This window comes from Ahaetulla prasina, chromosome 6, assembly GCF_028640845.1.
Source record: "Ahaetulla prasina isolate Xishuangbanna chromosome 6, ASM2864084v1, whole genome shotgun sequence".
NCBI classification, from domain to species: domain Eukaryota; kingdom Metazoa; phylum Chordata; class Lepidosauria; order Squamata; family Colubridae; genus Ahaetulla; species Ahaetulla prasina.
Window position 1 is genome coordinate 27,480,273 of NC_080544.1, and position 72,089 is coordinate 27,552,361.

Consider the following 72,089-nt stretch of genomic DNA (forward strand, 5'->3'; position numbering starts at 1 on the left):
AATAAAAAAAGTGGGGGAGAGAGGAATAGAGGACGGAAATGCTTAAAGGGGAAAGAACCAGGGAGTTCCAGATTGACACATTGGCTTGTCAAATCATATCATGATAGATTTCATAAGCATAAAATAACAATAAATAAAAACAAATGACAGATGGAGTGTGTAAATCAGAAAATCCTTGACACCAGGGAATAAACAAGTGACAAGCAATTACAACTTTGCCCCAAAGTGTGGTTATTAAGTTCTCCTTTACTCCCACACTCCTACTTTCTATCCCATGTTTGTTTATTTAATGAATTAAAAATTAACAGCACAAGTCATCATGGTTCTTATAATGAAGACATCGTTAATAGGTCAAAATATTATTTTCTCTAGCAATGGATCTATATTTTCAGTAGGAAAAAACTGGGATTAGACATAAACAGACACAATCACATCTCTAGATGTCACAGGTAGAATTGAATATATTGTGATTATTGGTTACTCATCTCTTCCTAAGATGATGCATTTGATGTTCTTAAACTTATTCCATTTTTTTAAAAAAAGAACTGAATACTGATATTCTTAGGTTACATATTGCATGCATTTTAAAGGAAATCGGACTGTGTTGCTTTGAGGATTCCATTGATATCAATTTGCATCTTAATAGAAGGGACCTTAAAGGTAAAGGTAAAGGTTCCCCTCGCACATATGTGCTAGTCATTCCCGACTCTAGGGGGCGCTGCTCATCTCCGTTTCAAAGCCAAAGAGCCAGCGCTGTCCGAAGACATCTCTGGGGTCATGTGGATGACATGACTAAACGGCAAAGGTGCACAGAATGCTGTTACCTTCCCACCAAAGGTGGTCCCTATTTTTCTACTGGCATTTTTTACGTGCTTTCGAACTGCTAGGTTGGCAGAAGCTGGGACAAGTAACGGGAGCTCACCCCGTTATGCGGCACTAGGGATTCAGACCGCTGAACTGCCGACCTTTCGATTGACAAGCTCAGCGTCCTAGCCACTGACCCACCGCATCCCATTAGAAGGGATCTTAGAGGTCTTCTAATCTAATCCCTTGCACTAACAGGAGACCCTATATCAATGATGGTGAACTTTTTCAGCACAAAGTGCCCAAACTGGAACATGTGCACATGTGCACATGCCAGAGCGCTGGAAATTCGAAGACCAGCTTTTTTGGCCCTTTTTCAGGCCCTTTTTCCAGCTGTTTTCAGTCTGAAAAATGATTTTTTGGCCTGAAAAACAGCCCAAAAAATGGCCAGAAAACATCATTTTTCGGGCTGTTTTCTGGCGCTTCCGGTGCCTGCAAAGACCAACTGGCTGGCAGATACATGTGTGCGCTGGAAACCAGAAGATCAGCTGGCGATGGCACGCGTGCCTACAGAGAGGGCTTTGCATGCCACCTGTGGCACGTGTACCATAGGTTCGCCATCACAGCCCTATATCATGTCAGACAAGCGGCTGTTCAATCTCTTCTTAAAAGCCTCCAGTGATGGAGCACCCACAATTTCTGAAGACAAGCTGTTCCACTGGTTAATTGTTCTCACTGCTCTGAAGCTTATCCTTAGTTTTAGGGTTGCTTCCCTCCTGGATTAGCTTCCATCCATTGCTTCTTGTCCTGCCTTCAGGTGCTTTGGAGAATAGCTTGACTCCCTCTTCTTTGTGGCAGCCCTTCAAATATTGGAACACTGCTATCACGTTACCACTGGTCCTTCTTTTCACTAGACTGGACATAACCAATTCTTTTTTTAAAATTTTTTTTCTCACAACAGTATACACAAGCATCAACATAAAACAACAACACATCATATAAGCATATATATATAAGCAAAAGTATGCAATAACTATATTAATTTGATGTAATGAAAGGAAACAATAGGACAGGAACGGTAGGCACGCTTGTGCTCTTATGCACGCCCCTTATAGTCCTCTTAAGAATGGGGTGAGGTCAATAGTAGACAGTTTTTGGTTGAAGTTTTTGGGATTTTGAGAAGAGACCACAGAGTCAGGTAGTGTGTTCCAAGCGTTAACAACTCTGTTACAAAAGTCATATTTTCTGCAATCAAGATTGAAGCGGTTAACATTAAGTTTGAATCTATTGTTTGCTCCTGTATTATTGCGATTGAAGCTGAAGTAGTCTTTAACAGGAAGGACATTGCAATAGATGATTCTGTGTGTTAAACACAGGTCTTGTTGGAGTCGGAGGAGTTCTAAGTTTTCGAATCCCAGGATTTCAAGTCTGGTGATATAAGGTATTTTGTTGTTTTCAGAGGAGCGGAGAACTCTTCTTGTAAAATATTTCTGGACGCGTTCAATTGTATTAATGTCTGAGATGTGGTATGGGTTCCAGACAGGTGAGCTATATTCAAGAATAGTCTAGCAAATGTTTTGTATGCTCTGGTTAGTAGTGTAGAGTTTTTGGAAAAGAATTCCTGCAACAATTTTTCATATGCTTTAGCCTCCAGCCCCCTAATTATCTTTAGTGCTCTTTTCTGCACTCGGTAACAGTAGAGTTGGAAGGGACCTTGGAGGTCATCTAGTCCAACCCCCTGCTCCCGCAGGAGACCTATACTAGGGATTTGAACCACTGAACTGCCGACCTTTCTGATCAACTATGTCTATGAGGAAGTTATCATTTCTTTCTGACCAGTGTGGAAAAAGAAGGGAGAATAAAGGAGAAACGACTAGTTTTCCTCTGCTAGCTTTTGACTTCAATGCTGGCTATGAAAAGAGAGCTAACTTCCTGCCCGTTGGAATATCTTAACCCCCTGAGGTGAGATTGGCTCCCACCCTCCTTACCTTTCACAGGAGCTCAAAGATCTGGTGTTACCTGACAGCTTGGGGCCCCAATGGAGGAGCATCACACTGGAGTAGTTAATGAATTACTACTAACAATCCCACCTCCTGCAGGCATATCCTGTGGCCTAGAGGTGAAGCTCTTGCCTCAGAATCAGGAGGTTGTGAGTTTGATTCTAGGTAGAGGCAGATATAGGGTCTCCTGCTTGGGCAGGGGACTAGATGACCTGCAAGGTCCCTTCCTAATCTGTAATCCTTTCCCCTCCCACCTCATCTTTTAATTATAATTTCATCTGGACTGGGACTTCTATTTTTATTGTTTTAGAGGTATTTATTTATCTGTTATGATTTTAATGGTTTATGCTGTAAGCCACCCAGAATAGTTTTCTTAAGAGATGGGTGGCAAATAAATTTAATAAATTATATGAATGAATGAATGAATAAATGAATGAATGAATGAATGAGAATGAATGAATGAATGAATGAATGAATGAATGACCTCCACATCTAGTTGATAAGCTTAGAAGTTTGCCAATGAAGAACAAATACTTTGTTTTAAATAAATCCAAGGGACATCTATCTCTCATTTTTTTTTTACTAGTTTTACTAATTTTACTAGTTTTACTCATCATCTAGTTGGGGGAAAGGTAACCCTTGGCTCACATCAATAAAAAAATGAGAAACTGATTTGATTCGGGTTGGACCAGGGGTGAAATCCAGCAGGTTCTGACAGGTTCTGGAGAACTGGTAGTGGAAATTTTGATAGTTTGGAGAACTGGCAAATACCACCTCTGGCTGGCCCCAGAGTGGGGGGGGAATGGAGATTTTGCAGTATCCTTCCCCTGAAGTGGGGTGGGAATGGAGATTTTGCAGTATCCTTCCCCGCCACGCCCACCAAGCCATGCCCACTAAGACACACCATGCCCACCAAGCCATGCCCACAGAACCGGTAGTAAAAAAAAATTGGATTTCACCACTGGGTTGGACCAGGGAAACTAAGTCCAAGCTTTTTTAATGACCTTCCAGGGAAAAATGCAGCAATAGCAGCAACAGCAGGCAGGCCCAATATTAAGTCTTGGATGGACAGGAAATTTTCAGACAGGTGTGCTATATACAGTATGTGCTAAAACATTGATATTCTTTTTATTTATTCATTTGTGAAATTTACTGTGTATGCGGCCCATCACACTATCCAGAAAGTGATTTTATTTATTTTTTATTATTGTTATTTTAGATATTGGATACTTTGTTTTGCCAGGATAAATGTACTATATAGACAGTAGCACTTGCTTATTACATTTTTATTATAATTTTACATATCTACATATACATAGATCTATAATCAAAGTATTCTGCTTTCTGTGTGTATGTGCACTGTGTATGTGTGTATCATCTATCACAGAGGGGTCAAACTCGATTTTTTGTTTTGTTTTACATTTATATCCCGCCCTTCTCTGAAGACTCAGGGCAGCTTACAATGTATAAGGCAATAGTCTCATTCTATTTGTATATTTTTTACAAAGTCAACTTTGTAAAAAAAATTGCATCGATTTCATCGAGGGCTGCAATTTCATTGTGTTTGACCTCAGGGGCTGGGTGGGCGTGGGCATGGCCAGCTTGATGTCACTCATGTCAGGGGCACCTGTGATGGCCCAAGTGCTCTTGTCAGCAAAAACAGAGCTCAGGAGGGCTGCGCACGGCCCTCCCAAGTTCTGTTTTTTCTGGCAGAGGGTTGCAGGAGGCCGTCGTACCCAAAACAGAGTTCACAATCTCCATTTTTGCTGGCAGATGCACCATGGGCCAGTCCTTCACTGTTTCCAGGGCGGCCCCGCAGGCTAGATCCAGTGGTGGGATTCAAGTAATATAACAACCGGATCTCTGCCCTAATGATTTCTTCCAACAACCACTTTGCCAAACTGCTCAGAAAGTTAACAACCGGTTCTCTCGAAGTGGCGCGAACTGGCTGAATCCCACCACTGGCTAGATCTAAGCACCCCATGGGCTGGATTCGGCCCACGGGCCTTGAATTGGACACCCCAGATCTATCATCTTTCTATCTCTCTGTCATCTTTCAATCTGTCTATCCATCTTCTATCTATCATCTATCTATCCCCATCTACCTTTGAGCTGCCCAAATAATGGCTTAGCAGAACATGTGATCATAGCTGATATCTGATGCAGCTAGGAAGGTCTTATCTGACAAATACAACATTTCTTTTGATATATTGTTTTGTTTTTTCAGTTTTCTGGGATAAAACTCTTCTGTAAACATATGCTTACCTTTGGTGATATAGCTACCAATCAAAAAGTTTTGACATCTTGTACTGTAAATTCACACATCCCCATACAGAAATGAATAAAAATAATATACGTTGATAATAATACTAATACCCTAAAAGCAATTGTCCACAGTGTGTTTAGCGGAGAAAACAGATAATACACAATGCATCAATTAAACATACATAAAACAGCAATTCTTGTATGTGTTACAATACAGAGGCAACACTTATTCATCCAGCTGTGGCATTTTTGTATCTCATTTAATAATCTAAATATGCAAATAAATAGTGTTACTTTTGAGATATAATGGAGGATAGAACTGTAAGGCAACCTAACTAATCAGGTTTATTTTTTTGCAAAAGCTGTTGTGACCATAGAGATCAGGATTTACAGTCTTTTGGTTAAGCCTTCGTTGCTGAATTTTGAAGTATATTTTTCAATATTTAAGATAGTTTTACAACATAGGATTATAATGGGAAATGACTTTCCCACTATTCAAATTAAGTAAAATTGAGACTATAAAGTTAAAAGCAAAGCTACTTAACAGCTTTAGGCTTTGAACCAACATAACCATAATAAAATGTGAAAAATGCGGGATTACTAGTGAGCTTCAAGAAAAAAAAGAAGGAAACAAGTGCCTACAACTTCAGGCAATTTTTCTACCATAGAGTTGGCATCCTACTTTGCCCAGAAGCTTAGTTTTACTTAGCATCCAAGCAACAAACAGGGATTCATTCATGGGTCATTACAGAAGAGCTGAAAATATTTTCATATTTGGTGGACTTGTAAGAATATTAAGGCTTTTTGGATAAGAATTTGGTGGATTCTACAAAATGTTCTGAAAAAGAAGATAAAAGTTCCAGCCGCAATTTTTTCTGCTGGGAATTATCACGAACTGTACAGTAATTGAGACTAAACTGATTTTAAATCTAATAGCAGCAGCAAGATTATTGATAGGACAGTATTGGAAGAAAAAAGAAGTACCTACAATAGGAGAATGGATATTGAAAGTTGCCAATTTGGCTGAGATGGCAAAAATCTCAGCCTTTTTGAAAGACAATACACATGAAAGATATTTAAATGAATGGAAAAATGGATTGACTGTATTCAAAACAAATATCAGACTAAGAGTTATCAGACTGCCTTTGAATGATTTGGATGTATTATTTTTGATTGTTTTGGGGGAGGTTAGGAATTGATGACAATTGTAGGAGCATAACTGAGTTAGGAGGGAAATTTTTTTAGCATATGTTTGTTTTATTTTTGACTATACCTTGTGTTTGTTCTGGAAAGTCCAGGGGGGGAGGAGGGTTTGTGAAGGAGGGGAGGGGCTGGGGAAGGGGAAGCAGGGGAAAAAGGTTTTGTAAAACTTTTTCAATAAAAAAAAGGGCTAAAAGCACTCAAAATTAATGAGACTTCTCTTTACTTGAAACCTTGCATATCAGAGGTGGGTTTCAGCAGGTTCTGACCAGTTCTGGAGAACTGGTAGTGGAAATTTTGAGTAGTTCGGAGAAGTGGTAGTAAAAATTCTGACTGGCCCCACCCCCTCTCTGCTTCCCAAGTCCCAGCTGATCGGGAGTAAATGAGGATTTTGCAGTAACCTTCCCTTGGAGTGGGGTGGGAATGCAGATTTTACAGTATCCTTCCCCTGCCTCGCCCCCCAAGCCACACCCACAGAACCCGTAGTAAAAAAAATTGAAACCCACCACTGTTGCAGATGTATCAAAATACGCTTTGGACAATGTTTTGTTGGAAATCCCTTCTGGACATCTACAAACCGGGTTCTCAATTTTTAATTATTCTTGCTTTTGAAGAATAGGGAGGATTTTCAATTAACTTAGTCACTGTCTGTTCCAAAGCATGCACTAGAGTGGAAGGAAAAGATCTTTCCAAAGCAAAGAACCATTCACAAAGCTCATGTAGAAGATCCTAGGATGTGAGTTTAGGTTTGCATTACTTTTGACAATTGAAAATAAATTGCCAACAGTGAGATAAATGCCAGTGAAGACTCAATTTTAACAAAGTAATTAGGTGGCGATGCTCCAATTAGTATGCTAAAAAAGTGATTCCTCAAAGTCTGATAAAATGAAAGAATATGTGTCATCCTAGTGGTTGAAATAATACAAATAATGTGATTCACATTATTGACAGCATTTCCATGGTGATGTCATTGTGCAAAGGACGTACTGTACATTGATTTAAAAACTATATTTGTTGATATTTGCACCACAAATGATGTGAATCATAACAGAATTGGATCTATTGGATGCAAAGTTCCAAGATCGGGAAAAAGAAATTCCCACTGTATTTTGAATGCAGGTAATCTTAATAAGTAGGGTAGAGTAGAGTAGAATTGAGTAGAGTAGAGTAGAGTAGAGTAGAGTAGAGTGTGGAGCAGAGCAGAGCAGAGCAGAGCAGAGGAGTTGAGTAGAGTAGAGTAGAGTACAGCAGAGCAGAGGAGTTGAGTAGAGTAGAGTAGAGTAGCGTAGAGTAGAGTAGAGTAGAGTAGAGTAGAGTAGAGCGTAGAGCAGAGCAGAGCAGAACAGAACAGAGGAGTTGAGTAGAGTAGAGTACAGCAGAACAGAGGAGTTGAGTTGAGTAGAGTAGAGTAGAATAGAATAGAATAGAACAGAATAGAATAGAATAATAACTTTATTGTCACTTTAAATGTACACTAATCAGCATACATTAAAATGAGATTTGATTGCATACAGCTCTCAAAGGGTAACCACCTCGAAAGAAAAATTATGCATATATACATATATATGACCCAGAGAAGCAGCACAGTCTAGTTCGGATATGTACATATACATGGCGAGAAAATATTTTAAAATAGCCATTGATATTTATGAATAGCAAATTGTTGGTCAGGCCCATATAAGATAAATTTGATATATAGATTTAAAATACATTTTTAAAATCATCTTTCATCATTTGGTTGTTTTGCTTTATTTTTCTTGGTCTATTCATTTCCTTACCACACTTGTAAATAGTACAGTTGACATCTTATATTTTTGGCCTCTCTTTTCCTAACTTCACGTTAAGCCCATCCATTGCCATATCTTCATAGAGACTTCTGCAAGTATTTCTTAAATGAATAATCCATCATGTCTGCATTTAAAAATAAAAATAAAACCTAAAACTTGAAGGAATTTTTTTAAAAAAAAAACAGTTTCAAAAGAGTGAGGATGTCTATAATGGTACCACTGAGTATAATTAACATTGGTAGGGTGATGAGAGGCATCCTTTTAAAAATTAATTAATTCAGCTAAATACAAGGATCCTTTAGCAAAAATAAAATAAAAATAAAAATGCAGACTTTCAGTGCATAAGGACTGCACTGTTTAAATAAGCATGAAAACAAGTTCAGTCACACTACTGCAAAATTGTCTGTTTGGTACTTTTCTTGTTGCCTTTGTTTCTCATGCAGACTGATAGATCTTGTGGAGTGTTAACATCTATAATGAGCTTGTCTAATATGATAATAATAGCTCCAGAGAAGGCAGCGTTGAGATCATTAGCAGCTCATTGTTTGCAGGGAATGTTAATGTGACCGCCGTATGTCTCTTGTTGGGGGTAAATATGACAATCAGCAGTTGTTAAACCCAAACGTTGGTGTCTCATTGTCTGAATGATGTAGTGTAATATCACTGACTGACATAACATTTAGACAGCAAATGCTCCTTTTCATTTTCACTCCAGCAACTACTGATAAATAAGAATCCCTTTGACTTTAGGTCTGATAAGCACCTTTCTACCGCACATGCAGGAATGGGTTAATCTCCATCCTGACTTTAATTCAAAGGAAAGATAGAAGAAAAAAAACATTTGTTGTGGGGCTTCCCAGGCAACTGTGCTTTTTTGTGAGGTTATCTTGTCCTTTTTAAACCTCTACTTTGTTCTTTGTCGTACTTAACAGTGTAAGGCAGGGGTCTGCAACCTTAAACACTCAAAGAGCCATTTGGACTCGTTTCCCACTGAAAAGAAAACACCAGGAGCCACAAAACCCTTCCTGTGCCTGACTATTTCTTGAGCACACAAAAATAGCGTACGTAGTTGAATTAAATGTTCTGCTTTCTTCTGAAACTTTTCTTTTCTTGGATTTATCCATGGTTGGCCTACCGGGGGTTGAAAAGCTCAATAAATTGTGTGCCAGCGGGTGTTGCACATTGGCGGTTGTGACGTATATTTTGAGTGACAGGGAGCCACAGCAGAGGGGTGAAAGAGCCACATGCGGCTCCAGAACCACAGGCTGCTGACCCCTGGTGTAAAGGCTACTTAAATTATTTATATGTTTAATTTATATGGTCATCCATCTGATATGCATGTTTTAGTAAGATGCATGGACCAATCCATTTTGCTTGGCCAATAAACCACAGTTAAAACAAGCCAACCCATTGGCATCCTATGATTGACTCACCCATTCCAGCTATTCTCAAGCCTCTTCTTAGGGCCAGCAGGATCAATGTAAAAAACAAAACTTTTTGTCATAGTTTTGCTAGAGTTAGCTGTCTTCTCATCTCCATATTGATGCTGATGTTAAGGAAAAGTTTGCCAGAATCAATAGCTAAACAAATAGGTTTTCTGAGCAGTTTTAGAACTTTGGTCCACAAAGGCACAAATTCTCCCTCTCTCTTTCTATTTATGCCCCTCTAATCTGAATGGAAGTGAGCATTTACTGGCCAGATGCCCTTCCTGATGCCTACTTGGAGTTTGCCATAGATATTTTCTCTTTGCAACTAGATAGAGAAACATCTGCCAGTGCCTAGGATCGAACTCACAGGCTCCTGATTGTGAGGCAAGCGTTTCCACCTTTAGGCTACTGTGCCGTTCCACAAGGGCACAAAGTAATTTTGCTTAAAAACCAAGAAGCATGATCTCAGTCCCCTTGGGCCTTATTGATGCCTCAATATTTGTCCAAAGTAGTCATTATTGTAATAATAATTATTATTATTAAATGTGACAGAGAAGAAAATTATTAAATACTTGATTTGAAAGGAAATATTAGATATGTTTAATTTGAATTACACTTGATTTTAGCCAAAAAGCCACAGCTTTGAAATATGATGGATTGTAGGTTAACTAATCTTTAAAAACTCTATTCAGGCATGAAACCTGAATGTGACATGTGAATACACTCCTCTCCAAATTCTCCTCTCCTCTACTGTGGTACAGTAGAAGGAATTGCAGCATTACATACACACCCAAACAGAACTATTATTTATGAACAAATTGTTAAGATTATTGACAAAAAGTTCCACAGCTATTCCTCTTTAAAGTTGCAGGAGCTGTAGTGAGTTTAAGGCATTGCTAACACAGTACTTATTAGCTTCCACAATACTTCTTCCTCTTAGTTCATATTGTCTTTCAACTAGGAAAGGGGAACCTTTTCATGGCATGGTCTGTGCCTTGACTGATAGATATAACAAGTCCAGAGAAATTTTCTTTGGCAACTTTGAAGGCCAAGAGCAATAATTGGAGTCATTGTCTCTGATGATTCTTTGGTAAGAGGAGAATCCATGACAGCTCCCCAGAGTTTTGAAAACAATGCTTCTGGATATTCAAGATGATGGTTTGTTGACACCAGACAATATGTGGTAATGGAGTCAATAAAATGTGTGAAGAGTTTGAAGTTTCACCTAAGGAATACTTTGGAGATTTAGCCCAGAAGAGGAAGATCTTGAACAAAATAGAGAAAAAATAAATGGATTGGTGACCAAACATATTGAGGGTGACAATTAGAATGAGCACATTTAAGGAGTAAAGTGCTCCTGCAGCAGACATATCACCCCAGTTGGAACATTTTGTCTCTTTCTCTTTCCTCTTTCTAATAATGCAAGTCAATGTTGTAAAAGAGTCTACAGAGAGAGGGGGGGCATTCTTTTTCCTTACTAGATGTCCATGCAAGAAAGAAATGTCAGTTTTGGAAGGCAATTTTCTGTTTTGCTTCTTAACTGCCACATACTTTAGCTGGGGAACTTGGGAGGGGGTTGTTATTGGAACGGTAGAAAGTTAGTCAAAACAACATTCCGTATTCAAGGACACCTTGTGTCTGATGGAGACTGCCTGAAGATTGTATCCAATTGAGTGTGAAGAGTTGATTGGACAATGTGATGAACTTGTGGGTGTGGGGCAGGACTGTGAACTGTCAACTGGGTGTGGAAAACCTGGAAGCTTTCAGTTTTGGGTTTTCCCAGCTGTGCCAACATGATATCTCTAATAAATTGGAACTTTGAGGAACCTCAAATCTCAAAGCTTTATTTCATTCGCTTGGAACCCTGATATTCTGTTGGTGGAAGGCTGGTATCACAAGAACAAAGATCTATAGAAGCTGAGAAATCTGCTTGTCCAATCTCTAGGGGAATCATTCTCAGGATTGACTCCTGTTTATAGTAGTGGTTACATTTCTCTTGGGGATCTGTTTCCATTTGTCTTCTTTCTACCAAATTTTCTCATCAACAACTCTATTTCAGCTGTGCTTAATGGACTCTCAGATATGTTTCTCCTCTTTCTCACTATATCCCTCTACTCTCTTACCCTCTGGAGGCAGATATGGATCTGACAGATGGTTGTTTTTCTGATAGAAGTTCCTTCAGATGTTAGAGAAATTATGCAGCATGTGTGGCATCCCTACATCAACCAGGAACTGAGGAAATCCCTGTTCTACTGATACTTGCCAGTTCAAACGGTATCCTACGTTCAGTGGGACTATCTTAAGCAGAACACAGGAACTTTCTTACACCACCACAGTACTCTTTGATATACAGTAGATTATTTTACATAGTACATGTGTCTGTGTGTGAACTCTTTAAAACAGCCAGGAGATAGGTAAGCTTTAGAGCAGAGCTGCATTACTTTTGTAGTGCACTTTTGTAGGACCCAAGGATCCTAGAATAACTCAGAATTGTACTACAAAAATTTGCTGGCATGCTATGAAACTATAAAGTGGTTATTCTCTATATTTTAAAAAAGAAAACAAATATTTCTAACAATTAAAAAAAAGTCTATCCTCCCCTTTCCAAAGCCCTAATGTCTTAGTTTGTCATCCAGCATTATGTGACAACTCTATTCCCCCAGCCCCTGCAGCCCAGAGCTACATATATACATACAGTGGTGCAGTGGCTCAGTGGTTAAGATGCAGGTTCGAGGCCCGAGTGCAATGTGGCAGGGTGAGCTCCTGTCCTTGCCTCAACTCCAGCCTACCTAGTAGTTTGAAAGCATGCAGATGGAAGTAGATAAATACCTTCCAACCAAATACTTTGGTTGGAAGGTAACAGCGCTCTGTGATATCATGCTGGCCACACGACCGCGGAAATGTCTTTGGACAACACTGGCTCAATGGTCTTGAAATGGAGTTTCACCCCTTATAGTTGACAATGACCAGCAGAGGAAAATATTCAGGGATTCCTTTTTTAATTTATATTTATATATTTAGAGTCTGTTGTTGTTTTCCTTAACTGATAGTTATTTGGAAGCATTTTCTTACATGTACAGAACACTCTAAAATGAATTTGTGTGAAATATTTTTTTTTTGATGAACTGAGTACAACACAAAACATCATCCAGCAGCAAAAAGTTTTATTCCTATGAAGAGAGCTAAGCAAGAATTTTGCCTCTGAATTCCTGCCCATTTTGAACATGCTTAGAAAGTATCTGTAGTTTCTAGATTATCTTCTTCCAAAGTCATCGGTGTCATCCATGAGCAGCTATAAATCTAAAGGCTATTTCATTAATATTTCTGAGAAACAGCAGTAGCATTATATAAATGAACAGCAGTTCTTGCTTTTACTAGGGTATGAAGGCTCACAGTAACTTTTTTGCATCTTTGATAGGGCATGAAGGAGCATTTGGCAATGATCGTAAATCTACAACCTGTACAATTGCTCAGAAGTAAGGATGTGCTGAAATTACAGTATTTTTCTCCATCAATTACAAAGCAAGGCCATATTTCAGAAACCTTGCATAGATATCCCCTAGTTTGCTGACTGGATCCATTTCCATTTTTTCCACTCAGTCTAGAGTAACAGCTGCCTTATAATATCATTTATACTTATTATGCATGTCAGTCTTCTCCAAACTGGTGCCCTTTAAGAATGTAAGCATCCCAAGCTTTTGACAGACTTTAAGATTTAAGAATTCCCAGCTTTTTGGCCATAAACTGAGAAGAATATTTAGGTGGAAAAGGGTGAGATATTTGATATAATCTAAATTTTCATAACAAGGTTGCAAGTAGATTGTGGTGATATCAAGGAACTGAAATCAGAAGCCAGGGTTGTATGTGGTTAATAAGGTTATGGAATGTTGTAGATTACATTATTATATTTATTATATCCTTTCTCTTATATGGGAATCTTGTTTTGAATATAGGAAGGCCATATATACAACATAAGACTAGTATACCCTAATATCTAATATTACTGTATTTTCGGACTATAAGACACACCGGAGTATAAGGCACACCTTAGTTTTTGGGGAGGAAAATAAGAAAAAAGCTGATTGGTGGGTGGATCGGCTTCTCAGAATATCTCCAGTTAGCTGTTCCCAGAGGTGAATTTTAACAACACGTTCATTGGTTGTGAGCTCTGTGCCTTGTTTTTTTTTTTTTTCCAGCCTCTGAAGTCTCTGTTTCAGAGGCTTTTTTTCTGAAGCTCTATTTCACAGGCTTTTTTCTGAAGCTCCGTTTTGTAGGCTTTTTTTCTGAAGCTCTGTTTTGGAGGCTTTTTTCAGCCTCTGAAATCTCCATTTCAGAGGCTGGGTGGGGCTATATTCAGAGTATAAGACGCACCCAGATTTTCACCATCTTTTTTTGGGGGGGAAAGATGGATCTTATACTCTGAAAAATATGATATGTAAGAGGCATCAGAAATATTTTTAGAGGATTAATGTTGTTGTATAATCTTGTGTAATTATGTATATTAAGGGTGCAATGGTTCAGTGGTTAAAGACACTGGGCTTGAGAGCTGGAAAGTCAACAGCCTGTTCCAAGACCCGAGGGCCACACAACAAGGTGAGTTCCCATTACTTGCCCACTTCCTGTTCATCTAATAGTTTGAAAGCATGCAAATATGAGTAGATAAACAGATACCACTTTGATAGGAAGGTAACAACATTCTGCACGCTTTAGCATATAGTCATGCTGGCCACATGACAAAGGAATTGTCTTTAAACAACACTGGCTACCTTGGGTAAGAAATGTAGATGAGCACTATCTCCTAGAGTCGGAAATGACTGGACAGGGGAAACCTTTATATATGCACCCAAAAATAAAAGTAAAAATTGATTGAAATCTTACAACAGTGGCCCCCAACGTTTTGGGCACCAGGGACTGTTTCCATGGAGAGAGGTTTTCCATGGACTGGAAGGGGTGTGCATCCTGTAGATGGAGCTTCATTTTTGGCATGCCATGGACTTGTACGGGTCCATGGACTGTCTTACGATAACTTTTTCTTTCTTTCTTTCTTTCTTTCTTTCTTTCTTTCTTTCTTTCTTTCTTTCTTCCTTCCTTCCTTCCTTCCTTCCTTCCTTCCTTCCTTCCTTCCTTCCTTCCTTCCTTCCTTCCATCCTACAAGGATGATCAAAAAGTTCAAAATGAAATTCCATCAGGCAAAATCAGCAGACCTGGGATTTTTTTAGCTTCGAAAAGAGAAATCCAAGAAGAGTTAGAATATCACAAATGAAGATCATGATCTGTTTTCTATCTTCCTAAAACTGAGGATGTAGAATAGAATAGAATAGAATTTTTATTGGCCAAGTATGATTGGACACACAAGGAATTTGTCTTGGTGCATATGCTCTCAGTGTACATAAAAGAAAAGATACGTTCATCAAGGTACAACATTTACAACACAATTGATGATCAATATATCAATATAAATCATAAGGATTGCCAGCAACAAGTTATAGTCATACAGTCATAAGTGGAAAGAGATTGGTGATGGGAACTATGAAACGATTAATAGTAGTGCAGATTCAGTAAATAGTCTGACAGTGTTGAGGGAATTATTTGTTTAGCAGAGTGATGGCCTTCGGGAAAAAACTGTTCTTGTGTCTAGTTATTCTGTTGTGCAGTGCTCTATAGCGTCGTTTTGAGGGTAGGAGTTTATTTATTTATTATTTAAATTTCTATACCGCCCTTCTCCCGAAGGACTCAGGGCGGTTCACAGCCAAATAAAATACACAATAATATTACAATATAAACACAATTAAAATACAATTAAAAAACTTATTCAATTGGCCGGAATTAAAAATTTAGAATAAATAATAAAAACCCAATTAAAACCCATAAATTTAAAAAACTAACCCAGTCCTGCGCAGATGAATAAATGCGTTTTAAGCTCGCGACGAAAGGTCCGGAGGTCCGGAAGTTGAAACAGTTTATGTCCAGGATGCGAGGGATCTGCAAATATTTTCACGGCCCTCTTCTTGATTCGTGCAGTATACAGGTCCTCAATGGAAGGCAGGTTGGTAGCAATTATTTTTTCTGCAGTTCTAATTATCCTCTGAAGTCTGTGTTTTTCTTGTTGGGTTGCAGAACCGAACCAGACAGTTATAGAGGTGCAAATGACAGACTCAATAATTCCTCTGTAGAATTGGATCAGCAGCTCCTTGGGCAGTTTGAGCTTACTGAGTTGGCGCAGAAAGAACATTAATGATGTTTTTGCTGTTAGCTGTCCCTTTGAGATCTTGCGATATGATAGAACCCAGAAATTTGAAGGTTTCTACTGTTGATATTGTGTTGTCAAGTATTGTGAGAGGTGGAAGTATGGAAGGATTTTTCCTAAAGTCTACCACCATTTCTATGGTTTTGAGTGTGTTCAGTTCCAGATTGTTTTGATTGCACCACAAGGCTAGTCATTCGACCTCTCGTCTATATGCGGATTGATGATATAAAGTTATAGGATTCTATAATCCTATAATTTGGAAAATAAGAAAAAAAAATCTAACAGTAAAAGCATTCAGATATCAAATCAATTACCCTTTGCCATATCTGTTCATCTTGTACCATAATTATTTCTTTCTGCTGTAGTTTGCAAATTCACTAGAACTGTGTGATTACCCGGGGTGTGACACAAGGGCAACACAGCCAGAGAACTGTGCCCACAATGTCCTTTTCAACTCTCCAATAGCTGGCAATACCTCAGTCCCAAAGGTTGTAAGCAGAAAACTTTGAACAAAAAATCCAAAGGCAAGACAAGGTATTTAATCTGGCAGGGCAAGCAAAATAAGGAATTCCACAAGTAAAATGGCACAGCAATAAATCAAGCCAGTTGGGAGGATGCCAGGATTCAAAGAAACACCAGATAAACTCAGCATTTGTTCCTGACAAACGCCCCTTCCATTTGCCTTTCCTTTTAAACTCCAGCAACACCTGTGTCTTGTAAAGAGGATTGGGTCCCTTTCCTGCCTTGTAAGCCACACAACCCATGTTGCTGTCTTCTCCATTCCTCCCTGCGCTGCCTAGGTTGAGGACGGGGTGGACCTTGGTCTTCATCTGAACCCCTTCTCCCTTGTTCTACCTCTCCCCTGCTCTTCCCAGCCTGACTTTGCTGTTCCACAGTTTTTTCTACGGCCAATGGATCCCTCTCTCACTCTCTGTCAGCCATTCCTCTTCCCCTTCGGATTCAGACTCTGACAGGGGCATGACAAACTGGGCAAATCCTTGAAGATGTTAGCAAAGCATCCCATTGACACAACTTTGCAAAGAAAGGTGACCCTCCCCTTCATTTCTGTGAGCAAAGTGAAGAGAGTGAGTTGTGTCCTTTTCCATGCTTCACAAACACTCATTAGCACAGTTTCGCTGTACTCATCCCAATATTTGGTGCTAGATTGCAGAGGCTGAATCACACTCTTTTTTCCCCCTAGCATGTTCACATTAAAGCCAAAAGAAATTTATGAGCTGGTGCAGTACCTGCACTGAAGGTGCTTTCAAGAGCTATGGTGGAGCAGTGGTTAGAATGCAGTACTGTAGGGGTAACTCACTGTTCACTCCTGATTGGCTCAAGGTTGACTCAGCCTTCCATCCTTCCAGGGTTGATAAAATGAAGAGTCAGATTGTTGGGGGCAATATGCTGACATCCGTGAACCACTTAAAGAGGGCCGTAAAAGCACTGTGAAATGGTATACAAGTCTAAGTGCCATTGCTATCTCTGACTATCTGGCAAGAAAAGTGTACGAGACAGGGAAGAAGCAACTCTGAGCATTGCAAACCACTTTGTGTTTTGCTTCACTTCCACCATACAAATCTCCCCCCCCCTGAGGCCAATTAAAGGCAACTTGCACAGGCCTTGCACCCTTTCAGTGCACTGGAGATCACAATTTCTCAAATCTGTGATATGTAGTGAAAAATGCTTTATTTCTAAGTTTTAAACGTGACCCAGTTCTCTCTTCCCTTTTTCTCTCCTTATGTAATCTCACTGAAAGCCCCCACCACCACCTTTTTTTTAGCTGTTTCAGAGAATTGCATAGGTAATAAACCTATTATGTTACCAAAAGCTATATGGAGTCTGAATGAGAAATTGACATTCCATAGACAACACAGAACTGTGAGGGAAACAAACACAGTTTCCAGAAATGCCCATATGGAATGCAAATATGATGATTAGGTGGGAATTGATTGTTTTTCAGAAAAAAAAAACATTCTTCTCCTTCCATTTTAAGTAGTCTTTTAAATTTACGCCTTCTCCAACTTCCATCACAGTGGGATAGTAGCGGCATTATTTCTCTACAAAATGTGCAGTCAGATGTAATGGAAAGTGTAGCCAGAAGAGCTGCTACTGAACTGGGGAAGTATTTACAAAACAAATTGGAGTGTGAAAACATTAAACTCTCTGGGCAAACAGCACAGCAGCAGTTTAACGAATTAAAAGGGGGAATACAATTTTGTTCAGGTGGGCTGTACTTAGAAAAACAACAACAGCCTCTCACTGCAGCGGAATAAGGATTAATGAAAATTGATCAACAGTATGATCCAGACATTACTGTGCAGTCTACCTTTAGTTAAAATTAGCTGTGTTGAATAGCTTCTCTGGAGAACTACCTAGGTTTTTTGTTTTTTTTTCCTATCCTTGATAAGCCATTCTGAGCTTTGATAGGAGTGAGAATCTTTTCCTTCGCTACCTCCTGCCCTTTTGTTTAGTGCCTTAAATTTGAGATGGTGACAGTGTTTGGCTCTGATCAAGGGTCTTTGAAGGGCAATTGCCTTGACATTACACAGGGAAGCTGCCCCATTACTGGTTTGCTGGCTTGAGAGTTTTCATTCCAGGCAATAAAAAAAAAATAATCCCAAGTGTTATTTGGCTTCCTAGAAATACTGCCACAGCTGAAAACACCAATCAGTGAAGGTGAAGTAATAGAGTTCTGAATAAAATTGGTAGGCAAACTCATTTGGAGAAAGGTAATATTTGAGAATTGCTACCCTTAGGCCAAGTTGAGCTTTGAAGGCAAAGAAACAGCTTGCATTGTGCCCAGAAATAAATTTGTGACCTACAGGAACATAATAGGAGATGGCTGGGGAACAAAAAAAAAAAAAATGGCTCAGTGAATTTATCCCATAGGAAGGGAAGGACAAATAAGCTACTGTCTAGTTAACATTCTCAGATCTCAAATCAGGGGAAGATTTGACTTCCTAAGATTTAACGAAAAACACTGATATTTGGTAAAGGTAAAGGTTCCCCTTGCACACATGTGCCAGTCATTCCCGTCTCTAGGGGGCGGTGCTCATCTCCGTTTCAAAGCCAAAGAGCCAGCCATGTCCGAAGACGTCTCTGTGTTCATGTGGTGGCATGACTAAATGCCAAAGGCTCACAGAATGCTGTTGCCTTCCCACCAAAGGTAGTCCCTATTTTTCTACTTGCATTTTTTTACATGCTTTCGAACTGCTAGGTTGGCAGAAGCTGGGACAAGTAACGGGAGCTCACCCTGTTACGCTGCATTAGGGATTGAAATTGCTGAACTGCTGACCTTTTGATCGACAAGCTCAGCGTCTTAACCACTAAGCCACCATGTCCCTCTACTGGTGTTGATATTAATTGGTATTAACACTGATATTAATACCGAATTAATTGCAGCTGTTGGTCGACACACTCACTCTTTTCTATATTTCTACTCATATTAACAGGCATTATGGAGATCTCTTAAACAATACCGCAGAGACCCTAAATATTCCAGACAGTGAAAATTTACTCATTGAGTCAAAAGTCAAGATGTAGAGGTGCAAACCAAGGATTGGAAAAAGGACAGTTCTCTTGTTCATCTTACCAACTACCTCTAGCAAGTTTCCATTGCTACTTCCAGGCTGGGCTGCCAATATATTATTTGCAAACTGCCTCAATCACTTCAATAGGTGCAGAGAATGGAATCCCACCTTGGGAAAATGCTTCAGGGAAATAAAAAAGGACAAAATCCTCAATCTCTGGACTTCTGGATTTTTAAATGTTTCTTATTCTCTTCCTATCCCATAAATCAGTGGTTCTCAACCTGTGGGTTGCAACCCCATTGGGGGTTGAATGACGATTTGCCAGGGGTCGCCTAAGACCATTAGAAATATGGGAAGTATACTTGCGAGTCGAAGAATCGCGCTCCAATGGTTGACTCCACAAGCCAGCTGCAGGCTCTTCAAATCGCTAGCCGAATTCAGCTTCAGGCGCGATGAATTTAAAAAGAGAGAAATCTTTGCTCTGATGTCTCCCTTTCAAGCCAGCTGCAATCACTCCCAATCGCTAGCCTAATCTGGCTTCAGGTGCGATAAACTTAATAGGGGAGGAGTCTCCGCTTTAATGCCTCCATCCTCAAGCAATTGCAAGCAGTTCAGATTGCTAGCCAATACGGCTTCAGGCATGATAAATTCAAAAAAACAGTTTGCCGCTTTTCCCCCCCTTCTGCGGCTGCTGAGGCGCGCTGAGATCCTCAGGGGTCGCCACATCATGGGGAATTGTATTAAAGAGGTCGCAGCACTATAAAGGTTGAGAACCACTGTCATAAATAAATGTGTGTGTGTGTCAAAATCTGCAAGTTGTCAGGTATGGTATGGCACCAGGGCTTTAATCATAGCAATCCATCCACCATCTTGCAGATTTTTTTTATGACTCTCTGCAGACACCCCTGTCTCAAAACCAGCTTGCTCTCCTTCCTATTTCATGTAAACGGTAAGATTCTGATTACAATTAAGTATACCTTAATTCTAGAATCAGGATACCTTATCATTTCCTTCAAAGGCTACCTCTATTTACATAACCTTTCCGACTCTTATTTCTTACATCCTGCAAGTCAGCTATTAGCTTAACAAATGTAACCTTCCCTGTCTTGCATCAAGTCTACTGTAAACACTGAGTTGCATTAAATGTGGCAGTGCTTAGAGTTCAGAAACACCAGTTGCTACTACTATAAATCACACCATAGCCTTTACTTTTCATAAAGTCTTTTTAATGTGACTGTTTAATAGATAAACACAAAGCAGACTTTTCATTATAATTCTGCAAAGCAGTTTTTATTTATTAATTACATTTATTTGCCACCCATCTTGTTTTAAAGGGACTCTCGATGGTTTACAGCAGGGGTGTCAAACACAAGGCCCGGGGGCCGAATGCGGCCCACTGGGTAATTTGATCTGGCCTGCAGGGCTGCCCTGGAAATAGTAAATGATCAACCCACAGTGCCTCTGCCAGCAAAAATGGAGCTTCGATTTTGCTGGCAGAGTGCTACAGGAGGTAGTCACAGCTGAAAATGGAGCTCCATTTTTGCTGGCAGAGCACTGCAGGAGGCATCTCAGCCAAAAATGGAGTTCAGGGAGACCACGCGAGGCTCTCCTGAGCTCCGTTTTCACTGGCAGAGGGCTGGAGCAGGCCGTTGAATGACATCAAGCTAGCCATTCCCTCCCTCGGCCATCCCCCCCCCCAAAGTCAAACACAACCCTGATGCGTCCCTCAGTGAAATCGAGTTTGACACCCCTGGTTTACAGCATAAAAACATTAAAATAATCAGGAATAAATATTCCTAAAACCAATAAAAGGACAATGCAATCAAAGTAAAATTATGATCACAAGATGGGGAAAGGGGGATTAGCTCTTAATTAATCCATTGCCTGCGGTGTAGTACTTCCCTGTTGGATTCCCCCAAGCCATCTGACAGAGCCATGTCTTAAGACTGTGGAAGGTCATAAGGGTGGGAACTGATCTCACTTCAGAGGCTAAGACATTCCAAAGGGCAGGAACCATGGCAGAGAAGGCTCTTCTCCTAGACCCTACCAGCCAAAATTCCTTGACAGATGGGATCAACAGTATTCCCTTCAGTGGTGGTATTCAAATTTTTTTTGCTAGTGGTTCTGTGGGCATGGCTTGGTGGGCGTGGTGTGGCTTGGTGGACATGCTTGGTAGGCATGGCAGGGGAAGGATACTATAAAATCCCCATTTCCACCCCACTCTAGGGGAAGGATACTGTAAAATCCCCATTCCCTCCCCACCCCACTAACCTGTTTTCCAGCTCCATTGTCTTGTGCAGGGCAACAAAAGAAGACCCAGACAATCAGCTGGGACTCCAATCAGCTGGGATTTGGGAGGAAGTGAATAGATGGGGCGGGGCCAACTAGAGGTGGTATTTACTGGTTCTCCGAACTACTCAAAATTTCCACTACCGGTTCGCCAGAAGCCATCAGATCTGGCTGAATACCACTTCTGATGCCCTTTCTGTTATGACAGGTGGGTGGGCCAGTCTCATCGAGTGAAGTGGTTCCTCAAGTAACCTGAACCCATGCCATGCAGGTCTCTAAAGGTGATAACCAACACTTTGAATTGTACCTGGAAGCAAACCAGCAACCAGTGCAGTTTATGGAGCAGTGGTGCAACATGGATGACTCTAGAGGCCCTAAGAATTGCCCGTGCCATCACAAAGCATGCCTCATAAGGGAAAACATACAAATAATACAGAAATGTGTAAGCACTCTATAGTTTCCCATTGAGTTGCAAGCTACCTTGAATTCAAACTATAGTATGAGTCAGCCCACCTCAGACTGTTTTACTGTCAGAATGGGAATTGGCAGGGAAATAAAACATGACTAAGAAATGATTCATAAGCATGACATCAATAAATGGCATCATAAAATCCTAATTAAGATATTATACCATTAGCTAAAATACAGGCAGATTGAGCTATTTGAGTCTTTCCTATATGTTCATTTGTGCATGAATTTCTTTTACTACTTAAATCTTGCTACCCTAAGCAGTGTGTACAGCTGTATTGGTCATTCATCCAATTAAAATATAATCTTATCTTTTTTCTTATTTTTAATGCTGCAATTTGGAAACCAAAACCTTCTTTTGTTTTGCAGTTATAAAAATGTATTTTATTAATATAATTCTTGAATAGATAATGGAAGTGACATATTTTTTTAAAGAACACCATGATATTAAAGCCAACCAAGGCCTATCTAGCCCAACAGTCTTGTTCCGGTTCAACCCATATCTCATATTCAGTGAGATATGTACAACTAGCACAAGAATCCACTCATGTCCTGAGCTACTGAAAATACTTGAAAAATGCTGCCTGATCTATTTTTTTTTTTGCAAACAAATATAGTAAAGAAATAAGGTACCTAATTCTACACATAATAATAGCCACAAGAATATCTTATGCACAGAACTAAAAAATGAGAACATACCATTGGAAGAGGAAATGATAAAAAAAATTCTGGACTGTGCTGAGATGGATAAATTTAACAAAGGAGATCAAAGAAAAGGAAGATACAGAATATTATATAGTATCGAATAAATTGTATAATTGGATAGAAATTAGAAATGCTAAATGACAAAAAAGGGGAAAAAAGTCACCAAAAAAAAGTAGTGCGTGAAAGAAAATGTATTGCTATAATGACAGGTATGATGGAATATGTATATAAATAAGGGATAATGGAACAAAAAGATAAGTAAAATTAAAGAAAACAAGAGGGGAAAATGTAAATAATAGAGGATTACTGAAACGAAGCTGATGTAAAGGAGTATGTGTTTTATGTTAGTGTTTGTTATGTCTTGCTGTTTTAAAAAACCAAAAGTATTTTTTAATATAATTCTTGAATAGATAATGGAAGTGACATATTTTTTTAAAGAACACCATGATATTAAAGCCAACCAAGGCCTATCTAGCCCAACAGTCTTGTTCCGGTTCAACCCATATCTCATATTCAGTGAGATATGTACAACTAGCACAAGAATCCACTCATGTCCTGAGCTACTGAAAATACTTGAAAAATGCTGCCTGATCTATTTTTTTTTTTTTGGCAAACAAATATAGTAAAGAAATAAGGTACCTAATTCTACACATAATAACAGCCACAAGAATATCTTATGCACAGAACTGAAAAATGAGAACATACCATTGGAAGAGGAAATGATAAGAAAAATTCTGGACTGTGCTGAGATGGATAAATTTAACAAAGGAGATCAAAGAAAAGGAAGATACAGAATATTATATAGTATCGAATAAATTGTATAATTGGATAGAAATTAGAAATGCTAAATGACAAAAAAGGGGAAAAAAGTCACCAAAAAAAAGTAGTGCGTGAAAGAAAATGTATTGCTATAATGACAGGTATGATGGAATATGTATATAAATAAGGGAACAAAAAGATAAGTAAAATTAAAGAAAACAAGAGGGGAAAATGTAAATAATAGAGGATTACTGAAACGAAGCTGATGTAAAGGAGTATGTGTTTTATGTTAGTGTTTGTTATGTCTTGCTGTTTTAAAAAACCAAAAGTATTTTTTTAAAAAAGTAACCAAATTCAAGAGGACAATTTAAAGTGTGTCTATACTATAACACAAGACTAGGTAATATTAAAATCTTCAGACACTGTTCAACTTCACTACTCTGAAGACCTGGTTAGTATGACCACTGGTGAAAGATGCTACGGGCTGCAATTCAATTTCTAAATTCATTTTATTTTATTATTATTTCATTTCATTTTATATTTGACTTTGTTTTATTTGCCAGCCATCTCATTTCAAATGACTGGGCTGCTATTTTATTTTTTAGTTTATGGCAATTAAAAATGAAAGAGAGGCACAGAAAAAAATACAACCCCTTACAAATCCACAACATTGGAAAGACTACATTCTTCCTTCTTCTAACCCAGTGGTTCTCAACCTTTATAGTGCTGCGACCCCTTTAATACAATTCCCCATGATGTGGCGACCCCAACCATAAAATTATTTTTGTTTTGAATTTATTGCGCCTGAAGCTGTATTGGCTAGCGATCTGAACTGCTTGCGATTGCCTTGAGGACGGAGGCATTAAAGCGGAGACTCCTCCCCTATTAAGTTTATCGTGCCTGAAGCCAGATTAGGCTAGCGATTGGGAGTGATTGCAGCTGGCTTGAGAGGGAGACATCAGAGCAAAGATTTCTCTCTTTTTTAATTCATCGCGCCTGAAGCTGAATTCGGCTAGCGATTTGAAGAGCCTGCAGCTGGCTTGTGGAGTCAACCATTGGAGCGTGATTCTTCGACTCGCAAGTATACTTTCCCATATTTCCGATGGTCTTAGGCGACCCCTGGCAAATCGTCATTCGACCCCCAACGGGGTCCTGACCCACAGGTTGAGAACTGCTGTTCTAAAGCAAGGGTGTCAAACTTGTGGCCGGTGGGCCAGATGCGTCACACACTGGCCACACCCCCATTTTAGCGAAGGGGGGGAAGTTGAGATATGTCACATGACGACGTGTCATTGCGAGATTGACACCCCCGTTCTGGAGTCTTCAAAGAGCACAATCATATCCTTCTACTGCTGTTTGAACTATGGGATATTTAAAACTTTTTTTTTCCTGAAAATTTTTTGGCAGAACACATAAAAAATTTCTGTTTCTGAAATTATATGGCACATTAGTTCTGCTTTCATAGTGACACTGCATCTTTATATAAGATAAAATGGTAAGGTAAGGTAAGAGGATAAGATAAAGATAAGGTAAGTTAAGATAAGATGGTAAGGTAAGGTAAGGTAAGGTAGGATAGGATAGGATAGGATAGGACAGGACAGGACAGGACAGGACAAGACAGCACAGGACGACAGGACAGGGCAAGGCAAGGCAAGGCAAGGCAAGGCGAGGCGAGGCGAGGCAAGGCAAGGCAAGGCAAGGCAAGGCAAGGCAGGCAAGGCAAGACAAGGCAAGGCAAGGCTTATTGATACTTTTCCATGTGCTCAATGGCACAAATTAAAATGAAATGCCTGCTCTCAGAAGAAAAGGAATACACACACACACACAAACAGGTTTTGATGCTAGCCTTGTTTTTGGGTATCCAAGTTGATTTTCTCCCTAGGTCTGTTGCATTCCATTTTGCCCTTTGAGGGCTATAAATTTTGCTTATATATTTATATATTTATTTATTAAATTTATATGCCACCCATTTCACTGTCACATGAGTTGGGAGGAGTAGATTGGCAGTAATTCCCACCAATCCTTAAAACTAAGTGTTCCCCCCCCCTACCAGTTCTACAGTTCATGAAAGGGAACAGTTCTCATTAAAGACAACACATCTTAAAAGGTCATTTAAAGAAGAAATGGATTTGGATAATTTTTTTCAGGTACTGTGTAATATTCTTACCACCTAAATTTCATTTTTTTAAATCATTACTCCTACAGTCCATAGAGTCCCTGAATTCCCAACGCTTCAATTAAAACCTAGAAGAGATACAACGAGGGATTTCCTTCAATCTGGCCTTTTCATTAGCACGGACATTTTTGAGAAATGGTTGGAGAAATTTTCCTTCCCTTAGGGATATTGTGAAAAACCATCCTTCTAATTGCACATGTGCTGTATTTGGTAGAGAATTCTTAAAAGCCATTTGCCCACTCTACTCTAAATGGATGGCCATACAGAGTTGGGCAGTTGATAAATGTCACTTATAAATCCATCAATCGCCTCTCTGCTTCCTCTTGAGGTTTAAAGGGAACTTGTATCCTGTGGTCATTTCATTTAACTAACTCTTTGGGTTCTATATAGCTATAAATGGTAGTAGAAAGGCCCTGGAATAGCTTCAAGGGCATCGTATTGCAAATGTGGGGAAAAGATTGCCTCCACAATGACCATGCCTTAGACTTCACGTGCAATTTAAGGTAAAGGTAAAAGTTCCCCTCGCACATATGTGATAGTCATTCCCAACTCTAGGGGGTGGTGCTCATCTCTGTTTCAAAGTCAAAGAGCCAGCACTGTCTGAAGACATCTCCATGATCATGTGGCCGGCATGACTAAATGCCAAAGGCGCACGGAACGCTGTTACCTTCCCACCAAGGTGGTCCCTCTTTATCTACTTGCATTTTTTACATGCTTTCGAACTGCTAGGTTGGCAGAAGCTGGGACAAGTAATGGGAGCTCACTCTATTACGTAGCACTAGGATTTGAACCGCTGAACTGCCGACCTTTTGATCGACAAGCTCAGCATCTTATATTTAGATACAAGTGAAAAACACTTAACTTTCTTTGCCCATTTAAGCCTTCTGTTGCCTGTATTTCATCCACTACCATTCTGCTCAAAGTAAGGAAAAACCACAAGAAGATTTTTTTATAGGAAAGAAAAGGTAGCCTGCCCTGCTCACCTTCCTGTCTTCCCATCAACACTCAAGATTACTTTTTCTACCTTCAGATTTTGTTGTAGTTTTTTCTCTTTGACAGAAACATTAATTGCCCTTTTCTCTGACTTCTCTCAGTCTTTTCACCTGACTTACATTCTTAGGGCTTCCAAATGCCTTCTGCATTTTGCACTGAAACCAACAACATAGTATAGTATAGTATAGTATAGTATAGTATAGTATAGTATAGTATAGTATAGTATAGTATAGTATAGTATAGTATAGTATAGTATAGTATAGTATAGTAATGAAAAGGTAGTATAATAGTATAAATGAAAAGGTTTGTATCATACCACCACCCAACCATGTTACGGCTGCAGTATTTAATCTATCACTCATCTTCTAAACCATAATTTGTCATTCTACTAGATGTGGCTAAAAGTGGAATGGTTGCTGAACTGGCCCCTACTCCTCACTTTTATAACATGTCAGAAGTAGCTTTTGTCAGTTTATCTTCATTGTCAAAGTGGATGTTTTTTGTTTTGCACCAAATCATTAAGTATACATAACACATTTGATTCTCTGCATGGAAGATAATCATGGGAGTTTTAATTAGTTCAGAATTTTGTTGCCTGATCTATATTCTGAGATTTCTCTTCACCTCACAATGGTAGTCATGGCAGCAGACATTTCTTGGGGCATTTTTCAATCGGCTAGGTGATATTGCATTTGCCATTTTAGGTGAAAAATTAATTACCAAGGCAATATCACATTTTCATAAAACAGAGATGGCCCACGCACATAATTAAGTCTCCATCCTAATACTGTGTGATGACTTGTATTCTTTAAAAAAGTAAAATAAAATCTGTCTTACTTAGAAGTGATTAAATATTTGCAGGGTTCGGCTTCTACTTTAAGAAGGCCAAGCTGAGAAATCTTAATCTTGACAATTCTGTGTCAGGAATGTTTGGATTTGCAACTAACCCACATCTTTATTTCCATCACTTGATTTCTCTGTGTTCAACTATTCTTCTATGCATCTGGACTTAGCACAAAGATCAGGAGTTTGTTCACCATACTCTTATTTATGAATTGACTCCATATACTTGTATTATATATGGCAGAATCAGGAGTGAAATGCTTCCGGTTCGGATGGACCACCAGATCCAGTAGCAATCTTGGTGGGTGGTTCAGAGAACTGGTAGCAATCGCGGTGCAAGGCTCCATCCACCCGCCCGCCTGTACCCTCTGTGCATGGGCAGTAAGGTTTTGTGCATGCACAGTGGGATCTGCGTGCATGTGACGCGCTCGTATGCTTCTGAACCGGTAAGGAAAATAAGTAAGTTTCACCCCTGGGCAGAATTCAATAACACGATGCTCTGCAGATATAATATGGAGCTGCAACTTACAAAATTGCAAAAACTATTTAGTTGTATAGGGTATCAGACTGCAAAGAGTGATTTGATCTATCGCTGCATTATTACTTTGTTTTGTGTGCAGGTCCTCTGTCAGGAAGACATTGAAGCTCCTGGGTTCCATGAGTCCTATAGGAAGTAATGTCCTTTTTCATTATTTCATTAGATTATCCCATTACATTATGTCATTGATTAGAATACTTTGTATGACAGGGGCAGGGGTTGTAGGATTTAGGTGTGGCTGAGGAACTCTGGGAGTTGAAGTCCACAAGTCTTAAAATAGCCAAGTTTGCAGACCCCAGGTATATGTAGATTTGGGGGTTAAAATGTCTATGTGAGTATGTGAGTGTGTGTGTGTGTGTGTGTGAGAGAGAGAGAGAGAGAGAGAGAGAAGAGAGAGGGAGGGAGGGAGGGAGGGAGGGAGGGAGAAAGGGAGAGAGAGAAAGGAAGGAAGGAAGGAAGGAAGGAAGGAAGGAAGGAAGGAAGGAAGGAAGGAAGGAAGGAAAGAGAGAGAGACAGAGAGTGAGAGAGATTATGAGAGACTGCAGTTTCGGAGAAATCTTCCCAGGATTGAATACAGAATACAAGAGTTGGAAGGAATATTGGAGGAATTCTAGTCCAATTCCCTGCTCAGGCAGGAAAAACTATACCATTTCAGACAGATGGTTGTCCAATCTCTTCTTTAAAAAAATTCCAGTGTTAGAGCATCCACAATTTCTAGAGGCAAGTTGTTCCACTGATTAATTGTTTTGATTGTCAGGAAATTTCTCCTTAGTTCTAAATTGGGGAGTAAAGAATTCAAGAATTCATTTACTAATTTCAATAGCTTGTTTATTTAAAGTTTTTTTTTTGCGGTTATCCATTTGTGTTAATCTTGCTAGATCTGTATGGTTATTGTTTATTGTAAATAACAGCAAAAAGTCATTCCTAGCTTTATTTTAGAGACATAAGTAGCAAAGTAAAGGTAGCAATGTTATAGCTGTCCATAGCTATGTATGGCTTCCAAAGCTGACAATAGCTGAATTTGGCTGAAACATGTTGGATAGATTTTTTTAAAAAACGTAACTGATTGGGATCCTAAGCCTGAGACATAGTTTGTTGAACCCGGGGTTAGCTATTATGAAAAAAAAAAACAAGCGTGGTTGCCCAAAATGAGTTACAGGTTCAACTTTGCCCTGTTCTTTCTTCATAAGATTGCTTATCCACTCTCCATTCTATCTTACTTGCATTCTGTCTTTGCAATCTGACAACCTTCTCAGATAGGGCTTGCCTGGCCTCATTCATCACTCCTGCATTCATCATTTCCAACTGGTATGGAAATTCTTGGTGGGTTCTTCCACTATTCAGAAGCCCATGCATGTGAGAATTACCTCTTCATTACAGGCAGCTTTATGTATGCATTGACTCCCCTGGAAAGAGGTCAGTGCCCACATACTGTGTTTGAGGTGCTGTGGACTGCAATAATTACACACATATATTATGCCTATGGTGACATAATCATACTTACGTGTTGGTTGTGAAAGTTACAAGCATCTAACGATGATTCTGAATATGTATCATATACACATTCATACTGCTAATATAAACCAAGGATTATACGTGGGTAAAATGAATAGCCAAAGTAGATAATGTAGCTTCTGGACCAGGAATAAATTTTGCCTCATAATTTTTTCATCATTACAGCTTGTATTGCTGCTGTTTTAGTGAGTGCATCACACTCGTGTCAGAAGCATTGAGGCACTTCTGGGTTGAAAGGATTAGCCGGTGACATCACTGCTGCCTGGGAGACTCTCAATTGGGGGCTCCTTTCACGTCTTCAGCTGGAGTTGGAGTAAAGGATGGGAGCTCACCACACCCTTTGGCAGCCCTCAGGTCTCGAATGTGGGCTTGCTAAACTCCAACGCAGCATCCTAACCAGTGGTGAAATCTAAACCGGTTTGCTACTGGTTCGCTGGCTGCACATGCATGGTGCGCATTAAACACGCACTGCATGAGTGCGCATGCATGATGAGCGCCAAACACACGCTACGCGCACATGCGCAGTGCACACCAAACACACACTGCATGTGTGCATGCACAGTATGAGCCAAAAGGAGGCTTGGGAAGGTAAGTAAAACAGTGAGGGGGGGATCAGCAGGATTTCCTGCTTTTTAGGGATTTTAAATCGCACGGCACAGTTGATCTTCGGAAATACCAGTTCAGAGGAACTGGTAACTTTTTTTTACTACCGTTTTTTTTCTAATGGTTTGCCCAAACCGGTAGTTTTTATCACTACTGGTTTGCCCAAACCAGTGCAAACCAGCATTTCAACACTGTTCCCAACACACAAGCTATTGTGCTCCTTTCTTGGTGCTGATTGTTAGATAGCTCTCATAGCATTTTATAAATCGTAATGGACAACAACAGTCAATCAATAGTCATTGACTGAGATGGGCAGCTATGGAAATTAAACAACCAACTTCCATTTTTTTATTTCTCTTTGCCATTTAAACATGGCATAACACTTAAGAAATCCCATGTTCTGTTAACTATATTCTTCATTCTACTAGTCCTGTTAACATTTCTTGCTTGCTTATAAATCCATAATCATTGATGACTTAATAGATAACCTATGGATAAGGCCCAATGATGCCAAAATAACAAAAAATGTATCACAAGATCATGAAGCATGTTCCACCTTTTTCATATTTGCACAGATGTTTTGACACCTCTGACCTCTTTGTATATATTTTCTAACTCTGTTTTAATAAGCACGTCCTTAGTCTGTACAGCTGTTCGAACTAAACACAGCCTGTTCATTTAAAACACAAAAAACACCCAGGAATAATAGCATCTCATTGAAGTCAGAAGGCAATACCACAAGGGCAGCTTATAGTTCCAATTAGCTGATGTCCTTTGAAAACTTCCTTGAACTTCATTTTAATCAAATGCTTAAAGAAAATAAAAGAGCTGTGCATGGATTAATGTTATATAACAAACACTAGCAATTTAACGATTGGGATCTGTCTAACTGTTTTTCTTCAGTTTTACTCCTCAGTGTGCTAGATTATAAAAAGCCAATTAAATATGCCAGCATCCTGTTGACCCTGCAGATGTTACTTTGCTGCAATAGCTGAATATTCTTCAGAACAAAGTTTGGGTAGCTGACCATACTGTGGTGTTTCATTTCAAGCTGGCTAGAGGTTCCTTTGAACCTTCTAGGGCAGTGGTTCCCAACCAGTGTGCCGCGGCACTAAGGGGTGCCGTGAGATCTTTGAGGTGCCGGAACTTTGAAAGGCTTTCCAAGGGTGCCTCAAACAAGAAAAGGTTGTGCCTCAAACAAGAAAAGGTTGGGAACCACTGTTCTAGGGCATAAATCCAAAGTTATGACTACTTCCTAGTGATGTCAACTCTGAAGCCAACCTGGCTGAAGCCATTTTCTGCTGTCTTATAGTTGCCACAAACACCTAGAGGGGGAAGGGAGGGGGAAATAGATAGGCTGGCTAACAGTCAAAACAAAACATTTTCTTGTGGGAACCAAGGTCATCCCAACAGGTGGAAGTTGAAGGAGGAGAGGAGTGACCAAGCAGCCTGCCAACTACTTTCATTGGATAATGTGACTGGTAACATCTGGGGAGGGGGATATTTTCTCTTTTAATTAGGGAAAAACTGTGGGACATTTTAGAGTTGGTTTTCACTAGATGTGCCAATATGATGTATCCAATAAATATGTTCTTTGAGGAATCTACCTGCCTTGGAGTTCTGCTTTTGGCAAATGCATTACTCGGAGCACTGACAAGTGAAAGACTTGCTGTTCATCAACTATGATGAACTAGGATCCATGGTGGCATAGTGATTAGAATGCAGTATTGCAGGCTAACTTTGCCCATTGCCAAGAGTTCGATACTGACTGGCTCAAGGTTGACTCAGGCTTCGATCCTTCTGAGGTTGGTAAAATGAGAACTGATATTATTGGGGCAATATGCTGACTCTGTAAACTACGGGTGTCAAACTCGATCACGTCACATGACATATTGTGATGTATCACAATGTTTTTTACCTTTGTGGAGCCGGGGTGGACATGGCCTGCATGTGATGCACCTGGCCTGTGGGCCCCAGTTGTACTCTCCCAGTTGACACTCTTGCTGTAAACCATTTAGAGAGGGATGTAAAGTACTGTGAAGTGGTATATGTCTAAGTGCTATTGCTATTGTTATGAAGATAGTTGACCGGGGGTGAAATCCAGCAGGTTCTGACAGTTTGGGAGAACCGGTAGCAGAAAATTTGAGTAGTTTGGAAAACCAGCTAATACTACCTCTGGCTGGCCCCAGAGTGGGATGGGAATGGAGATTTTTTGCAATATCCTTCCTCCAGGAGTGGGGAGGGAATGGGGATTTTGCAGTATTCTTCCTCTGCCATGCCCATCAAGCCACACCACGCCCACCAAGCCATGCCCTCACAACTAGTACTAAAAAAATTGGATTTCACCACTGTAGTAGACTAACTCTTATTCAACAAACTTGTTTACATTCTGACTCTAGTGATATAATGACATGAGGAAGAATGGAATAACAATTATGCTGGAGTGGGGATGAGATCAGAAATACATGACATAATAACAGAGTGGCAGAATAACAATATTCAATCAATGGGATCCTGTTTCACTGAACTTTCCAGTGTTACATCTTTCAGACTATTTAAATTACTTTTAAATTAGCTTCCAGATAGCATGGGTCTACATGTCTATGTACCTGCATGGATGAGGAGCAGGGGAAAGTTTGGGACTGCACCAATTTATATCTTGACGCAACTTTCAGTGAAGATGGGTGAATCTCTCAATTTGCGTTCCTTTCAGTCTTTCATTTTCAGGGTTAGCTGAGCTCTTTTCATTGTGCATCGCTGGTATTTTTAAGGAACACAGTTGTGTCAAAGTCTGCAAATTATATCTCCAAATATTTTTTTTTGATGAGTATCTCTAATATGATGTTTTTTCCAATGTATATTAATTTGCCAATATGCACTTTTCCATTTTGGTAATAGGTTCTGACTAGAGAACTTCAACTCAAAATGTGATGTAATATTATAGAAAATGTCATATCCAATTAGCCTATTGATTCAAAATGAAATTGATTCATGGTAAATCCATTTGAATTCTGTCCATCTTCTTGGAAACTTCACTAGACCCCCTGCAATCCACTAAATATCCCTTGTTCTTAGTGCTGGATAAAACAGGGGCCGGGATAGCCGGGATAGCTCAGGCTGTTAAGAAGTCTGTTATTAGAACACAGTAGCCTGCAATTACTGCAGGTTCAAGCCCGGCCCAAGGTTGACTCAGCCTTCCATCCTTTATAAGGTAGGTAAAATGAGGACCCAGATTGTTGGGGGGGTAATAAGTTGACTTTGTAAAAAATATACAAAATAGAATGAGACTATTGCCTTATACACTGTAAGCCGCCCTGAGTCGGAGAAGGGCAGGATATAAATGTAAACAAAAATAAATAAATAAATAAAACTCTTGAATTTTTCGAGCATAATGACAAGCACCCTCCCACTCTTATTTCACATTTGTCTCTTAATAGCAATAGCACTTAAACTTATATACTTCTTTACAGCCCTCTTTAAGCAGTTTTCAGTGTCAGCATATTGCCCTCGACAATCTGGATCCTCATTTTATCGACCTCAGAAGGATGGAAGGTTGAGTCAACCTTGAGCCTGTAAGACTTGAACTTCCAAACTGCTGGCAGTCAACACTCGGCAGAAGTAGCCAGCAGTACTAAATTCAAACCACTGCGCCACCACAGCTCTTAAAGGGGAGGACTCCTCTGTCTAACCATTAGCAAGAAAACAAATGTGTCTTATGCACCCAAGGGGCAGTAGGGAAATTGAGGGGGGGAAACAGCATAGGGTTTCATATGCACTAGGCATGACCAAATATAGAGTTATGCTGCATTTGCAATTGTGGAACAGGGAAGAAACTACAACTCTGTTTCAGATCAAGTTTAGATTGGCTGAAAGGAAAAGTCATCTTTCTCCCGGCCAGGAAATAATTACAGGCCAATAACCCGGATTTAGGCGAGGGGTGGAATTTTGTTAAAAGTGCAAATAGAAAGAAGGAGAAAAGGGAAGAAAAGAGAGAGAGAGAGAGAGAGAGAGGGAGGGAGAAAGGGAGAGAGAAAGAAAGAAAGAAAGAAAGAAAGAAAGAAAGAAAGAAAGAAAGAAAGAAAGAAAGAAAGAAAGAAAGAAAAGATAAAGAGAGGAGAAAGAAGAAAGGGGGGGGGGAGAGAAAAGCAATGAAATCCATTTTTTTTACTACCGGTTCTGAGGGTGGGACTTGGTGGGTGTGGTTTGGTGGGTGTGGCAGGGGAAGGATACTGCAAAATCCCCATTCCCTCCCCACTCCTGGAGGAAGGATATTGCAAAAATCTCCATTCCCATCCCACTCTGGGGCCAGCCAGAGGTAGCATTTGCTGGTTCTCCGAACTACTTAAAATTTCCGCTACCGGATCTCTGAACTACTCAAAATTTCTGCTACCGGTTCTCCCGAACCTGTCAGAACCTGCTGGATTTCACCCCTGGAGAAAAGATAAAGAGAGGACAAAGAAGAAAGAAACAAAGAGAGAGACAGAAAGAAAGGGAGAGAGAGAGGGAGGGAGGGAGAGAGGGAGGGAGGGAAGGAAGGAAGGAAGGAAGGAAGGAAGGAAGGAAGGAAGGAAGGAAGGAAGGAAGGAAGGAAGGAAGGAAACAATGAAAAATCTAAACAATCTAGCCTTGATTCCTGGCATGGAAAAAAAGGGCAAATACTGCAAATAATCAGATAAACAGATTCTACAGTGCAATCACTTTCAATTTTCTTACAGCTACAGATGACTCACAAGGAATCAGCCAGCTTAGTATTATGTGACCTAGCAGAAGGCAGTTTTCTCTCTTTTTGTTTTTCAGATGTGTAATGGAGCCTGGAGAGGATTGCTGGGCCGGTCTTGGGAGCACAACCCTGACGGGCGTAAATGGAAATACTGGACTTAATTGGCCAGATGGGAAAGCTACTATGTGCCTGAGTCCAACTCAACACTCTGTTGAATTAGTTACAGAAGCAAAAGGAAAAGGGGGGAAAATACCAGCAACCCTCAAACCTGCTGCTCGTGTTTTTCAAACAGCAGCCTTGAGTTATAATAATAGGATGGCCTGAAAGAGTTTATGCAAAGATGTTAAACTGGATGATTTATGTAGCTGAAGATGGCTTCTTTTGGGGGAGAGGGAGAGAGAGAAGAGGATAGCAGGTGTGTTCCTCTTTCCTGCTGCTGTTTGCTTGAGCTAAAATACAATGCAGAGAATTATTTAGGTCAATAAGGCTGAGTTTTAATGTGTTAACGTTCATTAAAATGGACCCATATCACACCTATACTTACTACAGATAATTCATACCAATTAAACCAGCTTCTAGCTTTGTGATTTCAATGGAACTTTTAGTCTGATAATAGTGAGAAGGAAAATTTAATCATCTGATGGCAGCAAATTACCAGGGCTGGAAAAACTACCATACTTCTTTTCTGAAGGAAAAAAAAAATTGCTATAGGGGTGAAATCAAAGTTACAGCTCCTGTTGAAAGAGCAGCTGCTAACTGTGACAGAGAAAGCCTTACACAGATTCATATGGCGCATCCAATTTCCTAGATCCTTCAGATATTCACTAATGACCTAGTCTCCCCACAAATAGACTACTGCAGTGTGTTGTATCTGGGTCTGCCCTTGAAGACAATTCAAAAGTTATAGCTGTGTTGGGCATGTCACACTTTGACATGAGCTATCGCTGTTCTATAAGCTGCACTGGTTATAGCACTTCTGGGTACAATTAAAGGTGCCAGTTATCAAGTCCTTCATAGTATAAGCCAGGGGTGAAATGCTCCCGGTTTGGACCAGATCGCCCAATCCGGTAATGATGGCAGCGGGTGGTTCGGAGAACCAGTAGCAAAAATCCCTGCCCCCTCCCTTGTCCAGCTGAGCTGCGCAATCATCCAAGCTTGTTTTTTTTACTTTTAAAAGCATTTTTTTCTTCAGCCAAAAAAATGCTTTTAAAAGTAAAAAAAAGCCTCTGATGATCGTGCGGCTCAGCTGGGATCTTCAGAGCCTTTTAAAAGCATTTTTTCTACCACCTCTTCAGCCGAAGATGTTGTAGAAAAAATGCTTTTAAAAGGCTCTGGCGATCCCAGCTGAGTTGCCTAATCGCCAGAGCCTTTTAAAAACATTTTTTACAACCTCTTCGGCCGAACCCCAGCTGAGTTGCCTGATCGTCAGAGCCTTCAGTAGAAAAAATGCTTTTAAAAGACTCTGACGATCCCAGCTGAGTTGCCTGATCGCCAGAGCCTTTTAAAAGCATTTTTTACAACCTCTTTGGCCAAAGAGGTTGTAGAAAAAAATGCTTTTAAAAGTAAAAAAAAAGAGTTGGCCACTCCCACCCAGTCACATTACCACCCCCCCATCAAGCCATGCCCACATTATCGCTAGTAACAAATTTTACATTTCACCAATGGTATAGGCCCTGCCTATCAGAGAGGACATCTACTTTAACTGTTTCTACATGTCTAGTAAGATCAGACAGAACAGAATAACAGAGTTGGAAGGGACCTTGGAGGTCTTCTAGTTCAACACCCTGCTCAGGCAGGAAACCCTATGCCATTTCAGACAAATGGTTGTCCAATCTCTTGTTAAAAAAATTCCGGCGTTGGAGCATCCACAACTTCTGGAGGCAAGTGATTAATTGATCAGACTGTCAGAAAAATTCTCCTTAGTTCTAGATTGCTTCTCTCCTTGATTAGTTCCCATCCATTGCTTCTTGTCCTGCCCTCAGATGCTTTGGAGAATAGCTTGACTCCCTCTTCTTTGTGTCAACCCCTGAGATATTGGAGCACTGCTATCATGGCACCCCTAGTCCTTTTCATTAAACTAGACATACCCAATTCATATGTTTTAGCTTTCAGTTCCCTAACCACCTTTGTTGCTCTTCTCTGCACTCTTTCTAGAGTCTCAATATCATTTTTTTTTTACGTTATAGCATCATAAATGGAACTGATTTGGGTCCCTTAAAAAAATGTCATGTACTGGATCCCAGAAACTATGCCTTCTCCTATGCAGTTTCTGCTCTTCTAGAACAGCGTCTCCCAGGGATCTGCATAAATTTCATCCTGATGACATTTAAAAATTCATTGAAAATCTTACTATTTCCTAGGTGACCAAAGGGGTAGAGTGATAACTGAGAGCCTGAAAGATGAGAGCTTTATAGAGCTTGTCTGGTTACTTAAGAGCTTGCTTTTTATCTGTTAATTGTCTTACTTTTTTTTTTTATAAATAATTTTTTATTTCCATTTTTCAACATCATATTTATGTACAGACTATTATCCATCATTAATCATTAATTTTTATTTATTACTAATTCAGGCCTGCCCGACTGCCACTTCCTTACTACACAACTTCCCTCTCTACACTCTACTACTTTCCCTTATCCTTCATCCCCTTCACTTTACTATTTCCTCTCCTCCTTCTCCACTCCTCCCTTCTTCCACCCTATCTAACCCTCTTATTCCCCTCCTCCTCTACACTTTCCTATCTACTTTCTTCCTCCTTCTACTCCTCTCCTTTTCTTCCTGAAATGGCAGTCGAGCATCCCCAATATCATTTTAAATTTTTTAATTTCATATCTTCAAAAATTACTGTACATTAATAATCAGTCCATGTATCACTTGTTGATTCATTTCCCCCCCCTTCCCCCCCTCCTCCCCCTTCCCCCCCCCCCCAGACTTCCCAGAGCAAATACCGGGTATTATAACCAACAATCACAAGCTAAAGTATACAAAATATACATAACCTCCCACCTTAAAAATTTAAAACTATAGATCCTCACAATAAAAATAAAAAGATAGGAAAGAATAATAAAAAAGAAAAGAAACAATACCAACTTCACATATTGCTTCTTCTTACAGTCCATTTTAAAATTAATCCATCTTCTCAAATTCAATTTTTTTCCACTTGTATATTCCTTCAAATTTCATAAGTCCATTTCTCAAATTACAGTCCATCTTCTCGAACTCAAATTTTTATCACTTATATATTTCTTCAATTGCCATAACATTTAATGTCCATTCTTCTTACAGTCCATTTTAAAATTAGTCCATCTTCTAAAGTTCAAATTTTTTTCCCACCACTTGTATATTCCTTCAAATTTCATAAGTCCATTTCTTAAATTACAATCCAGCTTCTCAAATTCAATTTCATCACTTATATATTTCTTCAATTGTCATAAGATTTAATATTCAATCTTCCAATACTACTCCATCAATCAAATATCAAGCAAATAATCATTTAGACTACATCCACAATATAACAGTAAACAATTAAAATCATTACATCCACATTATCTAAAATTCATAAATTTCACTTTCCATCCTTCACAATTGAGTAATATCATCCATAGATTTATACCATACAAATAGCAAATAACACAAATCCTATAATTTATATCCTAAACAAATCAATTCCAAAATTAACCATAATCATCCTATTCACATCTTAAACATTCCTCCCCTCTCCCATTCTATTTTCCATCATTTCCAAACCAGTTAACTTAGCATCTAGCAACAAAGGATTCCCACTCTTTAAAACATTAATATAAAAATGTCTCGCTTTCATAACTGAATTAAGAAAATACTTTCTACCTCTAAAATTCACTGACAAACCCATTGGGACTTCCCATCTAAAATGGATCTGATATTTCTTAAACTCATCCACCAAAAAGCAAATTCTCTTCTGTTTCTTAACATTTTAGGAGGAATTTCCTTCATCATTTTATATCTTGTCCCAATATCTGAAATTTATTTTTATAAAAGGCTTGCAAAATTTCATACCTAACCTTTTTAGTTGTAAAATAAATAACCACATCCCTAGGTACTCTATTTTGTCTTGCCCACCAAGAATTAACACGATAAATTCTTTCAATATTAGTCTCAAAATCTTCTGGCTCCACACCCTTTATCTGTGCAAAGGCTTGCGTAAAAATCTCCTTTAAATTTTCCTTCCTATTTTGTTTCAACCCCCTCACCCTTATAGCATATTCCATTAATCTATATTGTAATATTACTCTTTCTTCATCTGCCCTATCTACCTTTGCCTTTATATCTTCCATCTTATTATCTAAGTTCCAATTGTTTTGATCTTTTTGAATTTCTTCTATTTTCCTTTGCAGCTCTAAATTAGCTTTACTAAATTCTGCAAGATCATCCTGCATCTGAATACAAGAACTTAATATTTGCGCAATTGCATCCTTTACCATTTTCATTTCCCTCTTCTGCTCTTCCACCACTGCCTTGAAATCCAACATCTCTTTCTCTATTTCGTCAAATTTTTGATCTATTTCTAAAAAGTGACTCTCCAAAAACTCCTGTAAAAAATTTCTTACTTCCTTTTTGATTTCTTCTTTTAATTTTTGAATCTGAACTGAAGAAATTTCAAAGTTTTTAATAACTTTTGGCACTATTTGCTTAAAAGCCATTTTAAAAAAAAGGATAACTTAATAATAGACCAAGAAAAAGAAAGAAAAAAAATTATAAAAGAAAGTTTCAAAAAACTTATCTTCTAAATCACTATAATCCCAAGGAAGAAGAAAAAATATAAATCATAAAATTCTCATATCTTCCGTTTAGTCAGTATCTTCCTATATATCTTCTTTTTCAACACACTTTTAGCACTATTTGCTTAAAAGCCATTTTTTTAAAAAAATATAACTTAATAACAGGTCAAGAGAAAAGAAAAAATATTTAGAAAAGAAAAAATTTCAAAAAACCTTTCTTCTAAATCAGTATAATCCCAAAGAAAAAGAAAAGATATAAAACATAAAATTCTCATATCTTCCGTTTAGTCAGTATGTTTCTGTGTATCTTCTTTCTTCTATTTCAACACTAGCCGTTAGTAAGCATTTCTACTTTCGTTTTCAGAACACACATTCCACAAAACCGCCATTTGCTTTCTTCTCTCCTATCTTCGCAGCAAATAAATCCTCAGGGGCTCACAGTCTTCTTACAAACAGGTGCTAGAACACCAGTTTCTGCTCCGTCCACGTTCCAATCCATCATTAAAGCAATTCCTGTCGTGGAAATTGGACGCTTTGTTTGTTTGCCATAAAGGCAAATGCCTCTCCTAGCCAGGAGCTTATCAGGTTATAGAAGGAGAACTTCCCACAAGCTTTAAAAGCTTATTAGGGCATCTCTATCTCAAACCTAATTGCTCAACTTTCCTCCTTTGCCCGAAAGAAAGAATCCAAGCTGTCGGACCCAGATTTATGATGTCCTGACAGCTTTACAGACTAGGGAGTTAGCAGCTAAATCATAGCTGCTTCTTCACGAAGCGGAGCCAAAACCGGAAGCAATCAATTGTCTTACTTTTTAAAGTATAAGCCAGGGTGAAATGCTCCCGGTTTGGACCAGATCGCCCAATCCGGTAATGATGGCAGCGGTGGTTCGGAGAACCAGTAGCAAAATCCCTGCCCCCTCCCTTGTCCAGCTGAGCTGCGCAATCATCCAAGCTTGTTTTTTTTACTTTTTAAAGCATTTTTTTCTTCGGCTGAAAAAATGCTTTTAAAAGTTAAAAAAAAAGCCTCTGATGAACGTGCGGCACAGCGGGAATCATCAGAGGCTTTTAAAACCATTTTTTCTACAACTTCTTCAGCCGAAGAGGTTGTAGAAAAAATGCTTTTAAAAGGCTCTGGCGATCTCAGCTGAGTTGCCTAATCGCCAGAGCCTTTTAAAAGCATTTTTTACAACCTCTTCGGCCGAATCCCAGCTGAGTTGCCTGATCGTCAGAGCCTTCAGTAGAAAAAATGCTTTTAAAAGACTCTGACGATCCCAGCTGAGTTGCCTGATCGCCAGAGCCTTTTAAAAGCATTTTTTACAACCTCTTTGGCCAAAGAGGTTGTAGAAAAAAATGCTTTTAAAAGTAAACAAAAAGAGTTGGCCACTCCCACCCAGTCACATTACCACCCCCCCATCAAGCCATGCCCACATTATCGCTAGTAACAAATTTTACATTTCACCAATGGTATAGGCCCTGCCTATCAGAGAGGACATCTACTTTAACTGTTTCTACATGTCTAGTAAGATCAGACAGAACAGAATAACAGAGTTGGAAGGGACCTTGGAGGTCTTCTAGTTCAACACCCTGCTCAGGCAGGAAACCCTATGCCATTTCAGACAAATGGTTGTCCAATCTCTTGTTAAAAAAATTCCGGCGTTGGAGCATCCACAACTTCTGGAGGCAAGTGATTAATTGATCAGACTGTCAGAAAAATTCTCCTTAGTTCTTGATTAGTTCCCATCCATTGCTTCTTGTCCTGCCCTCAGATGCTTTGGAGAATAGCTTGACTCCCTCTTCTTTGTGTCAACCCCTGAGATATTGGAGCACTGCTATCATGGCACCCCTAGTCCTTTTCATTAAACTAGACATACCCAATTCCAGCAATTGCTCTTCATATGTTTTAGCTTTCAGTTCCCTAATCACCTTTGTTGCTCTTCTCTGCACTCTTTCTAGAGTCTCAATATCATTTTTTTTTTACGTTATGGCATCATAAATGGAACTGATTTGGGTCCCTTAAAAAAATGTCATGTACTGGATCCCAGAAACTATGCCTTCTCCTATGCAGTTTCTGCTCTTCTAGAACAGCGTCTCCCAGGGATCTGCATAAATTTCATCCTGATGACATTTAAAAATTCATTGAAAATCTTACTATTTCCTAGGTGACCAAAGGGGTAGAGTGATAACTGAGAGCCTGAAAGATGAGAGCTTTATAGAGCTTGTCTGGTTACTTAAGAGCTTGCTTTTTATCTGTTAATTGTCTTACTTTTTAAAGTGTAAGCCAGCAACAGCATTCTAGAGTTTGGCAATCGCTAAATTCGTAACTGGCTGACCAACCGCACTCAACGTGTAGTCCTCAACGGAACTACATCCACATGGAGGGAAGTATGCCGTGGAGTACCCCAAGGCTCTGTTTTAGGCCCAGTACTCTTCAACATCTTCATCAATGACTTGGACGAGGGGATAGATGGGGAACTCATCAAATTTGCAGATGACACCAAGCTGGCAGGAATAGCCAACACTCCAGAAGATAGGCTCAAATTACAGAAAGATCTTGACAAACTTGAACATTGGGCGCTATCTAACAAAATGAAATTCAACAGTGAAAAAAGTAAGATTCTACATTTAGGCAAAAAAACCAAAATGCACCGGTAATGTATATGTGGTACCTTGCTCAATAGTAGTACCTGTGAGAGGGATCTTGGAGTCCTAGTGGATAACCATTTAGATATGAGCCAGCAGTGTGCAGCAGCTGCTAAAAAAGCCAACACAGTTCTGGGCTGCATAAACAGAGGATAGAATCAAGATCACGTGAAGTGTTACCACTTTATAATGCCTTGGTAAGGCCACACTTGGAATATTGCATCACGATGTAAAAAGATGTTGAGACTCTAGAAAGAGTGCAGAGAAGAGCAACATGATTAGGGACTGGAGGCTAAAACATATGAAGAATGGTTGCAGGAACTGGGTATGTCTAGTTTAATAAAAAGAAGGACTAGGGGAGACATGATAGCAGTGTTCCAATATCTCAGGGGTTGCCACAAAGAAGAGGGAGTCGGGCTGTTCTCCAAAGCACCTGAGGGTAGAACAAGAAGCAATGGGTGGAAACTGATCAAAGAAAGAAGCAACTTAGAACTAAGGAGAAATTTCCTGACAGTTAGAACAATTAATAAGTGGAACGACTTGCCTGCAGAAGTTGTGAATGCTCCAACACTGGAAATTTTTAAGAAAATGTTGGACAACCATCTGACTGAGATGGTGTAGGGTTCCTGCCTAGGCAGGGGGTTGGACTAGAAGGCCTCCAAGGTCCCTTCCAACTCTGTTGTTATGTTATGTTATGTTAAATTGTATTAAATGAATAAATTTCAGTCAGCGGTGGGTTTCACAATTTGTTACCACCAGCTCGCCGCACCCGTGTACGCTCGCTTTGCACGCCTATGCGCCTTCTGCACCTGTGCCTGGCCTTCTGCACATGTGCTTTGCTCATGCATGCCTTCCGTGCACACGCCTGGCCTAAAAAATGTGCCTAAATAGGATGGCATAGATACGGGGGGGGGGGTCCACCCACGATTTCCACTACTGATTTGGGTGAATTGGTCTGAATTGGCTGAATAGCACCTCTGATTTTGGTCCATCAGGTTTCTTTGTATTATTATCTGCTAGTGTCTGCTCTGTTTTTAATTTTTTAAAACTATCCATGAAATAGCTTAAAGGCACCTAAGTTCTTTTACACCTCATGTTCCATGAATATCACCTCAGAGCCTAAGAAGGTTCTCCTAGCTGTCTTAACAATTGCAGGGTGTGTGTCAACATTCATGTTATATCCCAGTTTTGGCCTTTATTTACTATTTTGATTAACTTAAAGTGTTTTACAATGTTCTAGAATGTTTAAATGACTCTTCCAATGCAAGTAAATGAAAAAATATAGCAAATACAGCACCAAATTTATTCTTTATGGAGAAACATACAAAGAGGCAGAATTCAGCAGACAATTTTCAGCTCACACTGTTGAGAAGTACGTTGTAGGTAACTTATGAATTTTATCAGCTTAGGTAGTCATCTGGAAAAATCATTATTTTTACCTTGCATAGATATTTCCAACCACTGGAAAACTGTCACCTATACCACATTATTTTCTGGTATGAAGAAGATTAGTAACAAGAAAAGGAAGTAAGGAAGATTGTGCTCTCCTATCTTTCTTGGTCTAAATAATATATTGACCATAGATCTTTCATTTAAATATATTCACAGAACTCAGGAAGTTGAAATATTGTTCTACTCTGAGAGGATCCTTCAAGAAAATTAGATTTTTAATTATAAACCAAGTAACATTAGGGTTATTTATTCATCAGGGTTCTAAATGATACTCTGTATTCTGAGCCAACATCTAATTTTAGTGGCGCTCAATTAGAGTGTTATTTATAAATAATTGTTTTGACTTGTGGGCACAGGTAATTCATGCAGGGCTTACACAGTTAATAAGTATCAAAACATCCTAATCAATACAATCAATAGCTGACCTTCACTTGTTCAATCTTATGTGTATGTGTGCATGCCCATAGACACACACACACACACACACACACACACACACACAGAAACACACACACACACACATATATTTCCTTTTGTTTTTCACAAATAATATTACAATCCAATATTATCTGTGTAGTGGAAAATTTAGACAATGATATCAATGACATACGAAGAACGATTACAGGAATCATGTATATCTATTGTAGTGAAAATAAGGACTAAGGCAGACATGATAGCAATGTTTCAATATTTGAGGGGCTGCTATAAAGATGAGGGGGTCAATCTACGTTCCAAAGCACCGGAAGGCAAGACAAGAAACCATGGAGGGAAATTAACCAAAGAGAGAAGCAACTTTGTTTTCAGTTTTCTGTCTTAAAATATTGGAAATTATAGCCCTACTACAACTGGAGGACATAAGTTAAGGAAGATTGTGGATAGTACTGGTTCAAATTTTATAAAAAAGGATTCCTCCAACTAAGTTACAAAAAATATTGTTTAAGGCAGGGGTCTCCAACCTTGGCAACTTTAAGCCTGGCGGACTTCAACTCCCAGAATTCCCCAGCCAGCAAGGCTTAAAATTGCCAAGGTTGGAGACCCCTGGTTTATGGGCAATAATCTGATGGTTCATCTGATTTATCACTTTATGTTTAAATTAAGTCTTTGGCTGATTGAATAATTATTCTAAGCCAAAACAACCTCAGAAAAAGTGACTTACAACCCATCCTTGAAGTTATGACTGTTATTCCACACCTGGAGTTACCTGATCACAATTGAGGCATTTAGCAACCAGCTCACATTTACAAAGATTGCTATGTCTTGCAGTCATGTGATCATGATTTACAATCTTCCCAGCTGGCATTCAACAAGCAAAGTCAACTGGGGAAACTGGATTTGCTTAACAACCACATGATTCACTTAATGTCCATGTGATTCCACTAACGATATGGTGATTCTCTTAAAATCATAGTAAAAAATAGTCATAAAATTGGATCCAGACTTATCTCGTATAATGACCACATTGCTTAGTGACAACAAAATTCCAGTCTTAATTATGGTTGTAACTCAAAGACTACCTGTATTTACTATAAGAACTCATGCTTTTTAAAATTTATCATAATGAAATATTAAGCAATTAAATTATACTAAAAAGCTCTCTGATGGAAAATATGAGACATTTTTTACTGCAACAAATGTAATGCATGAAAAGAAGATAAATATATGTATCTCGTGACAGAATCACATTCTCATTATGATTCTTTCATCAATCACACGTGAAAATATCTTTCTAGGTTAATCAAATTGACCAGAAGATACTTTGAATAGTAATAAAATTGTTCAAAAATACTTTATAGCAAATATTTTGCAGTGCAGATTTTATATTGTAGGTAAGCATCATTATAAACTCTTTTTAAAAAAAGAACACAAAACTGAATAGATTTTGAAGCTCGTACCTAAGCATATTATTTGTTTGGAGTATGTCTAGTGAGATTTATTCCTTACTTAGTGCATTTCAGACTCTATTTAAAATCATATTTATTTTCATGGAAGTAAGAAAAGGATAAGACGCTGAGCTTGTCAATCGAAAGGTCGGCAGTTCGGCGGTTCGAATCCCTAGTACCACATAATGGGGTGAGCTCCCATGACTTGTCCCAGCTTTTGCCAACCTAGCAGTTTGAAAGCACGTAAAAATGCAAGTAGAAAAATAGGGACCACCTTTGGTGGGAAGGTAACAGCGTCCCGTGTGCCTTTGGTGTTAAGTCACGCCGGCCACATGACCACAGAGACGTCTTCGGACAGCGCTGGCTCTTCAGCTTTGAAACGGAGATGAGCACTGCCCCTAGAGTTGGGAAAGACTAGCATATATGTGTGAGGGGAACCTTTACCTTTACCTTTTAAGAAAAGGAACTAATTCCAATGAGTTCTTGAATTCAGACAAATGGAAGGATGGGCAGGAGAAAACTTCTACTTCCTTATTTGAAACTCAACCTTGTCTTTATGTTTGATAGATTAAGTTGGCATCCCAGACTCCAGTACCCTAGAAGGCTGTAGCAAGTGATTAGCTATTTGCTATATATGACATGTATGAAAAGAGCCTTCGTGATGCAGTGGTTAGACTACAGTATTGCAGGCTAACTATGCCCACAGCCTGGAGTTCGACTCTGATGGGGTTCAAGGTTTACTCAGCTTTCCAGATCGGTTAAATGAGGATCTAGGTTGTTGGGGGTAATATGCTAACATTGTAAGCCATTTAGAGCAGGGGTCGGAATCCCACGGCTCTGGAGCCGCATGTGGCTCTTTCGTCCCTCTGCTGCGGCTCACTGTCACTGGTCGGCACCACAATTTTGAGAGGCGCTTCCAGTTAGGGGGAATAGTATGGTGCACCAGGAGGAGACTCTATGGCAAGGGCCGGGTTGTCTGGTTGGCTCCACAATTGATATGGCTTTTTGTTAGGACAGGACGCCACGCTAGGAGGAGACTCTATGATGGGGAAAACAGGACTTCCAGTCAGCTCCAGAATTGAACGGGGGTTTCCAGTTAGGACCTTTGTGGGTCTTTGAGTGTTTAAAGTTGCCGGCCCCTGACTAGAGAGTGTTGTAAACACTATAGAGTGGTATATAAATCTAAAAATGCTATTGCTATTGCTATTGCTAAAAGAGGTAAGCTATGAGATTGGTAGGAGTCAAAAATGATTTGATGGCACAATCAATCAATCAATCACTATCAATGTACTCTTTTTTCCCCCTCTGCTTTTTGGAGTTGCTGAATCTAGAATGCCATTCCTCTTTGAACCAATAATGTTCTCGCCCTTCCTATTCTCCTTCTGAGGGGAGCTTTTTTAAATTCTAGGTGTGCTTGAATAGATTGAAACAATTTCCAGAAGGTAAGGCTGAATTTGTGTAACTACCCCATATCACCTTGTAGCCCTTAGTATGATTATTCAAGGTATAATGATTCTGTACGTACACTGAGCCATTATGAATTTTTTATATATGATTTCCTTAATATAGATTTCCTTTATATAAATTCTTCCTTAATGATAATCCTTAATTTTGAGTACATTTTTGTAGCTAGGATTATATATTATACTGGATTTGAAAATGCTGAAATGCTTGAGGTTTTGGATCAGTCGTATTACGTCCTTTTAAAGTAGAAGGAGATATTATATTCCAATAAAATATAGTTTTGTGATACTTGGAAAGTGAAATTACCTGGAGAAAATTAATCTCTCGAACTGCAGACTTTCAGTGGTTCCTTTCTACCACTTAACATTTTATTACAGTTAAAAATCTTGTATGCTGCTAATATATCTGTTCTTTCTTTATCTTCCCACAACACTAATAAAGACATTACCTTTTGTAATTTCTCATCAGAAGAAAAAATCTATCCCACCTGACGTTCTAAGCTGATTTTTATACTTCAAATGAACTTGAAACTCAACACTTTGAAAGGTCACATAAATGCTGGGGGAGAAAAGTACAGGAAGGATTCTACAGGTAGTTCTTGTTTAGCAACTACAATTGGGACAGGCAGCTCAGTTATTAAGTGAAGCTGTCATTAAGTAAAACCACAGCTGTGCTTATGATTTTTCTTCACCTTTCTTTTGCTTTACAGGCCTGCAAAGATCATAAATGTGAGGATTGGTTGCAAATTTACTTTCTTGTCAGCATAGTAGTTCTCAATGGTCACTAAACAAGGACTACCTCTACATGAAGTTCCTCCTCCTCCTCCCTCTTCCCTGCCATATCCATCATCAGACATTGGTGATCATGTTGGTGATCCTATTTTTATCAACATCTGCACAAAAAAGTGCTGTTGAGTTTTGTCCAAACCAGTCCGTTAGATTTTGAAGCAATTATTTATTTATTTATTTATTTTGTCACAACAGTATATATAAGCATTGACATGTAACAACTTATAATAATATATATATATATATATATATATATATATATATATATATATATATATATATATATATATATATATGTAGGTCTTTGGTTATTCGGGTTTTCTCCCGCGTAAAATTAGAAGTGTCTTGGTGACGTTTCGACGAAGCCTCATTCGTCATCTTCAGGCTTCAGCTTCGTGCTTCTGGGAGCAATGTGTGATTGCAGCTGTTTCTTCCTTTTTAACTGCTAGTGGGGGTTTGAACTGATTGGGTGGGAGCTTGGCTGTGCTCTGATTGGATGGGGGGTTCTTTGTGCTCTGATTGGCTGGGGGTGTGTCCTGTTTGGGTGGGGGCTTGGTTGAGCTCAGATTAGTCTGAGTTGCAGGGGGATTTGAGCTGGTGAGCTGCATTGCTGTTGTTTGGCTTCGTGTTTGTGGTCGTGCTACATCTTCATAGTGGGTGTCTGTCTGCTGTATGTATGGATTGGAGGGGTTTGAAATGGCTAATGTTGCAGCTGCGGTCTGGCTTCTGGTCCTTGGTCGTGCTTCCTGATCAGTGTGGGTTTGGGTCTGCTTTCTGGGTGGATGTGTGGTGGTGACATCCTGTGTGGACCTCGTGAGTGTGGGTCTGGTGTCATTCCTTGTGTTAGGGACTCGTTTGTCAATAAGGGCGGGTTTCCAAATGGCTGGTAGGCGGGAGGTATCATCTCGTTTGTTCATGCTGTATGAGCGTTTTTCTATTTCCCACACATATAATATAATATAATATATTATATATATTATATATATTATATAATATATAATCATCCATTGTAATGTTCTTCCTGCCAATGACTACTTCAGTTTCAACTACAATAACACAAGAGCTACCAACAGATTTAAACTTAATGTCAACCGCACCAGTTTAGATTGCAGAAAACACGATTTCTGTAACAGAATTACCTATACTTGGAATGCATTACCTGACTTTGTGGTCTCTTCTCATAACCCCAAAAGCTTTATTCAAAATCTATCCACTGTTGACCTCACCACATTTCTAAGAGGACTCTAAGGGGCGTGCATAAGAGCACAAATGTGCCTACCGTTCCTGTCCTATTGTTTCTTCCCCTATATATATATATATATACATGCTTATACTACCTTGTTTCTCCTCATATATATGTCTATATATTATATAATCTTTTGTGTTATGCTTGTGTATATTGTTATGACAAAATTAAATAAATAAATAAATATAAGCATATATATGAGCATAATATGTAATAACTATATTAATTGGATATAATAAAAGGGAATAATAGGACAGGAACAGTAGGCACGTTTGTGCTCTTATGCATGCCCCTTACAGACCTCTTAGGAATGGGGTGAGGTCAATAGTAGACAGTTTTTGGATAAATGATGTTCTTCTTCTGCCTAGATTTCATCTTTCCTTGGAGGATTAAGTGACATATGCTGTATTTTTCTGGCTGTCACATCACATGTCACATCATATGTCCAAAATATTCTAACTTTCACCTTTTTCTATGGTTTTGATGATTTCCCTTGGCTTTCCAAGATGGCTTATAGAAGCTCATAAGCAAAGGTACTATTGGATAAATTGTGAAAATCTTTTAAGGGAACCCATAATATGTTAACAACTGTTTAGATATTAAATCCAAATGGAGCATGTTAACATTCAAGAGAAAGATGAGGCAATGAAAACATCTTCCAATGTTTTTGATAAGTTGACTTGCATTTGTTTCACTAGAGATGAAATAATTCCTTCTTTCATATCCAGAAGAAACTTCTAGTGGAAGACTTTGTAAAGGGGAACCAGAATAACATCCTTTAGTCATCTTACACTGATGCATCCTATTTTACCAATGTCGTGCATTCAAGTGGCCTGGTGGCCTCGAGGCAGAGGTCTTGCGTCACAATCAGGAGGTTGTGACTTCGATCCTAGGTAGCGGCAGATATTTCTTTCTCTGGGCACAATGAGTTAATGTCTGCTGTGAACACCATGTGGATGTCAGAAAGGGAATCCTATTCCTTAAGAATTCAGTTCCATTCAGTTGCCCTGACTCCACCCCAATGCAAGGGATTACGAGATTGGTTGCATCCCAATGCAAGGGATTACGGGTCATTAAAAGAAATAATAAATAAAAACAAGTCATACATTCACTCCATAAGCAAGCACATTTCAAGATTTCTCCAGTTATTGTCCTTTATTTATTGAATAGAATTACCATTTTTCAACATTCTTACAGCCCTTATTAGTTCTTTTTCACCTCTATTTTTTGTCCTTGGAGACTAACTTTTACAGCAGTTATTCCAATCGCACTCTTTTCAACCTACAGATCTCTGAAGTACTCCTTCCAGCATTATGTCACTTCAGATTCACTCCAAATCATGCCATCACTTTCATTTTCAATTCCATTTCCTTTCCTGGAGATGTCTTGGTTTGCCGTTTCCATTCACTGCAAAAAAATAAAAATAAAAAAAATTATTATCAAAATTGCTCTCATTTTCTCTGCCTCTTTTAATCTTAGCCATTCTTTGCTCACTTTTAAGTCCTTGTCTATCAATAGATATTATCCAATATATTTCTTTAATCCTCAGTTCTGCAGCAATCATTCCGAAAACATATTTTTTCCTCACCTCCAGCCTTTTTCCTATCTTTATTCTACAAAGTATCCATTTTCAGATTTCCAATCAGCATAATGTCCAGGTGGAATTCAGTATGTCACACAGATTCCATAGCCTCTTTCCATATGCTCTCCATTCATTTTACAGGGAAAGTAATCTAATACAACACTCATATTTTCCATTTCCTGTGATGTTGTTTCTAAACCCTTCTTTTATTTTCTATTGTAGGAAGTTAGCACCCATCCTTCTCCTAGGAAAATGAGATATTTTAGGAACTATTAAAAGGGCAGAATATTTCCCCTAAAAGGGAGGCAGAAACTCAGCCCCCCACTTTTGTCAATGGACCAGTAAGGCCTGGGCCAGTCTATTCTACATAACAAAGATCTACCTCCTTCAAGCAGAGCCATAGTAGGAATTGCCCAAAGCCTTTTCATTACATCATCACCCAGCAAGAGTCAACCAAGCCTGGGACTCAAAAGACAACCTACAAAGTTACCCCTGCGTGGGAGTCTGACAACCAATCAGAACACAAGCTCAAATTCAAAGCAGAAAACAGAGGGCATAAAACCCAGGCACTCTCAACATCTCTGCCCTTTTTTCACCCAAAAGCTCCAAGGCATGTGATCGTGTTCATCAATAAACTTTCTTTCTAAGCAACTTGAATGAACATGAATCCAGTGTCTTTTTCCCCACTTGGAACTGAACCCAGAAGGATATTTCTTCCAACACTTTCATGTTCATTCCTCGCCCACCCCAAACTTTAATACTACAAAACAAGGCACTTCATAAATGTTTCATCATAAATAATCAAATCAAATGTTTTGAAATTCATTCCTTTTCCATATATGTGCAGGGCTGATGCAGGCTTAAACCACATGTTCAATGCAGATTATTTTCTGCATGGATGTTTACTAAATTGTTAGCATTCTCATTCATTCATTCATTCACTCAATCACTCGCTTTCATTTTTTTTCTTTTCTTTTTTTCTTTTTTGTCTTTTGACCTGGCCTTCGTAGAAGCAAGAAACAGATTCCTCGCAAGGACGGGAATTAACTGCATTCACCAACAGAAAGTCCAGGCAAAAGTCCTGCAAGGAGCAACAGTCCTTATCAGCTCGTTATGATAAATGCAAGGCCATGAGCTCCCAGCCAGAGGCTGCAAATTAAGTTCAAGAAATAGACAAACCTCAATTCTGGCAGGGCAGTCTTTGTCACACGAAACACACAAGGAACAAACTTTCTAGAAATGTGAACGGTTGTCCCCTACAACCAAATCACTCCCCTATCCTGCTATTTATTCCCCAGCCAGGGAGGGGCCATTCAGCATCCACATTTGTTTTGCTTCCCGAGCCGACTCATTGTCCGCTGTTGTTCACCTCTCCTATCTATTCTGCGCATAAGTGCATCTGGAACAGGCCCCAGCTGTTCCTTCTCCTCACTCATCTCTGACTCCAAAGGCAGCTGCCTCTCTGGCTGGGAAATGCCAGATGATCCTGGCACTATTTCTGTGTCCATCATTGAGCATCCATCAGTGCCTTCCCCAGGCTCCAGAACTGGCCTGGGTTCTTCCCCAACCTCCTCATCATCTGAGTCTACCGCCAGCTCCGCTAGCAGCTGGTGGGCCACAACATGTTGCAGCGCAGTGGCTCAGTGGTTAAAATGCTGGACTTGTCAACTGGAAAGCCAACAGCCCACGGTCAAGACCCAATGATTTATATACAGTATAATAACCACAGTATGCCATAAGCCATGCAAACATTAAGTTTCCCTATTATCAGGAGGGGAGGAGTACATATTTAGCATTTTCTATTCAGACCAAAGTTATTTAAAATCTTTCCATTCTTCACCATTTGGTCAGAAGTGAAGAAATTACTTGGGTGAGAAATGGAACACCTTTAAGGAAAAACAAAGAAAGTCCAGTTAGCCATTTGTCTGAAGTGGTGTAGGGTTTCCTGCCTAAGCAGGGGGTTGGACTAGAAGACCTCTAAGGTCCCTTCCAACTTTGTTCTGTTCTGTTCCGTTCCGTCCCGTCCCATCCCATCCCATCCCATCCCATCCCATCCCATCCTATTCTATTCAGTTGCCTTTAAATAAAAAACACCTTTAAGACTTCTGAAGGAGACCTATTTAAGTCCAAAATATATTTGACTTTCCTAAAGAACACTTTCCTATAGCAGCTGAGTTTGTCTTGTTTCTTTCCTTTTTGCCCTGTTTTTGTTTACTATTGAACTTGAGGCTTCCTTTGACCTACTGAAGTGGTATTTATTTAACTTTCCACTGTTTTTCTGGTGTGTTTTATTGTCGGTGGATTATTATGAAATGTTGCTATAATACATTATGAAAGTTGACATTGCTATGAGCTATTATGAGCAAGGTTTCTCATGGCAAAATGACATGGAGATAAATTGGTGGTGATGCAAATTTTTACAGACCACTGTGGGAGTAACTACAAATGTGGGAACAACTGGGAAACATATAAAAAAAGAATCTGAGATTTTTAAAGGGCAATTTATTGTTCATGGGAGATGAAATTTGCAGAAATCCTTAATCAAGAGGGGAGGAAACAGACAGCAGCCCCCATTTAAAACCGTTCAAGGCTGTTACTACAAATTATCCCATAAGACACATTTTTGGACTTTAATTAGTAGTTTGTTTTGAAATCATATATATCTGTGTTGTTTGAAAGTCAGGATGTAATTATATGTGTGCATTTCACAACATATAACTGTTGCACATTTATGTGCAAATCCATATATGCTTGATTTCTGACATTCTGTTCTGTTCTGTTCTGTTCTGTTCTGTTCGACTCGACTCGACTCGACTCATTCTATTCTATTCTATTCTATTCTATTCTATTCTATTCTATTCTATTCTATTCTATTCTATTCTATTCTACTCTATTCTATTCTATTCTATTCTATCCCATTCTATTTACAATACCTCCTTATAAAGTCCTCTTATTCCATCCTATCTTTTATACTAACTTTACAATAATAAACTTTTTATTACTGCTGATTTTGTTGAATGTGCCTGCCTTGAAGGGCTAATTGTTAGCACAACAGTTATCAGACATACTTAAGGGTTTTAAAACATTTCACCATAAATCTCTTGGGGTCCTAAAATACTCTGGATGTACCCATAATTTATTGACAGATGTAAAAGGTACCGCTCATTCTTTACTAAATCACAATTTTTTAAGGATTAAGGCAGGTTTACATTATTTCAGCATATTATAATATTTTATATTATAAATTTAAAAAAACACCTTTAAGACTTCTGAAGGAGACCTATTTAAGTCCAAAATATATTTGACTTTCCTAAAGAACACTTTCCTATAGCAGCTGAGTTTGTCTTGTTTCTTTCCTTTTTGCCCTGTTTTTGTTTACTATTGAACTTAAGGCTTCCTTTGACCTACTGAAGTGGTATTTATTTAACTTTCCACTGTTTTTCTGGTGTGTTTTATTGTCGGTGGATTATTATGAAATGTTGCTATAATACATTATGAAAGTTGACATTGCTATGAGCTATTATGAGCAAGGTTTCTCATGGCAAAATGACATGGAGATAAATTGGTGGTGATGCAAATTTTTACAGACCACTGTGGGAGTAACTACAAATGTGGGAACAACTGGGAAACATATAAAAAAAGAATCTGAGATTTTTAAAGGGCAATTTATTGTCCATGGGAGATGAAATTTGCAGAAATCCTTAATCAAGAGGGGAGGAAACAGACAGCAGCCCCCATTTAAAACCGTTCAAGGCTGTTACTACAAATTATCCCATAAGACACATTTTTGGACTTTAATTAGTAGTTTGTTTTGAAATCATATATATCTGTGTTGTTTGAAAGTCAGGATGTAATTATATGTGTGCATTTCACAACATATAACTGTTGCACATTTATGTGCAAATCCATATATGCTTGATTTCTGACATTCTGTTCTGTTCTGTTCTGTTCTGTTCTGTTCGACTCGACTCGACTCGACTCATTCTATTCTATTCTATTCTATTCTATTCTATTCTATTCTATTCTATTCTATTCTATTCTATTCTATTCTATTCTATTCTATTCTATTTACAATACCTCCTTATAAAGTCCTCTTATTCCATCCTATCTTTTATACTAACTTTACAATAATAAACTTTTTATTACTGCTGATTTTGTTGAATGTGCCTGCCTTGAAGGGCTAATTGTTAGCACAACAGTTATCAGACATACTTAAGGGTTTTAAAACATTTCACCATAAATCTCTTGGGGTCCTAAAATACTCTGGATGTACCCATAATTTATTGACAGATGTAAAAGGTACCGCTCATTCTTTACTAAATCACAATTTTTAAAGGATTAAGGCAGGTTTACATTATTTCAGCATATTATAATATTTTATATTATAAATTTAAAAAAAAATAGTCTAGCAGGATTCATACAGTCAAGTGACTAATGTATTTATTATGATTTATAATGTAATTGCTTAATGTTCTTTCTGCATCACCCCTATGTAAGAATGGACTCAAGTTTTCCATCTGCTTAGGTTAAAAAAGGTGAAAATGATCAAAAGAGGCTCTAAGGCAGGGGTGTCAAACTCAAGGCCCATGGGCAGGATCTGACCCCCGGGATGCTTAGATCTGACCCGTGGAGTTACCCTGGAAACAGTGAAGAACTGGCCCATGGCCTCTGCCAGCAAAAGTGGAGCTCGCCCGCGAAACTCCTGACTGCTGTTTTTGCTCACAGAGGGTTGCAGGAAGCTGTGGCAGGCTTGGACAGAGTGCTTGGGGCACTACAGGCTCCCCCGACATAACATAACATAATAACAGAGTTGGAAGGGACCTTGGAGGTCTTCTAGTCCAACCCCCTGCCCAGGCAGGAAACTACACCATTTCAGACAAATGGTTATTCAACATTTTCTTAAAAATTCCCAGTGTTGGAGCATTCACAACTTCCGCAGGCAAGTCATTCCACTTATTGATTGTTCTAACTGTCAGGAAATTTCTCCTTAGTTCTAAGTTGCTTCTCTCCTTGTTTAGTTTCCACCCATTGCTTCTTGTTCTACCCTCAGGTGCTTTGGAGAACAGCCCGACTCCCTCTTCTTTGTGGCAGCCCCTGAGATATTGGAACACTGCTATCAAGTCACCCCTAGTCCTTCTTTTCATTAAACTAGACACACCGAGTTCCTGCAACCATTCTTCATATGTTTTAGCCTCCAGCCCCCTAATCATCTTTGTTGCTCTTCTCAACACTCTTTCTAGAGTCTCAACATCTTTTTTACATTGTGGTGACCAAAACTGAATGCAATATTCCAAGTGTGGCCTTACCAAGGCATTATAAAGTGGTATTAACACTTCACATGAATGATGTTGAACTGGCCAAACCCCCTGGTCCAGGGATGGGCTTCAAAAGTTTTAGCAATGGGTTCTCTGCCCGGGTGCTGAGTGGGCATAGCCTAGTCAGCCTCCTGCACCACAGTGGGGGGGCCTCCTTGAGCTCTGAAGGTTTTCTTCGAGCCTCCAGAAAGGCAGAAATGGCCTCCCCCAGGCTCCGGAGGCCCTCCGGAAGCTGGAAATGGGCCCATTTTCAGCCTTTCAGAGCCTCCAGGAGGCCCATTTTTCATACTGCCCAAGCCTCAACACAGGCCCTGCACTTACTTGGCATCCAAAATGGGCTGCATGGAGACTCCTGGGAGGTGCGAGGCGGGGTGAGCCAGGAGCGGGATTTGGGGGGTTCTCCGAACAGCACAGAATCTTTGCTAAAGGTTTGTTTGAACCTTGACGAACCTGGAGCAGGCTACCCCTGCCCTGGTCATGTTCCCCAGCCTTCTCGAGGTCAAACACAACCCTGATGCAGCCCTCAATGACATCGAGTTTTATACCCCTGCTCTAAGGAAAAGAGATCTTCTTTCTTGCAGTCAATTTCATTGAGTTGGATAGTTCTCATTGTCAAGTAAATATGCTTAATATTTCTAGCCTTGGTCAGTCAGTCAGAATAGTAGTCCCACTTTCTCTCATTGCTCTTCAACTGTCCATTTTGGATAGCTGAAGGTGCTTCCGTTTAAATGTCCCTTTTTATACTCTTCCCAATCTAATATTTTCTTAATTGCTCATCTCTCACATTTGGCAGATAAAAGATTTATGAGGAAGAAACTTAATACCATCTTCTCTTCTGGATCATAAAATAGTCCTGCATTAAACATCTCTATCGGTTCTTCAGACAGAGCTTCATAGATCAAATGGGACTTCAAACCTCTGGAATATCTTTTGGAACTTTTTATCCCTTCGTGGAGGTCACGTTAGGTTTTTTTTTTAACCCACATTATTTTATGTTTTTAAATTTTATTGGTTTTTTTCCTTGATGCCAGGCAAAAGATTGGAAGCAGCAAACTTCTAGAGGTAGTCCTCAATTTACAGCCATTCATTTAGTGACCATTCGAAATGACAACAGCAGTAAACAGAATGAGTTATGACCATTTTTCACACATCATTGCTCATGTAAATGTTGTACCTTGATGAACGTATCTTTTCTTTTATGTACACTGAGAGCATGTGCACCAAGACAAATTCCTTGTGTATCCAATCACACTTGGCCAATAAAAAATTCTATTCTATTCTATTCTATGTGATCAAAATTTGGATGCTTAACAACTGGCAAGTTGCAGTATCCTGAGGTCCTGTAAAATCACCTTTGGGACTTTCTAAAAAGCAAAATATTGGGGATGCGGTGGCTTAGTGATTAAGATGCTGAGCTTGTCAATCAGAAAGGGCAGCAGTTTCGATGGTTTGAATCCCTAGCACCGCATAATGGAGTGAGCTCCCATTACTTACCCCAGCTTCTGCCAACCTAGAAGTTCAAAAGCATGTAAAAATGCAAGTAGAAAAATAGGGAACACCTTGGTGGGAAGGTAACAGTATTCTATGCACCTTTGACATTTAGTCATGCCGGCCACATGACTATGGAGACATCTGTTATGGTCCACCAGCAACCTGCTGAGCTGGCAGTGGAGTTAGACAGAGATGAAGCTGAGGAAGAAAATGGGCCAGTCCTGGAGGCTGGGGAAGGCCTGGATGAGGGCTCTGCATTGGAGGCAGAGGTGGGGCCAGGGCCATCGGGGAGTGATGGGCAGACTCCGGAGCCTCCAGAGGCTGTCAGTAGTGAGGCAGAGGATCAGGAGGAACCTGTTCCTAATGCATGCATGAGAAGAGCTGCCAGAAGGCAAGACCAGCTAAAGCTAAGAGGACAACTCAGGAGCAGGGCCAAGAGATAATTGGCCCCTCCCATAAGGCTTAAAAGACCAGCAGTGACGTTTGGGCTCTTTGCCGGAAAACAATGTTGATAGAATTGCTCCTTGTCTTGCTGCATTTATTTCTTGTCAGCGTCTTCTGCTTTTGGACTTTTGCCAAGAAAAGCCTTTGGCAGTTTGCCTAATTAGACCAAGGTTGGTGATAAGATTGAAGACTTGTGTTATGAAGAATTTGTTTTGATTTAGTTTGGACTACAATGAGAATGAGTTACTTCTCAGCTGTTCTAATAAAGTCTGTTTTTTGAACTGAGTTCAAAAACACTACTACTACCTACTTGGGCCTGGGTCACAACAATGTCTTCAGATAGCACTGGCTCTTCGGCTTTGAAACGGAGATGAGCACCACCTTCTAAGGTCAGGAACGACTAGCACATATGTCTCGCAAAGCCTTGCAAAGTCAATGGGGAAACCAGAGTCACTTAACAAGCACATTACTATTTTATACCAGCTGTAGTCATTCACTTAACAGCTGTGGTAAGAACAGTTGTAAAATGGGAGCAAAACTCGCTTAACAACTGTCATGCTTAGCAACTGAAATTTTGGGCTCAGTTGTAGTCATAGATAGAGGTCTACCTGTACTTTTTCTTCTCAGAATGTCATTTTTGCTATGTTTGACTTGCTTAAGCAAATGGTTTTGCTAAGGCAAAAATCTCTTTGAAACACTTTTATATCTCTTTACGTCTGGGCTGTTTTGTCTTTTCTGACCTAATCTTCACCGTTCCTCTGCTTCCTTCCTTCAGACAAAAGGGGACAAATAACATTCTAGCTCTTTCTTATGCTTTGAAGTTTTTATTAGACAGAATAAACAGATCAGATAAATTCATGACAATTCAGAAGGAAAGAAGAAGAAGGAAGGAGGAAGGAAGTTTGATGATTCAGAAGGAAGAAGACCAATAACAGAAACTGGATTTTTTGCCTTTTCCTAGAATGAAGAGAAACACCATCTGGGTAAGAAAACATTTATTTAGAAGGTGTGAGTTTCAGTCAAGAGAGCGATGATTCCTTAATTAAAGTGGACATTTCTTTCCCCTACAGGCATGTCATATTAATGTGCATATACCAGGGAGCCATATTGCTGGTTGTACTGCATATCAAAATGGGTGATGGAGATCTGAATTGGAACAAGATGGTAGAATGAATATTTTTCATTGATGATAAGTCAATTGGAGCTTTTCTTTACACATTGCAGAAAGAATTTATTGTTGCAGTTATTCCTCAAGGAATGCCAAGATGAACTTGGGAAGAGCATTTGTTCTATGCTAAAAAAATGAAACAAAACAAATTAAAAGAAAGAAATTCATGGGACGTACAAATTGGAGGTACAGTAGTTTGGGTATACCAGAAATATAATAATATTAATATTAATATTAATAACATCAACAGCAATAACAACAACAACACTGGCAGCAACCCATATCAACCATTAGCACCAGTCAATGGTATTTGTGATGCCTTTTTGAATGTTCAGTTGATTGAGTTTCATGTTTAATGAATAAAAATAATAATATTAATAATATTGTAGCTTCCTGCAATAACACCAGCAAAACTGCAAAAAACTGCATTACTCGGAAATCATATATTTTAAGAAGATACTTGGTTGATACCTAGGACACTGGCAGCAACCCGTATCAAAAATGTGACACATTTTTAAATGTTCAGTTGACTGAGTTTCATGTTTAATGAATAAAAGAGATAATAATAATAATGATGTTCAAGGTTTTGTTATTTGTTGGGTGGGTTTTTTGGAACAGCTGTGAGATTAATCTGAATTCAATTAAAAAGCTACTAGCCCTCTTGCTGTAACTGTTAATATCTTACATATATTATTCACAGAAATTAACATTTTACATTACAGAGTAATAAATTTAATTTTTAATAAGAATTAAAAATTTAGTGAGAGGGCTGGGGTGATTTTCCTCACTCTAAATCCTATTAACACATTAAATTTAAATTGTAAAGATACAATCCATATGGCTGCATGGATTTACCAGTATAAATGTTTTAGCAAACATTAAAGTTCCTTTCAAGTTATTTCATGTCTCTCTGCCAGAAGATGAAGCTATCATATCCCAGTGACAAGCAATGTATTATTAAACCATAAAACCAGGAATTGAGTGAGATGTGTTGTGAAATATTAAAAACAACAATCATGAGATATTCAGATTATTGTGCATTTTCTTTCAGTACGCCAATCATTTGGTTGATTCACCTATATTCATGAAATTCTAAAGTATACACTTTGGAGAAGTTTGATTAGAAATAAAAAGTACAGTTCTATCAGGATGCTATTAATATCTTGCCTGGGAGAACCTATCATTAAACAAAGTGAGATAGCTAAAATCAAGCAGCAGACTTTGGATGCCATATTGTTGTGGTCTGCTGGCAGCCTGCAGAGCTAGCAGCAGAGTTGGACAGTGAGAGGCTGGGGAGGAACATGGGCCAGTCCTGGAGTCTGGGGAAGGCTCGGACTAAGGCTCGGCATCAGAGGCAGAGATGGGGCCAGGGCCATCTGGGAGTTATGTGCTGACTCCAGAGCCTCCATAGTCTGACGTCAGCAAGGCAGAGGAACAGGGGGAGCCTGTTCCCAATGTACACATATGCAGAGATGTCAGAAGGCAAGAACAGTTAAAACAAAAGGGGCAACTTGGGAGTAGGGCTTGGAGATGATTGGCTCCTCCCATAAGACATAAAGGAGGAGCAAAGGCATGTGAGCCTTTGCAGGAAGCAACTTTGTTCGTTCTGGTTGGTTTAAATTCTGAAGCTCCATTTTGACTCTGTGCTCTGTGTGGCATTGCAAAGCTAGTTGCCAATTAGGTCTTTGGCAGTGTGTCAAGGGAGATAAAGGTGGGTGCTTATCAACCTTATCCCGAAGGACTGTGCCAGACTTCTGTTGGACTCTTTACAAGCTATTTGTGACTTATTACCGACTGTGAATGAACATAATTCACAGCCATTGAAATAAAAAGAAGGTTTTTGGGACTAATCACATATTTTTTCTGTCTCAGGAAGCCTAGGTCAGAACACATATAAAGGCAACAACATTTACTGTTTTCTCCTTTAAAAGTGGGCAATGGGATAGTCTTCTTGGACTTCTAACTTAGCTGCCAAATGACTGTCCTTGGATTTCATGAACCTTGATTTTGGGGAAAATATCAGACCTCCCAATGGGACAACTCACTGTGGCCAGTTTGCTGAAGCCCAACTTGCCACAGCAAACTCATGGTGGGACAACTTGCAAAGGACAGCTCACCATGGGACAATTCAACAATTCAATTTAATTATTTAAAATAATTCTTAAAAATATTTTAATTTTTGTCATTCGGATTTCATTTTGTCCCTCTTTTTTGCATCTTTTATTTAATGATTCTATTCCACTGTTGCTTCAACATTAGTGTAACTCTTGTCCTGCAGCGAGTTCTCCTATGAAAGAGTTGTCCTAGACCCCTCCCAAGTAAACCAGACCGGAAGCATAAATAGATGAATTAATTCCACTTTATTGTAAAATTGCATTAACAGAATCTTGTAAGTCTGAAAGTAGAAACTTTTTGTCATCTGATCTATTAGATCAGAGTAGGGGTGTCAAACTCAAGACCCAGGGACTGGATCCAGCTCATGGGGTGCTTAAATCTGGCCTGTGGGGCCACCCTGGAAAAAGTGAAGGACCAGCCTGTGGTGCCTTTGCCAGTGAAAACAGAGCTTGGGAGGGCCACTAGCAGTCCTTGCAAGCTCCATTTTTCACTGGCAGAGGGTTGCAGGAGGCTGGCAGAGCCAAAAACAGAGCTCTGGAGGGCCATGGGCGTCCCGCATGAGCTCCACTTTCCTGGCAGAGGGTTGCAGGAGACTGTCGCAGCTGAAAATGGCCTTGAAAGCCTATTTTTGCTGGCAGAGCTCTCGGGCCACCAGAGGTGCCCCCGAAACGAGTGACATTGAGCTGGCCAAGCCCCCTGGCCACGCCCCTCTGCTCCCCCTGAGGTAAAACACAACCCTTATGTGTCACTCAATGAAATTGAGTTTGACACCCTTGCATTAGGGCATGTCATTCTAAAATTTCTTTCCCTGACCATTAAATCACAGGGGGCTCCTCTCTTTTTTGTCTGATTGTTTCCCAGGCAGAATCTCTTCCTCTCATTCGACAAGGTCATTCACACATTCCCTTAAATAAAGGGAGGGCCATCATCTGTACTACCTCAGACAGCAAAATTGTTTGGTTGAAGGCCTGCACCCAGTTGATTAGCAGTGAAATTTTGACTGAACAGACCAAACATAAGATATGTCCATTACTCCTTCAATTGGAAGGTTATTATGCAAATTACATCATTTGGCTTCACATCATGTGTGTAATTGATGTCATTATGCATGATGCTGTTATGCAAGTGATATAAAATAATGAAAAGGTTATTGGAAATCTCCATTGCATCCAAAGTCCATTCTGCTGAGCCCTGTTAATGAGGTTTTCCTGTATAAACCTGTTCTGTACTGGACATTGCCCGCAGAATAGTATCTAGGCATATTTATCTAATGTTGAAAAATACAATCATTTTCAATGATCTTCCAATTCCAAGGGCTCCTTGCAGTTGTTAATAATTTAATTTCAAACTGTGATTTTAAAAAAAATTGGGAAAAGCATGTGTTTGAAAATATAACTTACACCAAAAATATTGTGCTATCAAGCAAGTAAACCAGAATAATAAGAATAAAAGAATAGATGAATCTGTAATAAATAAGACCTCATTTTTAAAAATTATTAAATGCATCATGAAAGCGCAAGAATGAAAATAGTACAGAAGATGCAATTTCTGAAGAAAATTGTGTCTCAGTTTATTACAATAACAGGTGTATAAAATATTTATTCTGATGTTTGAAAATAAATACCTTTCTGTCTGATGAGGATGTTGCTTGTGTTCATAAATAGATATATATATATAGATAGTTCATGCATTTAAAAACTGAATGCCATTCTAATTAGCTTAATGACTGGAAATATAAGACAATGAAATCAAAGAACATTAGACAATTAGTATATTTCATTAATTGCCCAATGTAAATCTGAAGTGCAGTGAGTAAGGAATGAAAGGTCAGTCTTTAAAAAAAAGTAAAGACTACCTTTAACAGTCATATGAAAAGGAGGACTAGGGAAGACATAGCAGTGTTCCAATATCTCAGGGGCTGCCACAAAGAAGAGGGAGTCAAGCTATTCTCCAAAGCACCTGAGGGCAGGACAAGAAGCAACGGGTGGAAACCAATCGAGGAGAGAAGCAACCTAGAACTAAGGAGAAATTTCCTGACAGTTAGAACAATTAATCACTGGAACAACTTGCTTCCAGAAGTTGCAAATGCTCCAACACTGGACATTTTAAAGAAGAGATTAGATAACCATTTGTTTGAAGTGGTGTAGGGTTTCCTGCCTAAGCAGGGGGTTGGACTAGAAGACCTTCAAGGTCCTTCCAACTCTGCTTCCTTTCCATGAAAGAGATACTCAACAGATTATTGACATTGTGGAAATAATTGAAATGGGCTTGTAATATGTAGGTCAAAATATAAGTAATTATTTTTTAAGTAAGTCAGTGTGTGTGTGTGTGTGTGTGTGTGTGTGTGTGTGTGTGTGTGTGTGTGTATATATATATATATATATATATATATATATATATATATATATATATATATATATATATATATATATATATATATATATATATATATATATCTTTGGTTATTCGGGTTTTCTCCCGCGTAAATTTTACGCGGGAGAAAACCTGAATAACCAAAGATCTACATACAAACACCCGCGAAAACCTCAGAAAACATATATACACACACACACACACACACACACACACTCAGAAAACATATATATATATATGTTTTCTAAGATTGACCATTTATTCCTTACTCAATGCACTTCAGATTTAAATTGGACAATTATGTATATGTATATGATGTATATGTATATGTATATTGAGCTTGCTTGTTTTTCTGCAGACATTTCATTACTCTAATTAAGTGACATCTATAAAGTAGCATTGATGTTGCTACCTAATTAGGGTAATGAAACATCTACAAGAAAACAAGAAAGCTCAGAACGCACCAAGGATCCCTCATTTCATCCATGAAGTATTCTCCTTTATTGGTATATTTCATTAACTGACCTGTGTGTGTGTGTAATACTAATAATTTGATAGATAGATAGACGGTGATAGATGATAAATGATAGATAGATAGATAGATGATAGATAGATGATAGATAGATAGATAGATAGATAGATAGATAGATAGATAGATAGATAGATGATAAATGATAGATGGATGGATGGATGGATGGATGGACGGACGGACGGATAGACAGACAGACAGACAGACAGACAGACAGATGAGAGAGACGGAGGAAGGGAGGGAGAGAGGGAGGGAGAGACAGAATTAATATAGGACACAATCAATTCATTTCTGAATTCTAACATAGAGGTCTTTGAATACAAAAAAAAAAAAAAAAGAACTGCTGAGCCATCCGTACCTGCTGTACCAGTGGTGGATTGCCCCCTGTTGTGGCTCCAGCCCCCCCCCCTGGGCCTGGCCCCCTGCCAGAGTGTGACTAAGAGAGTGAGGGGGAAGGGCCTTCAGGGCTCCCCTCCATAGGGCCGGCCTTTCTGGCTCAGCTCCAGGAGCCAGAGGCAGGCCAGGTGGAGGAAGTAATGAGGCCTCTGTCTCCTGTATCTCCCCCCGCCCAGGCAATGCTCCCAGACCCAGCTGTGGACAATCAGTCCTGGTTAGATCCCAGGTTTTGTAGACAAGAGAGGCAGGAACAACAGAAGAAGGGGTGGAGCAGGCCTAGAAAGTGCTGAGTCATGGAGCCACACCCCACAGGGTATAAAAGCTGGAGGGGCTGCTCTACTACTTCATGCTGGACAAATCAAACTGACTGGAGAAAAATTGAGCTGAACTATTTGACTGAGCATTTGGCTTGGATTGCTGTTTTGTTCCTGACTTCCTGGTTTGCTCCGGTAACGAGCTTCTGACACGCCAGCATCCAGGAAAATAAAAGAAAACCTTGGCAGACACCTGCTGGTTTGCTGCCAGAGCTGATAGCTGCTGTGGACTAAATTGCCGGCTAAATGAGTCATTTCACGTGCCTCCTGGACTGAAGTGGGGGGACAGAACACCCCCGGTTCAGACTGGTTCACAAGATCCGGTAGTATAACCGGCGGGAGGCTCCGCCCACTGACCCGGACATCATCAGGAAGTTTCTGCGCATGCAGAACCGTTGCTGCGCATACTACCGGTGCAAACCGGTAGTAAAGGTAAGTAGAACCCACTCCTGTGCTGTACTATAATTCACACCAACTCATCAAGGATGGGACAGGTATCAAAATGCAGTGGAGAAAGTTCCCATCATCTGTCTTTCTCTATACCAACATTTTTCCCCCCTTGCTGTGGAGAATTAGCTGCAGGTTGAGAGAAAGACACAGAAGTCAAAAAGCAAAAACACAAAAGTAGCATCCCTATTTTTGGGACCTGACTGCAATCCTCTTTCATTGCTTCTGCTTCTCATGGTTGGAGAGTGCAGGAGAGAGCTGCTTTCTCTTGCATGCCAATGCTCAATATAGCAAAGCTCGGCTTAAATAAAACCTTTGAAACACTATGGAGCTGACCCTGGCTGGTCTGTACTTGAAATTCTATAAACCAGGCAATCCTGCAGCAATCTATATCCATTTCTTAGCAACTTTTTTCTCTCTTTCTCTTTCTCTTTTTTCACACTCCATTTTCCCTTGTATTTTTATCTTTATAAGTTCTGAATTTTTTATTGACTTTTATTCTTTTTATTTATAATTCTTAATAAAGTTATTTGGGGGAAAAAAGTCTATTAAGTTTGCTTTTTAATCTTTACTTACACAATACTCTCATCTTGTTTTATATCTCTATTCAATATTTCAAGGATCAAAAGAGAACAAGAGAGGAGATAGTGGGCATCAGCTCTTTTTTCATAAATCTAATTCAGGATTATAATAATAAAAAATGAGTCTTTGGTAATATTTCTACTTTAGAAACTTTAAGAGCCAAGTTCTTTGAAATACAAATCATGTCTGTTCTTGAAAGTCATCTATGTTGGGACTTTTCCCAAGATGGCATGATGAGAGGTGGTGCATCTGTTTCTGGTGCTTGTTTCATTTTGCTGCCAAAGTGGGTTTTTGGCAGCCTGCCCCCTAAATTGTGGCCAAAATTGTGGAAACATTTTGGGAAACATATTTTTGAGGTTTGATGGCGAATAACACCACTTTATGGTGGGGGTTTCAGAATAATCATATTCCACTGCTGGAATGGCCTGGGAATAGCCCAGACCTTAACCCAATAGAAAATCTATGAAGCCGACTAAAGAAACTTAGTCAGAAGCGACCCAGCAATATAACCCAGTTAATAATTGCTACCAACCTGCCTTCCATTGAGGACCTGTATACTACACGAATCAAGAAGAGGGCCGTGAAAATATTTGCAGATCACTCGCATCCTGGACATAAACTGTTTCAACTCCTACCCTCAAAACGACGCTATAGAGCACTGCACACCAGAACAACTAGACACAAGAACAGTTTTTTCCCGAAGGCCATCACTCTGCTAAACAAATAATTCCATCAACACTGTCAGACTATTTACTGAATCTGCACTACTATTAATCGTTTCATAGTTCCCATCACCAATCTCTTTCCACTTATGACTGTATGACTATAACTTGTTGCTGGCAATCCTTATGATTTATATTGATATATTGTCCATCAATTGTGTTGTAAATGTTGTACCTTGATGAACGTATCTTTTCTTTTATGTACACTGAGAGCATATGCACCAAGACTAATTCCTTGTGTGTCCAATCACACTTGGCCAATAAAAAATTCTATTCTATTCTATTCTATTCTATTCTATTCTATTCTATTCTATTCTATTCTATTCTATTCTATTCTATTCTATTCTATTCTATTCTATTCTATTCTATTCTAATAGAAGCAATCCTTCAATCTTGGTTTTACCTCATAACAGCTGCAGAACTAAAAGACTCGGTTCACTCTATGGGAAGACATTGTGAGACTGTAATTCATGCTAAAGGTTACCCAATTAAGTTTTGACTGATGTGATAATTTTTGTATATCTCATTTTTCTGCGTGTTTCACTTTTCTTCTTTATACTGTAACTGCTACTCTAATAGCAAATCCTTCATAAAAGTTATTGCATTACATTCTTGATTAAATTATCTTCCCATTGATATATAATTTAATGGTACTACTCCAAAAAAAAAAAAAGTGGTGTTATTAGCTAGTTTTAGAAAATACACTTTTCCCAAATGTTGGCCACTACTGTAGATTGGAATGGGAGCAGTTACAAACAACTCAACATGACCTTGGACAACCGTGGATCTACCTGGGAAGAGGAATTTTGAGGATTCTAAGTTCCCAGTAGGAGCGATCAGAGAGTTGGGTCTCCATCTTTCCTTTCAGCTCTTTTTTTTTAACTCTACTATTGCAATCAAAAGCACATCTTCCAATTTGTGCCATGAAATCGGACCTTTCTTTTGCTGAAATCTCAGTAAAAATAATATTCTTTTTTTTTGTACTTATAAGAAGTTAATCAAGACAGTTATATTTTGTTTATTAGTCTTCAGTCTTGTATTAAACATTACTGCAAAACTTAATCCCTTTGTTTTTACTGATAATGTTCCCCCACTGTGTTCCTCAGAATGTTTCTTTATACAAGAATGTCCCTTGACTACCAGCCATTTATCTCATGAGCTGGATACAAAAAAACTCAGTTCTTGCAGTGTAACATCAGGAGCAGCCTTCCGGAGTGCAAGTGGTGATCTCAAAATCTCACCTTTTCCCAGAGAGACTTCATTGGCCAGAATTCACTATCTGGCTGCTGATTTCCATTGCAATGCTGTCCGTCCTCTTTCAAAGTCATCTAGTTTTCCATAAATTCTCTGCAGAAACTTCCCATATCTAGTATCCTGTGAGGAATTCCTTCCATCAGGGGAAAAGGGTTTTATTCCTTATTTTATTATTTCAGAACAGTGGAATTCTCAAATGGCAGAAAGAGAGAGAGAGAGAGAGAGAGAGAGAGAGAGGGAGAGGGAGATGATTGTTTCACTGTCAGAAGAAAGGAGCACAAAATAAACAGTACAGAAAACTTTATTCCTGACTGTTGTAATAAATAATGCAAAATAGCCTCTATCAATTCAGAGAACTATCAGAAAAGACTCCAGAGCAACAAAAATCAATGCAACAAGCCCCTTATTATATTGCATAATTTAATAAGCATGAGATCAAGGGATTCTTAAATGTCACTTCCATGTAGTTGAGGAAGAAAGCTAATCAAAACAAAGATAGGAAAATTGTGAGTCAGCATAATTGTAGGCATAATTATTCCGGCCCGGATACAGTACTGAGACGGCTTTGGTCGCATTGGTGGATGATCTCTGGAGGGCCAGGGATAAGGGTTACTCCTCTGCCCTGGTCCTATTAGACCTCTCAGCGGCTTTCGATACCATCGACCATGGTATCCTGCTGCGCCGGTTGGAGGGTTTGGGAGTGGGAGGCACCGTTTATCGGTGGTTCTCCTCCTACCTCTCTGCCCGGATGCAGACGGTGTTGACAGGGGGGGCAGAGATCGACTCCGAGGTGCCTCATGTGTGGGGTGCTACAGGGATCGATTCTCTCGCCCCTCCTGTTCAACATCTATATGAAGCCGCTGGGCAAGATCATCAGTGGTTTTTGGGTGAGGTACCAACTGTACGCTGATGACACGCAGCTGTACTTTTCCACCCCAGGCCACCCCAACGAAGCTATCGAAGTACTGTCCCGGTGTTCGGAAGCCATACGGGTCTGGATGGGGAGGAACAGGCTCAAGCTTAATCCCTCCAAGACGGAGTGGCTGTGGATGCCGGCACCCCGGTACAGTCAGCTGCAGATGCAGCTGTCTGTTGGGGGCGAGTCATTGGCCCCGATGGAAAGGATGCGCAACTTGGGCGTGCTCCTGGATGGGCGGTTGTCCTTTGAAGACCATTTGACGACCGTCTCCAGGAGAACTTTTTATCAGGTTCGCCTGATCCGCCGTTGCGTCCCTTCCTGGACCGGGATGCCCTATGCACGGTCACTCATGCTCTCGTTACCTCTCGCTTGGACTATTGCAATGCTCTCTACATGGGGCTCCCCTTGAAGAGCACCCGGAGACTCCAGTTAGTCCAGAATGCGGCTGCGCGCATTATTGAGGGAGCAGTTCGGAGCTCCCATGTAACACCTATCCTGCGCAGACTGCACTGGCTACCTGTTGTCTTCCGGGTGCGCGTCAAGGTATTGGTTACTACCTTTAAAGCACTCCATGGCTTAGGACCGGGATACTTACGGGACCGTCTACTGCCATCCTCTATCTCCCAACGACCGGTGCGTTCTCACAGAGAGGGACTTCTCAGGGTGCCGTCAGCCAAACAATGTCGACTGGCGGCCCCCAGGGGGAGGGCCTTCTCTGTGGGGGCTCCTACCCTGTGGAATGAACTTCCCCCTGGACTTCGACAACTATCTGACCTTAGGACCTTTTGCCGCAAACTTAAAACCTATTTATTCTGCCTTGCTGGACTGGCTTGATTTTTAAAATTTTAATCTGATTTTATGGGTTTTAAATTTTTTGCCAATTTTATAGGGTATTATTGTATTTTAAATTTGGCCATTTGAATAAGTTTTTTAAGGGTTGTTCTTAGTGTTGTATGTATTGTTCCTTTTGTATTTTATTTGGCTGTTCACCGCCCTGAGTCCTTTGGGAGAAGGGCGGTATACAAATTAAAATATTATTATTATTATTATTATTATTATTATTATTATTATTATTATTATTATTATTATTATTATTATTATCTATGAGAACAGTAATTTTTTTGCATATAGTAGGCCTGTATACATATGATGAATTAAACAAAACAGGCTGTAATATACAACATACATGTTTCCCTGTTCCTTGTATTAAATAATAATTTAAGAAATTATTATTATTAATAATAGGATTAATAAATAGTATTAATCTTAGTATTAATAAATAAACTCAACAAAATACAGTTGTTTAGTTTTTTAAAAAAATAAAAATAAAATCCCACTATGATTGAATAGTCTTCTACATCATAGAAAAGAGAGAGTCAGACAGACAGACAGACAGAGACAAAAGGAAGGAAGGAAGGAAGGAAGGAAGGAAGGAAGGAAGGAAGGAAGGAAGGAAGGAAGGAAGGAAGGAAGGAAGGAAGGAAAAATAAATTAGTTCAAGCCTCATTCCTAATTAAGTGTAAGGTTGTTTCTGGCCTTTAAATTCAATGGAAAATGGACATATACATAATACGGTTCCCGAGCTATGAATTTCAAGACTGCAAATCAATCTCAAGGACCATAATCCAAGTTTTTCCAAGAGTGTTGTTTACCTTTAGTATAGTAATCTCCAAAATATAGGGACACAAGCTATATGATTAGAGCTATTTGCTTGCTAACCTAACTGGTCTGGGCAATTCCTTCCCAGGTTCAGATACAACTGAATTGCTTCCTTAGAAATAACTGAAAGCAGGAATCTGTGGCATTGCATATTATTAATGATGAGGAAGGACTGCTTCCTTAATTACACAGCCTACAGCAGGGAGAAGAGAAGTGTTTTTATTGTAGAAGTCTGTATGTAAGAGATATTTAAAACTCCAGAATATCAGTTGCTGGTTGGATCAGCTTCTTTCTGCAGTCAAAGGAAGCTTCTTGCTTATGAAAACTGATTACCATTCAGGATGCTTTCACAAGAAGAACATGCCAGCTGTCATGTCTTGAGGGTGGATTCAGTACTCTGAAACTGGTCCTGAGTTTAAGGAAAAATTTAATCTGCCCTGTGGCTAATGCAGAGGATGAATCAATCTAATCATCCGGAATATGAATGTGAATTTGTTGCTAATGCAGAGGATGACTCAATCTAATTATCCTGAATATGAGTGTGAATTTGTACACACCAAACAAATGTAGATTTTTTTATTGGCCAAGTGTGATTGGACACACAAGGAATTTGTCTTGGTGGTTACACTCTCAGTGTACATAAAAGAAAAGATACCTTCATCAAGAATCATAAGGTACAACACTTAATGATAGTCATTGTACAAACAAGCAATCAGGAAACAATCAATATCAATATAAATCGTAAGGATACAAGCAACAAAATTACAGTCATACAGTCATAAGTGGGAGGAGATGGGTGATGGGAACGATGAGAAGATTAATAGTAGTGCAGATTTAGTAAACAGTTTGACAGCATTGAGGGAATTATTTGTTTAGCAGAGTGATGGCGTTCAGGAAAAACCTGTTCTTGTGTCTAGTTGTTCTGGTGTGCAGTGCTCTATAGCGTCGTTTTGAGGGTAGGAGTTGAAACAGTTTATGTCCAGGATGTGAAGGGTCTGTAAACAAATGTACAGATAACTTACCTGACAGATTTTGCATTTCTCTAAATGTTAGGACACACTTTTCCGTTCCAGTACATTTAAAAATAGCTCCGAAATGCATTTGAACAAGAATTCAGAGCTTTCCCTCCATTGAAAGTTGCCTACAAGATTCCCTTCAACGCTTCACCTTATAACAAGCTGGTGAAAGAAGGAACACAGTTAAGAATAAAGAGGCAAGATTACCCTATCAGCTTAATGACTAGGATCTATTTAAACCTCAGACTTGGTAAATTTCATCTAATATTCTAAGCACTGCACCTCATTGACTCTCCATACCACATAGGATGAAGGAATTGCTAAAGAACCACAACAATACCACAACAACACAAGAGCAAATAATAGATACAAACTCGAGGTAAACCACTCCAAACTCGATTGCAGAAAATACGACTTCAGCAACAGAGTGGTCAGTGCCTGGAATGCACTATCTGGCTCTGTAGTTTCTTCCCCAAACCCCTAAAACTTTAAGCTTAAACTGTCACCTGTTGACCTCACCCCATTCCCAAGAGGTCTGTAAGGGGCGTGCATAAGTGCACCTGCGTGTCTACCATCCCTGTCCTAATATTCCTTTTTACTTACTCTTTTCATGTATCCAAATTATGTTTATACTTTTACCTGTTATCTTATATAAGATTGACAAAATA